This window comes from Elephas maximus, chromosome 4 (assembly GCF_024166365.1).
Source record: "Elephas maximus indicus isolate mEleMax1 chromosome 4, mEleMax1 primary haplotype, whole genome shotgun sequence".
In the NCBI taxonomy this organism is placed as follows: Eukaryota; Metazoa; Chordata; class Mammalia; order Proboscidea; family Elephantidae; genus Elephas; species Elephas maximus.
This window is the reverse complement of record NC_064822.1, coordinates 113,378,491-113,450,579: the sequence shown is the minus strand read 5'-3', so window position 1 is coordinate 113,450,579 and position 72,089 is coordinate 113,378,491. Positions and strand designations below refer to the sequence as shown.

The window sequence follows — 72,089 nt, the reverse complement described above, 5'->3', positions numbered from 1 at the left end:
ATAAATGGAGAGAGGTAGCATGTTGCTGAATGGGAAGATTTAACATTATAACAGTATCAATTCTTAACAAATTGATCTATAGATTCAATGAATTATACCAAATTCTTAGCATATTTTGAAAAAGACCCTGGGAAAATTATAAATTGTATATGGGAGATTGAGGGCCTAAGGATATTGATATTCTGAAAAGCAGAAGAAGGTGAAGTATTCGACCTGTCAGAATTCAAGAACTTATTATGAAGATATGGTATTAAGACAACATGGTATTGATGTAGATAGAAAAAAATGACCAAGGGAATAGAGTTGTCAAACAGACTCCAGAACATATGAAAATTTTATGTACAATGGATTTTGCATTGCACATGATTGGGGGAAATATTGGATTATTGCTAAGTTAAATGAGATAAAACTCAATCTAAAGATTTTGTATATTGGCAAATAGGCAATCATCTACTATTAAAATTTTACTTACAAGGATGGATTTATACAGCCAGTGAAAAGAATATCATATATATATATTTGGTCTCTCCAAGTGGTCTCAGCAGCATGCGGGGGTCCAGGATAGCTGGAATTTATATGTTGTCTCAGGTTTATGAAGGTGCTAGTCCCGAGAGAGAAGGCCAGGTGGAAAAAGCTGTACCATCCTTTATGACCCAGGCTGTTGTCAAGGGAACAAAGGCCTTGACTCTAGATGAAAGAGGATGAATGGTGCTGCATTAGTTAGGTTTCAATCAGGAGATGGAAACCACAGAGTAATTTGAGTAGGAAAGTTTAATATATAGAATTGTTAACAGGAGATTGAATTAACAGCAAATTGGCTAAGACAGTAAAAGGACACCGGAGGGCTGAAGGAGAGTACCCAAGGAAGGAAGAAACTTGGGGAAGGAGAATTCTCCCCAAGGCTGTGATTCACACCTAGCTGGAGAAGGTGTAGTTGAAGCCCACTTAATGGCAGAAAAGTTTGCTCAGCTGTCTTGTTCCAGAGCTTGTCCATAGCTGGCAAGCCAAGAATGATGGGCAGAGAACCATCTGCTGTTAAGTCGAGGAAATTCACTGGGAAGCTGCTCACAGGGGTTGTGTTAACTTACTGGAAAGTCAGCTGGGGGCACCTGCTGGACTTTCTCAAAAGCCAGCTGTTGTTGACTTACCATGAAGCCATCACCAGTAAATCACATGGAAGCAAACTGGGACACTTGAGAAACTGTCAGCTACCCTAGGGAGTGCCACTGAACTTGACACCTTAAAGCCATTCAAGGGAAGATGCTGCTTGCTGCTGGAACAACCCAGGGGAGAGGGATATATGCCAGAGGAAGCTGGGGAGGCTCCACATGCTGCTGGCCACCAGGGCCACATACTGAAGGAGAAAAATGAGATAAGCACAACAGAATCAAGAAGAAAAATACTTTCCTCCTCCAGTGTCTCTCCAGTTGTCTCCACTGACAAAGCTGAAAGTCATGCCTGCTGGAAAGGAGAAATGCTTACAATGTCTATCTCCATTTCACAGAGTGGGCAAAAACGGTGAATTTTGTGCTAAGAGCTAGTAAATTGATAACTGGCATTGTCAATCCCTTTGGCTAGTTATCTTTCATATGTACCCTTTCACACACATTTGAACATCTGTGCAACAATGGAACAACTGTATTTCCATTTACCAACATATAACTATTCCTCCTAGAAATGAAGTTCTCCTCATACCGTCTAAATGAGAAGACACACAGTCCCTAAAAGTCATTGTATCTATGGCTGTGGCTGTATTACTGGCTTCTCAAATAATTCTGTCATAGTCCCAATGAATATTCAGTTACCTAAAGATTCAATTGTAAAATTAACCTCCAACACATTGTATACAGATAAAAACTAGGAAGGAGAGAGAATAATAATTAAAAAAAAGGCTAAAGGATAGCATATACTAATAAACACATCATAAAGCTGCTACAGTCCTTGTTTCTGTAATTGTTCACAAGGCCATACTTGATATTTATGGCTTCCTTCTTTCATCACCTGTTTTGCATTTCCTTTGCCCTCATTCAGAACTTTATCTTGCTGAGGTTCTTTACTTTGCAGGTGGCCCAAACCTTCATTCCTTAAGAGTCTTAGTTTTCAATCATCTTACCTTTTTTTGATTGCTATAGCTTTTTGTTAACCTTTTCTATTCGGTATGGAAATACTAAGAGACACATCAGAGAATTCCCTGGGTTCCAGAAATAGTCTTACTTGTTCTCAACCCAATTCCCCTCAGCAAAGAGTTTCAATCACTCCAGCTAGAAGAGTAACCCTCTTTTCTGTCTTTTGCTTCAGGCGTATAAGGAGCCACAAATGGCCAAGTGGCAGTCTCATCTTCCAATTCAAAGAATCATTGCTGTGCCCCTTGATGGAAGCATTGTCCACTTGGGAACTAAGACATTCAAGCCAGCAGAGCTCAAAGTTACTGTGAAAGGAAGTAAAAATTTTGCTAGTGAGTTATTAGGTGTAATAATAAGAAGAGCCACACCTACTTCTATGTCTTGATTTCCAGACCCACTTATTCTGGCTATGGGGGAGACAGCAACAAATAATAGTCTCTGATTTAAAGCATGTACTGCATCCTGTAAGACAGATCCCCATCCTGACAGGTGCTGGCTCCCAATTGGAGCTGTGGTTATGCCTTCTGTAAGCCATTCTACCTTTTATTTAGGCCTGCTATTTCTGAGTGACAGGTTATGTGGTAAGACTACCTGGTTAATTCCATGGGCATGAGTTCCTTGCTATATTTTCTTTGCTGTGAAATGAGTACTTTGATCAGATTCAATGCAGTTTAAAATGCTATGCTGGTGAATAAGACATTCTGTGAGTTCATAAACATTGGTGCTGATAGAAGCATTACAGGCAGGGAAGACAAAGACAGAATTTGGATATCCTGGAATCTCTGACCCCTGTGGGAGAGTATATAATCTACTACATGGTTTAATTATTAAAACTCTCTATGTATTTTTTTTATGTATTAGGTATTTGAGAAATATGGGTATCTGAGAAATAATAGCCAAAAAACAATGGAATGGGATGGTGTGGCAGACTGTCTTAGTTATCTAGTGCTGCTATAACAGAAATACCACAAGTAGATGGCTTTAGCAAACAGAAGCTTATTCTCTTACAGTCTAGGAGGCTAGAAGCCTGAATTCAGGATGCCGGTTCCAGGGGAAGGCTTTCTCTGCTGTGCTGGCTCTGGGGGAAGGTCCTTGTTATCAGTTTTCTCCTGGTCTAGGAGCTTCTCAGTGCAGGGACATCAGGCCCAAAGGGCACACTCCACTCCTGGCACTTCTTTCTTGGTGGCATGAGATCCTCCTCCTCTCTGCTTGAGTCTCTCTTTTATATCTCCAATGAGATTGACCCAACATACAATCTAATCCTGTAGATCCAGTCCTGCCTCATTAACATAACTGCCTCTAATCCTGCCTTATTAACATCATAGAGGTTAGGATTTACAACACATAAGATAATCACATCAGATCACAAAATGGTGGACAACACACAATACTGGGAATCATAGCCTAGCCAAGTTGACACACATTTTTTGGGGACACAATTCAATCCATAACAGTGACTCACCAATAATTCCCACCTGCTGTTGTCCGTGCTTTTGTATAATTCCTTCCCCTTTGAGTGCAAATGGAACTTGTGACTTGCTTGCAACCAATATAATATGGCAAAGGCAATAAATGTCACTCCCATGGTTATGTTACTTATGTAAGACCCTACCTTAGAATAGTGGAGCAAAATACTCTGCTGACAGCCTTAAAGAATTAAACTGTTATAATGTGAATTGCTTATGGGGAGGGCCATATGGTAGGGAACTGCAGGCAGACTCTGGGAGCTGAGAGCCTCAGTTCTAGAGCTGAAAGGAACTGAATTCTGCAGGGAACCCTCTGCACTTAGAAGAAGACTAAGAGCTGTAGAAAAAAATGCAGCTGGCTGACGCTTTGATTACAGCCTTGTCAGACCCTGAGCAATGGACCCAGTTGTGTCCAGACCCCTGACCCATGGAAACTGAGCAATAATTAATATGTGTTGCTTTAAACCACTAAGTTTGTGGTAATTTATTATGCAGCAATAGAAAACTAATAGAGATGGCTATTTCTAAGTTATATTGACACTCTAGAAAAAGATAATAAAGATAAAGCTGAATGTGATTAACAAGCTACTGAAAAGGCAGAAGGCCTACTGAGTAGCTTACATAGAGGCTTTTATCTCCTGTAGTGATAAGAACAGGAAAGTCTCAAGACTTAATAGTTAGAGTGCTTAAGTTCCAGGGGAGATTAATATCCAACCAAGGAAAGTATGTTATGCCGAGATCAAGGCTCTGCTTGGGAAACAAATGGGACCTTGATGCTTGAGATGGGCACGTCTGCAAAGATGCTGCCAAAAATTTGAATCCCCAGGCTTTTCTGAACCTTCTCAGCCTGTAGAGGTGGCCTACCCGTCGCTATCAAGTGCTAGAATTCCACTCTTGCTTGAAGACAATGCAGAGGTCTCATCCTCAAAGGATAACATATACTTCATTCTTTTCCTCCTGGACACCAGGTCTACAACTAGAGTTAAGTCCCAGCATAACCCAGCTAGGGATATTCTCAGTCTGATAAGAGAGAAAAGGGACTATGCCCCAAAAGATCTGAAATGTCTACCCCATGAATACCAGCAGGAGCCAGGATCTAGATTCTGAGAGTAGCTGATCAAGGGGATCAGAACACAAGATTGGGTAGGGGAGAGTTTATTGATTTGGGATCACTCTCCTAAGATAAATAATTTACACACTGACAGGACCCCTAAAAGCATGGAAAAAGTGATGGCTTGCACCCAGTAGAGTTGAAATTTCAAAATTGTTGTAGTGTAAGGTGTAGGAAGCAATTTGAAGGCTCAGGGATGTGGGCATGTAGAAGTAGATATACTCCATAAAACCTACCTAATGTGGTGCAATTGTGTGAAGGGATCAATATCACTAACAGCTCAGTAATAACTCTTTGTTATAAGCCAGGACTGATAGTAGGAGAGGCTGATACAGAACTAGGTTTGTTGATAGAAATTCTGACTATAGGGCACCAAAACAATAAAGGCAAGATGACAGCCCTTAACTGCTAGATGCCAGGTGGATGTATGTATTGCAATGGGTTGGTGTAGAAGCTAGGAGGCCTAATATACAGAGAATTATGAGGATGGCGAACAGAACATGAACTCTCTAAGGACAAAACAGACAGGCAGCCAATAAGGACACAATGCATTGGAAGGAATCAAGGGTTGATGACCAGGAGGCTGAGTGCAGTTGCCCCAATAAATATCAAGACCCATTGCTTAGTTTCTGGACATGGACCAGTTTTTAGACCTGAAACCCACTGACTAAAGAAGACATTGAATCCCTAGGAGGAAGGATCTGAAACACCACAGCAAAAATTCTTGGTGATGATTCCACCAGTTCTTTCTTAAAGGGGTCTATGTCCATTTACTTGGGTAACTTCATCTTGGAGACAGAGGACTATCCAAACATTTTAAGGACTATTGAATATAGGGTCCAAGTTGATATCGATAACCAGAGACTTGAAGCATTGTCATGGCTCCCTGTTAGAATGGAGGTGTATGGGGCCAAGTAATAAAGGAAGTGCTGGTCAAGGTCCAGATTACAGGAGTCCACTGGGTCCATAGATCCACCTAATAGTCATTTCCTAGTCCTCAAATTATAATTTTGATTAATATACTTTGTAGTTGGTGCAAATTTTAATTTTTTTATCTGCTCTATAGTGCAAAGGCTGTCACACTGGAGAAGACAAGTGGAAACCTTTAACCTCCCCTTCCAAACATCCATCCAAGAGAGTAAATCTAAAACAATATCACATTTGGAGTGGGAGGCGTGTTGGAAATTAGTGCAATCCTTAAAGGTCTAAAAATTGCAGGGGTGGTAGTTCCTATCATAAAAAAAAAAAAAAGGACCCCTATTTAATTCACCAGTTCATTCCCTGCAGAAAACAGATGGATCTTGGAGAATGACAGTAGACCACTGCAAAGTCAACCAAGTTTTAGCCTCAACTGAAGCTTCCACGCTAGATATCTTGTCCTTGCTACAGCAGATTAACATGAACTCAAGTACATGATATACTGTAATTAATTTTGTGAATTCTTTTCTATTCCAATCAGAAAATAGGATCTGAAAAGGTTTGCAGCAATATATATTTACAAATTTGCTCTTTGTCATAGCTTAGCCCAAAGAAATTTATATCATCTGGACATCTTGCTGAACATCACACTTATTTATTACATTCATGATATTATACAAACAAGGCCAGGTACTCAATAAATGGATAGTATGCTGATGGCCTTGGTAGGACAAATGCACTTCAGAGATAAACCCCATGAAGATGCAGGGACCTGCCACTTCAGTAAAATTTTTACAAGTTCAGTGGTTGAGGGTGTTATGGGACATCCTCTCAAAAATAATAATAATAAAATTATTGCACCCTGTATCTCCCACTTGAAGTAGGAAGCAAAATGCCTGGCAGGTCTCTTCAGAATCTGGAGGCAGTATATTCCACATGTAGGAAATCCACTCTGGCCCATATACCACGTGACACTAAGGACTGACGTTTTGAGTTGGGCACAGAAGAGGAAAGAGTTCTGCAATAGTTCCAGGATGTTTTGTAGGCACCCCTACAGGTTGGGCCATACAATCATACAGACCCTATGGTAGTAGAAGCATCATTAGTGGGAAACATGCCATGTGAAACTTATGTCAAGCCCAAATGGGAGAATTACAGTGGAAGCCTGTGGGATTCAGGGAGGAAAGTCCATGCTATCTTCAGTAGAGAATTACACACTGGAAAACAACTGTTGTTTTACTGGGCCTTGGTAAATGCAAAGTGCCTGACCATTGGATGACAAGTGACCTTGCTTATGAAACTGTCCATCATGATCTGAGTTTTGGCAGACCAACCATAAGATTGGGAAGGCCCAACAGTAACTCATCATAGGATAAAAGTGGTATATCTGAGATTGATCAAGAACTACACAATGGGGGCAGAACTGTGTATGGCACTTAGATGATACACTTGGTTGTCATAAATCAGAAGGGGCCATCTAATCATATGACAGGAATATGGAAGGAATAGCGGGCAAATATTTTTTAATCTCTCCCTTTCCTTTTGCGTATTTCATTCCACATATGGCTTCATCATTTAAAGTATCTAATATAAGAAAGATGCTTATCTGTGTTTTATTGACTATGCTAAGGCATTTGACTATGTGGATAATAACAAATTATGGATAACATTTTGGAGAATGGGAATTCTGGAACACTTAATTGTGCTCATGAGGGATCTGTACATGGATCAAGAGGCAGCCATTCAAACAGAACATGGGTATACTGCATGGTTTAAAGTCAAGAAAGGTGTGTGTCAGGAGTGTATCCTTTCACCATACGTACTCAATCTGTATGCTGAGCAAATAATACAAGAAACTGGACTCTGTGAAGAAGAATGGGGCATCAGGGTTGCAGGAAGACTCATTAACGACCTTCTTTATGCAGATGATACAACCTTGCTTGCTGAAAGTGAAGAGAAAGCACTTACTGATGAAAATCAAAGGCCGCAGCCTTCAGTATGGATTACACCTCAACATAAAGAACACAAAAATCCTCACTACTGGACCAATAAGTAACATCATGATAAATGGAGAAAAGATTGAAGTTGTCAGGGATTTCATTTTACTTGGATCCACAATCAACAGCCATGGAAGCAGCAGTCAAGAAATCAAAAGACACATTGCGTTGGGCAAATTTGCTGTAAAAGACCTCTTTCAAGTGTTGAAACCAAAGACGTCACCTTGAGGACTAAGATGCGCCTGACCCAAGCCATGCTGTTTTCAATCACCTTATATGCATGTGAAACCTGGACAATGATTAAGGAAGATCAAAGAAGAATTGGTACTTCTGAATTGTGGTGTTGGTGAAGAATATTGAATATACCATGGGCTGCCAAAAGAACAAACAAATCCATCTTGGAAGAAGTACAACCAGAATGATCCTTAGAAGCAAGGATGACGAGACTGTGTCTTACATACTTTGGACATGTTGTCAGGCGGGATCAGTCCCTGGAGAAGGACATCATGCTTGGTAAAGCAGTGGGTGGGCAAAAAAGAGGAAGACCCTCAACAAGATGGATTGACATAGTAGCTGCAACAATGGGCTCAAGCATATCAATAATTGTGAGGATGGTGCAGGACTGGGCAGTGTTTCATTCTGTTGTGCATAGGGTTGCTATGAGTAAGAACTGACTTGTGGTACCTAACAACAACAATATGTACTATGAATTTTAAATACACACTTTCTAACTTTCGTAATAATCTTGAATTATGAATTATTTTCCTTATTTCACTGGTTTTATGTTTAAGATCCAGTCTGATAATGCCTAGTAGGAGAGAGCCATTAATGCTATAGAGTTCAGAAATGTTAGAAGACAAAAAGGAAAGCCATTGTCACTAAGGCTGGTGTGTCTGTGCAAGATGGAGGAGAGTTCTAGATAAGATGGGGAAAGATGAATCTTGTGTGGCAAGAAAACATTTGAGATAGTCATTTAAGGGCTGCCTAGCTTTAATTTCTCCAAGCCTGAATCTATTGAGAATAGTGTACCAAGATTATAGAGATTTGGTGAGTGCTGTTTACTTCTCCGGTAATTCCAATTCAGTGGAATTCACTACAGGGTGCTAGATCTAGGTCTAAGTTTCCCAGGTCACATCTTTCCCAAAAATTTTCATTTTAAGCATAGCATTGGAACAGGAGAGCTACTGGACATGTAAGGCCATGATGGTGTGGCCAAAGGGCATTTTCATGGGCTATGACTGAAGGAGCTTCTTCATGGTCTTGTTAAGACCATGGGAACTTTGTATTACCTGGGGAAGAGATAAGGTGATAATCACTGAAGCTATCTTCAGCCCGATGGTAGAGATGTATGGAGTAAAATTTAACTCTACTGGAAATATAATCTATAAGCAAAAGAAGACGTAGTCCTTGACTTTATCGAACTTAGTGAAGGAGAGAAAAATTAATGTGAAAATAATATGAACAAATGCATTATAGGGTCAAGAGATTTCTTATTTATTCTCAAAGACAGGGTAAAAAAATATAAAAATCATTATATCTGCAGCTGTACTTTTAATAGTGTCTACCCTCAGTAAACTGAATAAAATAATTGCTCCTTTACCTGCCTTGGCAACCTCTCTAATGAACCACACTTTGCTTAGTTTATAGTTCAGAATTCTCACAAATCTTTCTTTCCCATTTTATTTTTGAAGGAATATTCTGCATTCAGTGATTTCCACTGAAAAAACTGCAAATGGGTTGGGGCAATGAAGATCTATTTCCCCTGATGTGGTCTTCAATATAATAAAATACTCGTTCATCCTTTGCCTCTGGCACCAGGAAATCTGCGACTACAATCCTTTATGGCTCAATTTCTTGGTCTTGTAATTCAAATTGGGAAAGCTCCTTCTGTATTACTGGAATTCTTCCTCTATTTTCTAGTCTTAACTTACCCCTTGACCTTGCTCCCTGGTATCATCTCCCAAAATCCTGAAGTGACTAGAAAGTTAAAAGATTTGTCCGAGTTGATGGTAGTAAAAACTAGAGTGCAATGTGGGCTTGCTGACTCCTGGTTGAGCATGCGTTTTCTTGTAGAATGATATAACCAATAGAAAATTGTGAAAAAAAGGAAGAGGTAGTGGAGAAGAAAGGCTGAGTTGAGCAGGTAAAACTGAGTACTTAAAAATTTGGATTTTTTTTTCATTGATTAATAAATATTATATGCCTTGTGACTGATATTGGATTTTTTTTTGGCTAGCTAGAAAAATCATTTGGAAGATAAGCTGGATGACAGAACAAAATGCAAACATAAGCTGTCACTTATATTTTGTCTTTTCCATTAACTCCTTTAAGCTTGTTAAGCTGACATTCCAAATAGGAAAACACACACACACACACATAAACACACACAGGTATACACAGATACATATAGATTCTAGGAATATACAATTTTATTTAGTCAGAGTTTAGGTTTTTATAAAAAAGAAGTTGTACAATTTTCAAAGTAAATAGAATTAGAGGAAAATTTTAGGCTACATATATATCTCCCTGAAAAGTGGTAGAGTACAACAACGAGTTTTATCAAACAATGTGATAACATGGTCATTTATGCAGTCAAGGAGTCCTGTGTGTGTGTATTAGGTGCCACTGGATTGGTTCCAACACATAACAACCATATGTACAAGAGAACGAAACACTGCCTGGCCCTGTGCCGTCTTCACGATTGTTGTTATGCTTGAAACCATTGTTGCAGCCACTGTGTTAATCCATTCCATTGAGGGTCTTCCTCTTTTTTGCTGACCCTCTACTTTGCCAAGTATAATGCCCTTCTCCAGGGACTGGTCCATCTTGATAAAGCACCCAAAGTACGTGAGATGAATCTTACCATTCTTGCTTCTAACGAGTATACTGGCTGTACTTCTTCCAAGACAGATTTGTTCGTTCTTCTGGCAGTTCCTACTACAATATTTTTTGCCAACATCAATTCTTCTTTGGTCTTCCTTATTCATTGTCCAGCTTTCACGTGCATATGAGGCAATTGAAGACACCATGACTTGGGTCAGGCACACCTTAGTCCTTAAAATTGTATCTTTGCTTTTTAACACTTGAAAGAGGTCTTTTGCAGCAGATTTGCCCAAAGCAATGTGTCATTTGATTTCTTGACTACTGCTTTCATGAGCGTTGATTGTGGATTCAAGTAAAATGAAATTCTTTACAACTTCTATCTTTTCTCCATTTATCATGATGTTGATTGGTCCAGTTGTGAGAATTTTGTTTTTCTTTATGATGAGGTGTAAGCCACACTGAAGGCTGTGGTATTTGATCTTCATCAGTAAGTCCTTCAAGTCCTCTCCACTTTCAGCAAGCAAGGTTGTATCATTTGCATATTGTAAGTTGTTAATGAGTCTCCCTCCAATCCTAATACCACATTTTTCTTCATATAGTACAGTTTCAGGTTATTTGCTCAGCACACAGATTGGATAAGTATGGTGAAAGGATACAACCCTGACACACACCTTTCTTAATTTTAAACCGCTCAGTACCCACTTGTTCTTTTTGAACGACTACCTCTTGGTCTACTTACAGGTTCCTCATGAGCAAAATTAAGTACTCTGGAATTCCCATTCTTTGCGATATTATCCATAATTTGTCATGATCCACACAGTCACAGTCAGTAACACAGGTAAACATTTTTCTGGCATCGTAGGTGGTGTAAATTGTTAACAGGCTCAGCTGCTAACTGAAGGGTTGGAGGCTCGAGTCTAACCAGAAGCATCTTGGGAGAATGTCCTGGTGATCTACTTCTGAAAAATCAGCCACTGAAAACTCGTGGAGCATAACTCTACTCTGATACACATGGGGTTGCCATGAGTTGGAATTGACTTGACGGTAACTTTTTTTTTTTTTTCAGACATATATCATTATTACTAACATGGGAAATTTGGGACTTAGATTAGTTCATATAAATTCAGTAGGGGTAAATGAAATTTGAGATTTAGATTAGGTCATGCAAGTAAAAGAGGGGTAGAGGAGCACCAATATGATAATAAGTTGATACTGTCTGCATTTATTAGCTCTGTAAGTAATAACAAGTGTGTTATGAATGTTTACTGAAAAATTTATTCTTATGCAATTTTGGGAATATATCAAGCTAAAAATATTAATATTTATATCAGTAGTTGACTCTGGTCATGACAGAATAGGGTTGTGATATATAAAAATCATGGGTAATGTAGGATTTAAGGAGCCCTTGTGGTTAAGTGCTCCACTGCTAACCAAATAGCAGGTGGTAACTCACCAGCTGCTTTTTGGGAAAAAGGTGTGGAAGTCTGCTGCCATAAAGATTACAGCCTTATAAACCCTAAGGAGCAATTCTATTCTGTCCTATAGGGTTGTTATGAGTCAGAATTGACTGGATGGCAATGGGTTTGGGTAACGCAGACTTAGGGAAATGTGAAATGGAAATAGAGAATTCTTTCGTAATTTGTCAGTATGCATTCACCAGTCCTTTAGTTCTTTGAGATGGATGCAACCCTTTTGATCAGGTCTTTAGAAGCTTGAGCCACTTGCTTGTTTCTTAGAGTATAAATAAAGGGATTCATTACTGGGGCAACTGAGGTAGTAAGTACTGACACCACCTTATTAATAGCTACCCCTTCCTTTGCAGATGGCTTAACATAGATGAAGATGCAGCTTCCATAAGTGATAGAAACCACAATTATATGGGACGAGCAAGTAGAAAAAGCCTTTTTCTGTTGCTGGGCAGAAGGGAATCTGAGAATAGTCTTGATGATGTATGCGTAGGACATAATCACACACACCAAAGTGAAAAAGAGGATCAGCACAGCCAGAATTAAGACAAACCGCTCTATAAACTCTGTGTTGGAGCAGGTGATCTTCAGGATAGGAGCAGCATCACAGGCAAAGTGGTCTATGACATTGGAGTCACAAAACTCGAGCTCAAAGCCCATGCCAAATGGTGGGATGACAATGATTAGAGCAATTATATAACAGCCAATAAGGAACCTGATGCAGACTCTGTTGCTCATGATGGTTGTGTAATGCAGGGGCTTGCAGATGGCTACGTAATGGTCATAGGACATGGCAGTCAGGAGAAAAAACTCAGTCACGCCCAGGACAACAACAAAAAATAATTGAGTGGCACATGCATTGTAAGTAACAGTATTGTCCCCAGATGCCATTGTGTAGAGAAATCTGGGAATGCAGACAGTTGTAAATGAGATTTCTAAGATGGAAAAATTCCGGAGAAAAAAATACATGGGTGTTTTAAGGTGAGAATCCACCAAGGTGAGAGTGATGATGGTTAGATTCCCAACAACACTCAACAAATATGTTAGGAACAAAAAGATAAAAAGCAGAATCTGTAGATTTGTGTCATCTGTTAGTCCCACCAGGATGAATGTTGTTATCGCTGTATAATTTTTCATCACTGATTCCTGACTATGGCCTGGTCTGTGTATAAAAATAAGAGAGAAATTAGATATGAAGAAGGGATTACCAACATGAGTTACTGGTGGGGTGGGGTGAAAATGTTAACTAAGCCAAGATTTTTTTTTTTTTAATTTGTTATCTGTTAATTAAGGATGTTATTGGAGTGGCAAATAATTGATAGTCAATCAGTAATGCTATTGGACTACCACCCCCAAGCACTATACTGGAGAACAAACAGAAAGCTCTTAGTAATGGTTCTTATTATAATGCTGATGTAGTATTAATTTGATGGTAAAGAGATTCTTAGATTAACAATCCCATGGAAATGACATTATTTTGCACAGACAAGCATATCTTCTGTGACCAAAGACAGTTTTATTTCTTTCCTCCCAATCTGTTATCTTTTGTTTTCTCATCTAATTGTGTTAGTTTTAAATGAAGCTATTTTACATTAGCTGTGTTAATGGGTAGAAAAACACTATATAAAAATATGCATGGTTTGTAATTTCATGACCACATCTTGGTTCCCTGTGATGTAAACAGAGCTGACTGTAGTTAAGGTTGTGAAGTTAAAATTCTTCTGCCCTCAGCCTCTTACTTCCTCCTCCTCTGTTATAATCCTTATCCTCCTATAAAGTGCTTTATACTGTTCTGCTTTCTCTCTTTCTAAACCACACAAAATATTCTTGCAAGTCCGTTTTAAAGACAAAACCAGAGGGATCTTTTAAAACCATACATAAGATCCATCTCTCTGTTTAAAAACTCTCAATGGAGTTTCATTATCCTTGGAATAAAATTCAAATTCCTTATTCTGGCTTCTAAGGCCCTTTATGATCTCATTCCTGTGTAACCCTCCTAAGTAACCTTTTGCTTGTCCAGCTGTACTGACCTTCTTCAGTTCTCTAAAGATGCCAAACTCTTTTCCACCTCAGAACTTTTGCAGTTGTTTTCTCTCTACCTGAAATGCTCGGCTTACATTCTTGAATGTCTGGATCTTATTTCTCAGGTCCTAGCTTCCATATAACCCCCTCAAAGACATCTTTCTGGACAGTCTTAGCTAAACTATGTTCCTTTTATCCCTGATGTTATACATACTGCTCTGTGTTTTTCTTTTATAGTACTTTTATAATTTCCATTATAATTGCATAATATATTAATTTACTTTTTACCTCTATCCTCCACCGCATGGCAAATTCCATTAGAATGCAGATTATCCTTATTTTGTAAACCATTGATTGAAGGATGACTCTTTAACAACCTGCGATATGCAGATGACACAACCTTGCTTGCTGAAAGTGAAGAGGACTTGAAGCACTTACTAATGAAGATCAAAGACCACAGCCTTCAGTATGGATTACACTTCAACATAAAGAAAACCCAGATCCTCAGAACTGAACCCATAAGCCACGCCATGTTAAATGGAGAAAAAATTGAAGTTGTCAAGGATTTCATTTTACTTGGATCCACAATCAACACCAATGGAAAGAGCAGTCAAAAAAATGAAGACACATTGCATTGGGCAAATCTACCCCAAAAGACCTCTTTCAAGTGTTAAAAAAAAAAAAAAAGATGTCACCTTGAAGACTAAGGCACATCTGACCCAAGCCATGGTGTTTTAAATTGCTTCGTATACATTTGAAAGTTGGACAATGAATAAGGAATATGGAAGGAGAATTGACACCTTTGAATTATGGTTTTGGTGAAGAATACTGAATATACCATGGACTGCCAGAAGAATGAGAAATCTGTCTTGGAAGAAGTATAGCCAGATGCTCATTAGAAACAAGGATAGCGAGACTACATCTCACATACTTTGGCCATGTTATCAGGATGGACCAGTCCCTGGAGAAGGACATCATGCTCAGTAGAGAGTCATTGAGAAAGAGGAAGACCGTCAATGAGATGGACTGACACAGTGACTGCAACAATGGGTTTAAGCATAACAACTATTTTGAGGATGGCACAGGACCAGGCAGTGTTTCGTTCTGTTTTACATAGGGTTGCTATGAGCTGGAACTGACTTGATGGCACCTAACATCTCTGTGCCTGGCACATAGTAGGTACAAAAAATACATACTTTTTCATTTTTTTATTGTTGTAAAAATATATATTACACAACATTTGCCAATTCAACATTTTTCACACATAAAATTCAGTGACACGAATTTCATCAATCATGTTGTGCAACCATCACCAATACCTGTAGCCAAATTTTCCTAGCGGTCTTAACTTATCCCTAGATTTGCGACCCCCAGAGTATATTCTATATACATATTTTAAGATTCCTGCTACTTTCAAAATTAAATACAAAATTACAAGGTCCTCTTAAGTTCTAAAAAAGTAATATTTTGTTGATAGATTTGTTCATCATTGATATAATGATGACTTATTCTTTCTGAATGTGTTTTATGTTTGTAATCTACTTTTGCACTTTATGATGTGATTACCTGTCCAAATCTCTTAATTCAAACATTGTTCTTTGGGACATTCACTTCCCATCTCCACAGAAACCACAGCCTTCTTATTCTCTTCTGAGCTCATTTTGGGGCCCTCTTCTTTTCATCGTATTGTGTTACTTGGGAATACTTGTCTTCAACCCTCTCTTTCTTGCCCTGGGCTTTTTTCCCTGTTTTTTTTTTTTTTTGTCTTTGAACTATTATACAGGAACAAGAAAGAAAAGAAATCTTAGCTAGTTTTCTATGAATAAAATGATCAAGGATTTAAGAGAAATATGTATGTTGAGAGATGTGAAGGACCTTAAAGATTATTTTAGACAGTCCCCTAAATATGAAGTGAAAATCAGAGGGCCAGGAGTCACCAGGCTTGTTAGGAACAATGTCAAAGGAAGGATCCAAATTAAATCCTAATTCTATGTTCTTCCCACGATATCAAGGGAGGAAAAAGTTTCAGGAGTTTTTTCCTGGTTTTCCTGGTTTCTACTCAACCATTAGGAGATTTTCCACTTCTAATGTGTTTTTTTGCCTTCCAAGGATACACTTTCCAGCTCTTACCTCTGTCTTTACATGACTTCTGGGATGACTTACCATCAGTGCTGTAGGAGATCTGGAACATAAATTCATCTAATGTCTTAGAAACCTGTAATCACATTTATGCTACTCGCCCCAGATGAATTTATGTTTTTAATTAAAGAATACATTTCTAATGACAGAATTTCATGAGATAAGAATATGGGAGTTACCAAAGTCAAGAAGTCCCCTTTTCTATATTCAATTTAATTCACAAACCTCTCAAGAGATGATGTTTATAATGTGGTTACTAAATGTCAGGTACTATATTAAATACTTCACTTGGATTACCTCATTTAATTCTCAAAGAAACTCTGAGACTGGCTGTAATTTAGTTATCATTTAGAGATGAGGAAATTCAGGTCCAGAAATACTAAGAATTTTGCCCAAGGTCATACACCTAGGATGTGGTCAAGTAGGAATATAAACCCAAGCAGTCTGATGATAGAACCCTGACTCATAACCACTACAAAACACTGCCTTCTCAACGATGTATTGCGCTGGTTGATTTCTCCTCTTTATATTTTGAGAAAATGACCAACAGCCTCCTTGTAATGCTGCCTCTCAAGTAACTGGCAGGGAAGTAGACGAGTCTGTGCCCAGGGCTTCCGTATTTCTAAGTTAGGGACCGTTGTAGACAGACGGGTGCTCTTTAAGAGCAATAATTAATTACATTTTTAGTAACTGAAGTGTTCCCTGTTTACAGTCACTGTCTCTAGGGCTCCCAGTTTCTCTCATAATTGCGATGGAACAGAATCTTCCCAGGAGACTCCAATTAGTTTGGAACATTAATGGTTTTCTCTTGGTTGCTTCAACATGTTTGCCACAATAATATTGAGGTGTGTTTCCCCTGAGATTGGGGAAATGTGGTTTTTTCCTTCCTACTGAGTGTGCAGTGTCCGTTTTCAATATGGTCTCAGATCACACTTCAGAGCCTTCTGACTCTGGATTTACGGACAGGGGTCTGACATGGGTGTGTAACAAATGGCTGACCTTTTAGCTGCTTCCCGCCCAGGTACTGCAGAACCACTCAGAGAATGATCACATTAGACTAAATGTTGAAGGTAGGAGCATTCTGCCTTTCCTTGCTTTCTGATACGTAACCATGGAGCCCACCAAGCTCTCCTCAAACTGGTCTAAACTCTATGCATCAGTAATATTCTAATTTCTGCCTTTACAAAAATCAATTATCTGTTAGTGTCCTAGTCTCATCTGGAACATAATGGGTAATCTCAAGCAAATTAGCACATAAAAGTTCATTGGTTAATTGCTGTCTTAATAATAACAAAATATTTTATTCTTTCCAGAATGCTTTGTGGTACTGCTCATTAAACAGAGGCTTATCTCTAGTAATAAGTATTCAAGTTTATGGCAAAAAAATAAATATTAAGGAGACATTTTTGCTGGATGGAGGGAAGAAGTACATTTTTCCAGGGTCTCTTATATAGGAGACTATATTCTCTCTCTAAAAACTGTCCTGTCCTATCCTTAGAACTTCCTAAGGGCAGTTTTCTAAGGTCTTATTAAAATTCATGTGTCACATGTTAGAGAATAGAGTGACATTTAATACATAACCATTGAGTCTTATTGTGAAACATTGTTTATAATTATTTAGGACCTGGGTTTTGAAACATGTAAGTCAAAGCCTTCTTCCGTATTACTTTGAATTACTTGGGATCTGGATGGTGAATAACTGGCATAACTAAGCAAATCCTACTCACCTTTCTGATTGCTGCTCATGGCTTCTGAGGGCAATTTAACCACAAAGATCTTCAAAGCAACTCAGAGCTGAGCAGGAGTTTGCTAGTGGAGGTGTGTACAATGATGTTTTTCACGCACCCACACACATACTTGCACTCCCTGGAAAGTCTGTGAGTGGGCAGAGAGATCTCTTAGGTTCCCATCACCCGCGATTTCCCAGGTCTTGCCCAAGTCTCTTTTAACCTCAACAAATCTATAAGGATACCAAATAAAGGATCTTTTCTGACTTTAAATACTTTAATTCTAGGAAAAATGCTTAATTATTCTGTATAACTGCGGTGATAGTGAGGAACTGTCTTTGGTTTGGGCAAAGCCAACATCCTGACCTCTCTACATAGGAAGACAGGTTTCCCTGCAAATTCTATATTAACAAGAATGGTACAAATTATATCTGTTTGGTCTGCATCAGGTGTGCAGAGATCATCTGATTAAAAAAAAAAAAAAAAAGGACCTCTTGGAATCCCCGGTTTAAAAATCACTTTTTAATCTATAGTGTAATTAACTTTGTGAGAAAAAAATTAAACACCCGTCAATTGAGACTGTGTCCTTAGAGACAGACAGATGCAACAATAGGTCAGGTGCAAAACATTCTGTGTCAGGTGACAAATCACAAGTCTGGTTTCTCTTCATTTCTCATTGTTTGAGGAATTTTTCAGTTAATTCAGTGTAGAAGCTGCCCAGGATGCCCCAGGGGATGGTGGATTTAGGTGAAGCCATACCATCTCCAGGAGCCCTGGTAGAGTAGTGGCTAAGAGCTCAGCTGCTAACCAAAAAAGGTCAGCAGTTTGAATCTGCCAGTTGCTCCTTGGAAACCCTATGGGGCAGTGCTACTCCATCCTACAGGATCGTTGTGAGTTGGAATTGACTCTACAGCAATGAGTTTATATCATCTCATTTATACCATCAGGTTCCTGGGTGGTGCAAGACATTTGTGTTCCGTTACTAACTGAAAGGTTGACAGTTCGAGCCCATCCAGCTGAGCCATAGAAGAAAGGCCTGGAGATCTGCTTCCATAAAGGTTATGAAAACCCTACAGTGCTCAGTTCTACTCTGTAACACACGGGGTTGCCATGAGTTGAAATCGACTCGATGGCAATGAGTTTTGGGTGTATACTATTTCCTGTGACAGGAGTTATCAGGAGGGATAAGTTCCTAGAGAAGGACATCATGCTTGGTAAAGTAGAGGGTCAGCAAAAAGAGGAAGACCCTCAACTATATAGATAGACAGAGTGGCTGCAACAATGGGCTCAAGCACAACAATGATTGTGAGGATGTGGCAGGACCAGAAGTGTTTTGTTCTATTGTACCTGGGGTTGCTATGAGTCGGAACTGACTCCATGGCACCTAACAACAACAACATGACAAGAGTAACAGTTCTTCTCCTTAATTCTGGGTACTTCTTCACTTCATATGTTTTACTCATTCATGTGACTGATTTTAACTACTTAGGAGATTGTGCACATACTCTTCTACTGTTCAAAATAAACTTTACTGTCAGGTTGTTTTATTTCTCAACTTGTTTATAACCTGGGCAGGAAAGAGCAAAGCTAATTATTTTGGACCCATTTGGATGCTCCAGGATACACTTTCGTTCATAATTTGCTAAGAGTTATTATTAATGAACTTTGAATTTTGTAAAAATATGTTGTGTATGTTGTTATTGTTGTTAGGTGCTGTCGAGCTGGTTCCTATTCATAGCAACCCTATGTACAATAGAATGAAATACTGCCCGGTCCTGCACCATCCTCACAATTGTTGCTATGCTTGAGTCCATTGTTACAGCCACTCTGTGTATCTACTAAAATAAATAAATACACGATTTTTTTCCTTTTGTCTCTTAGTGTGATGAAATGACAGTAATAGATTTGCTGATATTAAACCTTATTTGCATCCCTGGCATAAACCCAAACTTTGTCACCATGTATGACCTTTTTCTTTGTATTTGTAGGAAAAAGGGTTCAATTTGGAAATACTTTATTCATGATTTTTGTATATAAATTCTTGAGTGAGATTGTACTTTAATTTTTGTTTCTTGCACTAATCTTATCCGGCATTAGGTTGGTAGTTATACTAGCTTAATAGGACAAATTGAGTAGTAGTCACTTTTGTTTATTCCTGTTGCTAAAGATGTTTTATTTCTTTGGAATTATCTGTTTTTTTGAAAATTTGGTAGAACTCATGTAGAAATTATGAAGGCCTGGTGTTCTCTTTGTTGGAAGATTTTAAATTACTGATTAATTTTTTTAAACTTTGTAATACCATTTAGCAGTACCATTTAGGCTTTTTGTTTTTATTTTTTTGAGGTCAGATTTTTATTTCTAAAATTTATTTTATTTTACTAAATTTTTACATTTATTGGTATAGCATTTTTACAGTATTTTTATCTTTCTTATCTAGGTTGTATCTGTCAAGTCTCTTCATTCTTAATATTACTTGTATCCTCTTTATTTTTTTAGTAAATATTATCAGATGAGAAATTTATTAGGTTTTTTTGGGGGGGGAGGTGGGTTATTAATTCTCTCATAATGTATTTTTTTTCTATTTCATCAATTCCTACTCTTATCATTATTTTACCTGTTTTTCCCCCCTAAAGTGGAAAGGTTAACTCATTAATTTCAGCCACCTTTTCAAATACATACATTGCAGATTAAAAATATGCCACAAATTACCACTTTTGCTGCATGACATACTTTAGGAGGTAGTATTTGGATTCATTTTTAAGATGGATATAGTGTATACATTCATATCATACTGTATTTTGTATGAATTAGGAATATGAATTAAACATGAATCGGAATTAATTATGAATATAAAATTTGAACATGCTTTTAAGAGCTTCCTTTTATCACTGATCTGGAGCAATTTGTTTATGATGAACCTTGGAGTTTTCTTCATGTTTCTTCTGCTGCACATCAATTGACTTTCTTGAATTTCTGGCTTTATAGTTTTCAAAAAATTTGGGAGATTTCCAGCCATTATTAGTTTAATATTTTCTCTGCCTTTTACCTCTGCCCCTATGGACTCCAATTATATGGGCATAGGCTGCTTAAAGTTGTTGCTCACATCTCACTAGTGCTGTTGTTGTTTTCTCTTTCCTCTCTTTGCCTCATTTTGAATAGGTTGTGCTGCTGTGTCTTTAAGGTTACTGATGTTTCCTTTTGAAATCTCTGATCTGTACTTCCTTCCACCCAGTGTAATTTTTTATGTCGTGCATTTTAGTTTTAGCCTCCAGAAGCTTGATCTGGGTCTTTTTTTTATATCATCCTTGTCTTTACTTAAATTTTAAAATACATTGAATACAATTGTAATTTTAATGTTCTTGTCTGCCAATTTTAACATTTATGTCAGTATGTTGGTTCTCGGTCACTTTCAACTGAGTAACTTATTTCCTAATTATGGTTATATATATGCAGAGAACATTATATAATCTGGTAATTTTTTTATTGGATTTCAGACAATGTGATTTTACCTTGTTGGATGATAGATATTTTTGTGTAAGTTACTTGGAAGCAGTTTGATTCTTTCAGGTCTTGTTTCTAAGATTTATTAGTACTGGAGTAGTACTGAGTTTAGGGATAATTATTCCCCCCCAAAAAAAAAAATTTTTTTTTTTTTTTTTTATTGAGGTAAGACCTGCTATGTACACTACGTAACACCCCACAAATCTTGAGGTTTTTCAGTCTGGCTGATGGCAGCAAGCATGATTCCCAGCCCAGGGCAAACACTGGCATTGTTCCTTTTAATCCTTTAGAGAGGTTCTTTGTCCACTGTATGTGTTTCCTAGGGCTGCTGTAACAAAATACCACAATTGGGTGGTTTATAAGAACAGAAATTTATCATCTCAAGATTCTGGAGGCTAGGAGTCTGAAATAAGGGTATCAGCCACCTTAATTCTGACTGATGGCTCTGAGGAAGAATCTCTTCTATGCCTCTTTCCTAACTTCTGGAGATGATTGATGGTCTTTGGCATTCCTTGGCTTATACATCAATCTCTGTCTACTTCTTCAACCAGATATCTTCCTTCTTTGTGTGTTTCTGTGTCTCCTTTATAAGGATACCACTAATATTGGATTAGGACTCACCTTACTCCATTATTGTCTTGTTATTTAGCTGATAACATCTTCAAAGGTCTTATTTCCAAACAAGGTCAGGGTCACAGGTACCAGAGGTTAGGACTTCAACATATTTTTTGGAGGAACACAATTCAATCCATAATCTCCACCCTCAGGTAACTTCATGCATGTACTTATCTGCACTCAGCTGAATATTCAAAGGAACCTTCTGCAGATCTCTGGGTTTCTCTCTCTGTATAGCTCTCTCCTCTTTGGTACATTGTACTAAGAACTCTAGCTGCCTTGGTCTCACTGGTACTAAGTCAGGGATTCTTCCTGTGCTATAGCCTACAAACTCTCAAGGCAGTAAACTGAGACAATTATAGGGTCATCTCATTTCTTTTAGGCATCACTGTCCTTCTTTGCCTGGTGTAGTGTCTGAAAACTGCTGTTTCATTTATTTTGTCCATTTTCTGTTTGTTTCAGGTAAGAAGGTAAATTCTAACCCTGTTGGTCTATCTTGGCCAGAAGCAGAAGTGTATATTTTAAAATGTTCTATAAAGAAGACATATTTATCATTAAATATTATATAAGGTGTTATTAGAATTAATATTTGTATAAATCATGTGAGATTATTCCATCTACTGTGTTTGCTAAAGAAGTTAGGTGAGAAAAACAGCCTTTTGGAGCTCTCATTTTCATTAAAAAAAAAAACAAAACAAAAAAACCAAACCTGCTGCCATCAAGTTGATTCTGACTCATGGTGATCCTATAAGACAGAGTAGAACTGCCCCATAGAGTTTTCAAGGAGTGTCTAGTGGATTCGAGCTGCCATCTTTTTGGTTTGCAGCCATAGCTCTTACCCACTATGCCACCAGGGTTTCCCATTTTCATATAATTCTGAAATATTAGTATTAATTGAATGCTCATACTTCTTTTTGTTGTTGGTTTCCTGTATTTGTCTGACAATATAATGAATAATTCTTGGCACTCATAGAGTCCTGAGAATAGTTTCTGTGTCTCATTGGCCTAATCGAAAGTCTAAAAATACATAGAACATTGGGTATAGTCTTCAGAAGGATACTTAAATTATTTTTAGACTAAAGCCTGTTCTACATCTTCCCTGACAAAGCTTAAAAACAAACTTCAGAGAAATCAAACTGATTCCGTTTAACTGTGGGCCACTATTTAAATTAATACAACAAAATCCTACTCCCACAAATTCAAAATAACCACAACGTAAGTCATTGAAAGTGAAGAAATATTTAAAATCAGTGATCTAAGCTCCCACTTTAAGAATTATAAAAGATAATTAAAACAGAAGTAAGCAGAAGGAGAGAAATAATAAGCCAAAAGAGAGAAATAATAAAGATTGGGCCAGGAACCAAGTAAAATAGATAACAGAAAAGTAAAAAGAGAAAAATAAATGAAACCAAAAGTTTTATTTTAGATATCTGTAAAGAACAATAAAGTTGACAAATCTTTAGTCAGACAGAGCTGGAAAAAAGAGGAGGGAATTAACAATAACTGTACTGAAAGAAGAAGCATCACTACAGAGTTGCTGATAATGTCAATAACTTAGATAAAATGGAAAATGCTTTGAAAGATACAATTTACTAAGCTTAGTCAAGATGACATAGATAAAGAAAAGCAAATATATTATAACTAAGTGGGTTGCATCCTAATCATGAAAGTCGATTGAACATATGAAAATTAGTCAACATATTTCACCATATTAATAGACTAAAAAAAATTAAATATATTGAAAGAACATTTGACAAAATCCAACACATACCTATGTTCAAAACTCTCAGCAAACTAGGAATAGATGGGAATATTTTCTTTAAATTTTATTTTTGGTGAAAATGTATACACAATAAAACATAAACCCTTTCAACCATTTCCATGCACACATTTCAGTATCATTTTTACATTCTTCAAGTTATGTCATCTTTTTTGCAGTCTCTAGCCAAACTATTTCACCCCCATTAACTTAGACTTATTGCTCCCTAAACGTCCCAGCATGCTTTAGAGTTACTGTTGTCAATGGACCTCATATAAATAATTCTTTAAAAGAGTACAATACTTCAGGTAAATATTTTTTATTAATTGAATTTAACTGTTGTTTTGGTTTAAAGATAACTTCAGGGGATAATTTCAGTCCAAAGTCTAAAAATTAACTCAGGGCAATAGATTCAGGAGTTCCTCCAATCTCAATGGGTCCAGGAAGTCTGTATTCCATAGGAATTTGAAATTCTGTGTCACAACTTTCCCACTTTTCATCAGGAGCCATCCACTGAGTCCTTAATCAAAACACGATGGGAACATTCTTAACCTGATAAAGACATTTATTAAAAAACCTACGCATAATATCACACTCAATAGTGAAAGACTGCTTTCTTCCTCATTATTAGTAATAAGACATGAATTTCTGTTCTTACCACTTCTGTTCAATATTATATTAATGAACCTAACCACTGCAGTAAAACAGAAAAATATATGAAAGTCATATCAGTTGGAAATGAAGCATTAAAGTAGTCTTTTTTTCAGGTTACATGATTATTGACCTAGAAAATTATTAGAAAAATACAAACTACATATTCAAACTAATAAGTGAGTTTAGCAAAGTGACCACAAGGAGGGTAGTTTGGAAAGTGGTGACAGCAAAAGCGTGATTAGAGTGAGTTTATGTGAGAATGGGAAGAGACGAATTGGAGACAGGTAATATAGTTAACTGTTTATGGAAATATTGCTGAGAAAGTCCACGAGAAATAGTGAAGTAGATGAAATGGTAGGGATAAGAGATGGAATTTTAGAATGGAATAAATTACATGCATGTTCATGAGGGCATGAGAGATGTAAAAGGCGACACAGGAGAAATGGAGGGTATTATGAGAACTTAGTCTTTGTGGGTGGTTGTGGGGCCATTGGACAGTGGAGGAAATCATCTTTGATAAGAACGTAGACAGTACATTCAGAGTATCAAAGAATAAGTTTGGCCTATTTAGTTATGTGCACAGAAATTTATTTGTATATATGGGAATAAAAGCAATAAAATAATTCAAAAAGTAAAAGAAAAAAAAAAAGACAAGGAAGAAATAACAAAAAACAAGCAAACAAACAAACAAACAAAAAAACACAAGTAAGTACAGAGACCATCAAGGAGGAATGAATTTTACTTCTTTCCCCCTGACTGTCTGGAAGCTACCAAAGAGGCCAGTCTGTGCAGTTAGCCCTAAAGCTGTTTGGCTTGTTTATTTCAAGACTTATGGGATAGACAGTATTTTTTTTTTTTTTTTATCTACATTTCAGGCCTCTGGAGTTCTTTGGAAAAGGGATAGCCCAATTTTAATGCAAGGTGGGAGCATTTTGAATTGCACAAAACTCACAAAGCCTGAGTGAGAGCCTCATTTTTGTGTAGATTGAGCAAATGACTCTAATGATGTGTGAATTTTCTAAACTTTTGACAAGTTTGCTTTTATTTCTGTGAGATAAGCCTACTTGCTATGTTTCCCAGTTACTATGTTGTCATTGCTGTTAGGTACCGTCAAGTCGGTTCCAACTCATAGCGACCCTATGCACACCAGAATGAAAGACTGCCCGGTCCTGCGCCATCCTTACTTACACTCGTTGTTATGCTTGAGCTCATTGTTGAAGCCACTGTGTCAATACACCTGGTTGAGGGTCTTCCTCTTTTCCCCTGACCCTGTACTCTGCCAAGCATGATGTCTCTCTCCAGGGACTGATCCCTCCTGACAACATGTCCAACGTATGTAAGATGCAGTCTCGCCATCCTTGCCTCTAAGGAGCATTCTGGCCACACTTCTTCCAAGACAGATTTGTTCATTCTTTTGGCAGTCCGTGGTATATTCAATATTCTTCGCCATCACCACAATTCAAAGGCGTCAACTCTTCTTTGGTCTTCTTTATTCATTGTCCAGCTTTTACATGCATATGATACAATTGAAAATACAATGGCTTGGGTCAGGTGCACCTTAGTCTTCAGGGTGACATCTTTGTTCTTCAACACTTTGAAAAGGTCCTTTGCAGCAGATTTGCCCAACGCAATGAGTCTCTTGATTTCTTGACTGCTGCTTCCATGGCTGTTGACTGTGGATCCAAGTAAAATGAAATCCTTGACAACTTCAATCTTTTCTCCATTTATCATGATGTTGCTCATTGGTCCAGTTGTGAGGATTTTTGTTTTCTTGATGTTGAGGTGCAATCCATACTGAAGGCTGTGGTCTTCGATCTTCATTAGTAAGTGCTTCAAGTCCTCTTCACTTTCAGCAAGCAAGGTTGTGTCATCTGCATAACGCAGGTTGTTAATGAGTCTTCCTCCAATCCTGATGCCCCATTCTTCTTCATATAGTCCAGCTTCTTGGATTAAACCAATCAGTATCCCCTTGTTCTGTCCAAACAACTGCCTCTTGATCTATGTAAAGGTTCCTCATGAGCACAATTAAGTGTTCTGGAATTCCCATTCTTCGCAGTGTTATCCATAGTTTGTTATGATCCTCACAGTTGAATGCCTTTGCATAGTCAATAAAACACAGGTAAACATCCTTCTGGTATTCTCTGCTTTCATCCAGGATCCATCTGACATCAGCAATGATATCCCTGGTTCCACGTCCTGTTCTGAAACTGGCTTGAATTTCCGCCAGTTCCCTGTCGATATACTGCTGCAGCCGTTTTTGAATGATCTTCAGCAGAATTTTGCTTGCGTGTGATATTAATGATATTGTTCTATAATTTCCACATTTGGTTGGATCGCCTTTCTTGGAAATAGGCATAAACATGGATCTCTTCCAGTCAGTTGGCCAGGAAGCTCTCTTCCATAATTTCTTGGCATAGACGAGTGAGCACCTCCAGTGCTGCACCTGTTTGTTGAAACATCTCAAATGATATTCCATCAATTTCTGGAGCCTTGTTTTTCACCAATGCCTTCAGAGCAGCTTGGACTTCTTCCTTCAGTACCATCGGTTCTTGATCATATGCCGCCTCTTAAAATGGTTGAATATTGACTAATTCTTTTTGGTATAATGACTCTGTGTATTCCTCCCATCTTCTTTCGATGCTTCCTGCATCGTTTGATATTTTCTCCATGGAATCCTTCACTATTGCAACTCAAGGCTTGAATTTTTCCTTCAGTTCTTTCAGCTTGAGAAACATTGAGCGTGTTCTTCCCTTTTGGTTTTCCATCTCCAGCTCTTTGCACATGTCATTATAATACTTTACTTTGTCTTCTCGAGAGGCCCTTTCAAATCTTCTGTTCAGTTCTTTTACTTCATGAATTCTTCCTTTTGCTTTAGCTGCTCTACGCTCAAGAGCAAGTTTGAGAGTCTCCTCTGACATCCATCTTGGTCTTTTCTTTCTTTTCTGTCTTTTCAGTGACGTCTTGCTTTCTCCATGGTTGATGTCCTTGATGTCCTTCCACAATTCGTCTGGTCTGCGGTCACTAGCGTTCAATGCGTCAAATGTATTCTTCAGATGGTCTCTAAATTCGGGTGGGATATACTCAAGGTCATATTTTGGCTCTCATGGACTTGTTCTGATTTTCTTCAGTTTCAGCATGAACTTGCATATGAGCAATTGATGGTCTGTTCCACAGTCGGCCCCTGGCCTTGTTCTGACTGATGATATTGAGCTTTTTCATTGTCTCTTTCCACAGATGTAGTCAATTTGATTTCTGTGTGTTCCATCTGGTGAGGTCCATGTGTATAGTTGCCGTTTATGTAGGTGAAAGAAGGTATTTGCAATGAAGAAGTCGTTGGTCTTGCAAAATTCTGTCATTCGATCTCAGGCATTATTTCTAACACCAAGGCCATATTTTCCAACTACTGATCCTTCTTCTTGGTTTCCAACTTTCGCATTCCAATCGCCAGTAATTATCAATGCATCTTGATTGCATGTTCGATCAATTTCAGACTGCAGCAGCTGATAAAAATCTTCTATTTCTTCATCTTTGGCCATAGTGGTTGGTGCATAAATTTGAATAATAGTCGTATTAACTGGTCTTCCCTGTAGGTGTATAGATATTACCCTATCACTGACAGCGTTATACTTCAGGATAGATCTTGAAACGTTCTTTTTGACGATGAATGCAATGCCAATCCTCTTCAAGTTGTCACTCCCAGCATAGTAGTCTATACGATTGTCCAATTCAAAATGGCCAATACCAGTCCATTTCAGCTCACTAATGCCTAGGATATTGATGTTTATGTGTTCCATTTCATTTTTGACGATTTCCAATTTTCCTAGATTCATACTTCGTACATTCCAGGTTCCGATTATTAATGGATGTTTGCAGCTGTTTCGTCTCATTTTGAGTCATGCCACATCAGCAAATGAAGATCCCAAAAGCTTTACTCCATCCACATCATCAAGGTTGACTGTAGTTTGAGGAGGCAGCTCTTTCTCCATCATCTTTTGAGTGCCTTCCAACCTAGGGGGCTCATCTTCCAGCACTATATCAGAAAATGTTCCGCTGCTATTCATAAGGTTTGCACTGGCTAATGCTTTTCAGAAGTAGCCTGCCAGGTCCTTCTTCCTAGTCTGTCTTTGTCTGGAAGCTCAGCTGAAACCTGTCCTCCATGGGTGACCCTGCTGGTAACTGAATACTGGTGGCATAGCTTCCAGCATCACAGCAACACACAAGCCCCCACAGTACAACAAACTGACAGACACGTGGAGGCAGTTACTATGTTCTTGTGAAATGTGCAAAGACCTGGAGATAGAAAATCAAAAGGGAAGAGCACACTCAACATTTCTGAAGCTGAAAGAACTGAAGAAAAAAATTCAAGACTTGAGTTGCAATATTGAAGTATTCTAAGGGGAAAATATTCAATGACTCAGGAAGCATCAAAAGACGATGGAAGGAATACACAGAGTCACTGTACCTAAAAGAGTTTGTTGACATTCAGCTATTTCAGGAGGTAGCATGTGATCAGGAAACTATGGTACTGAAGGAAGGGGTCCAAGCTGCACTGAAGGAATTGGCAAAAAACAAGGCTCCGGGAATTGACAGAATAACAATTGAGATGTTGCGACAAAAGGATGCAGTGCTGGAGGCACTCACTTATCTATGCCAAGAAATTTGGAAGACAGCTACCTGGTCAACTGACTGGGAAGATCTATGTTTGTGCAGCATTTCAAAGAAAGGTGATCCAACAGAATGCTAAAATTATTGAATAATATCATTAATATCACACATAAGTAAAATTTTGCTGAATATCATTCAAAAGTGATTGCAGCAGTACATTGACAGGGAACTGCCAGAAATTCAATCCAGATTCAGAAGAGGGTGTGGAACAAGGGATATCATTGCTGATGTCAGATAGATCCTGGCTGAAAGCAGAGAATACCAGAAAGATGTTTACCTGTGTTTTATTGACTATGCAGAGACATTCCACTCTATGGATCATAACAAATTTTGAATAACATTGCAAAGAATGGGAATTTCAGAACACTTAATTGTGGTCATGAGGAATCTGTGCTTAGACCAAGAAGCAGCCGTTTGAACAGAACAAGGGGATATTGTGTGGTTTAAAGTTAAGAAAGATGTGTATCAGGATTGTATCTTTTCATCCTACTTATTCAATCTGTGTGCCGAACAAATCATCCAAGAAGCTGGACTACATGAAGAAGAACGCGGCATCAGAATTGTAGGAAGACTCACTAACAAACTGTGATATGCAGATGACACAATCTTTCTTGCCGAAAGTGAACAGGACTTGAAGCTTTTACTGATGAAGGTCAAAGACCACAGCCTTCAGTATGGATTACACCTCAACATAAAGAAAACCAAAATTGTCACACCTGGACCAATAAGCAACATCATGATAAATGGAGAAAAGATTGAGCTTGTCAAGGATTTCATTTTACTTGAATCCAGAATCAAGCCCATGGAAGCAGCAGTCAAGAAATCCAAAGATGCATTACATGGGGCAAATCTGCTGTGAAAGACCTTTTGAAAGTGTTAAAAAGCAAAGACGTCACCTTAAGGACTAAAGTGTGCCTGACCCAAGCCATGGTGTTTTGAATTGCCTCATATTAGTGAGAAATCTTGACAATGAATAAGAAAGATGGAAGAAGAGTTGATTCCTTTGAATTATGGTGAAGAGTATTGAATATAGTGTGGACTGCCAGAAGAACAAACAAATCTGCCTTTGAAGAAGTATAGCCAGAATTCTCCTTAGAAGCAAGGATGGCAAGACTTGGTCTCATGTACTTTGGACATGCTATCAGGAGTCATCAGTTCCTGGAGGAGGCCATCATGCTTGGTCAATTAGAGGTCAGTGAAAAAGAGGAAGACCCTCAATGAGATGGATTGACACAGTGGCCACAACAATGGGCTCGAGTATAGCAAGAATTGTGTGGATTGCACAGGACTGGGCCAATGTCCATTCATTCTGTTGTACACAAGGCCACTGTGAGTTGGATCCGACTAGATGGCACACAACAACAACAAGAATGGGTTCTCTTGAGAAGGTACTTATCGTGAGAATAAGCTATTACCAATCTTCATTCAGTCATAGTGGCCATTTTCTCCTTAAGCCATTCATTGTTTCCAGGTATTACTGGCTCCCTTCTTTTCTAGCTTCTGAACAGTAAATAATGTCTTTCCAAGAAGGAATAAAGCATTGCAGTGGTACTTTTCAAGAGACTGGAACTTCTATAAGTTAGTCTTCCCCTGCATTCAATCTTAGGGCCCAATCATTTCTTCCATGCATAGCAGGCAGAATGCACTGCTGTGAGCAGTCTGCAGTAGTCCAGGTTAGCTGTTTCTGCTTCCACGCTGTTAGTACTGCTTTTGCTATAATGAAGAATACACAGTAGTGGCAATTTTTCTGAGATTCAAATCCCTTTAGTTTTATTTATTTTGCCTCTAAGAACCTCTTTTGCAGTAGTGGAGAATGCATTGTTGTGATAATTTTCCTGAGATAAAAAAAATCCCTTGGCTTTATTTATTTGGGTTGTGAGTACTGCTTTTACAGTAAGGAAAAATGTATTGTATCATGCTTTGAGATGTTTCATGAAAAAATAATAAAATGCTGGGAAGAAGGACACTAGAATAAAAAGTATGTACAGTCATTGCTAGGTGTCTTCATGTTTTTACCTCACGTTTGCAAATTTTCAAGAAAAAAAAAGATTTTTTATCATTGACGCATATCAGCAGGATTTATGTCATCTAGGGTCTGCTGGGAAACAGGATTACAGATAACAAAAATTCTGAACTGGTCCTTTAATCAGCAGGACTTCATTAGTGAAACCACATAATATCATCAAAAATACAAAGGAGAAAATAATTGAATCTTGAAAGGGTTATCAGAGAAAACAATTTCAGTTATTTTCTGATTCTCTGAAAATCTTAAAAATACATGACAGGCTATTTTTGTGTAGTGCCTGTCACTGTCATTTTGTTGGTGCTTTCTCCTTAGTTAGAACCAATTTATTTATCAGATTTCCTCAGTAGTAACAGGAGGGGAAGGACAGTACATGTGCACAGGTGCAAAGTAGGTGGGTAAATGTGATGGTGGACATTTGTGGAAGTTCTCTTTTAATTGTTTGCATTTTGAAAAATGAGTGGTACATTTCCCAGGTGTATAATATGAGAAAGGATTCTTCCAGGCCCAGCATATTACACTGCTAAGGCCTAGCATGTGATCTCTTGTGGTTGAAAACAAGGTACCGGGAAGTATTATAACAGGAGAAAAAACTAAACTAAACTAAACCCACTGCCCTTGAGGCGATTCCGACACATAGTGACCTCATAGGGTTTCTGAGGCTGTAAATCTCTATGGAAGCAGACTGCCATGTCATTCTCCCATACAGCCACTGGAGTTTTCGAATCACCGATCTTTCAGTTAGCAGTCAATGATTTTAACCACTGTGTGCCAGATTGCTAAAGTCTTTGAACGCTATGTTAAGGAACTTTAATCTGTCATCAACAAGCAGCCACTGAAGAACTTTTGAGGAATGATAAGAAAAGAGCTCAAATTCTTTTTTGGAAAATGATTATGAAAGGAATATGAATGGTGGATTTAAGAAATAAGAGCCTGGAAGGAGGCAAAAAAACCAATTTGGAGAAACAATCAAAAAGTATGACACTGATTCTCCACATTGAGTATTTGCATCAAGAGCAGTATATTTCTAGTCACTCATTTCTCAAAGTCTGCAAGTCACTTAGACTTCCCTTTTCTCTCATCTCACTTATTAATCAGTCAGTACTGGTGACGTAGTGGTTAAGTACTCTGGCTGCTAAACAAAGGATCGGCAGTTCAGATCTCCAGGCACTTCTTGGAAACTCTATGGGGCAGTTCTACTCTGTCCTATAGGGTTGCTATAAGTCGGCATTGACTCGACGGCACTGGGTTTGGGTTAAATGCCATTATTTCTAAATCTGCCTTAGATAAACAATTTGCCCAGGTAAAAATATTTATCCAAAGAGTTTTGAAGCAAAGCTTCATACATTTGTTTTATCCAGTCCTCTTGCAAGAAATGCTCTGTGTTTACTTTCTCACCTTTCTAAATCTCCTGAGTGAACAGAAGCTTTTGTCTTCTCACAGGACCTGCCAGAACAGAAAGGAGTATTGTGTTTTAGTTATGTGCATCTGGATTCAGATTATTTGGGTTCATATCTCAGTTTTTCCACCTAGTTGTGTGTCCTAGGCTCTGTGCCTTGGTTCTCTTATTTGTGATATGGTAATAATAACTGCATGTTACTATCAATTGATAATGGTGATAATAATAATAGTATACAATTAATAGGATTTTTAACTGATTCTTTTATTACCCTACACGTTACTTAGAATAGTGCCTGGCGCATAGTAAATAATATAAATGCTGTTACTATGTCACTTGACCACAGGGATCTCTTTTCTGTATTGAAAGCACTCATCTCATATGCTTTCAATCTGTGCCACTGTGTAGTACATCAATCTAGGTTGCTTTGTGAAATTTCTTCTATTGTTAACTTTTCATGGCTATATATCTTACATCTTAAATTAGTGCCCTTGGGTGGATGTACTTCTTTGCATTTTCTAAACTACCTATCAGAATACTGGACATAGATTTAATAAATATTTATAAAATTATGAACAAAATATGATTTGAGGCCAGACCATTTCTAGGGCTCTTTAAATCCAAGGAGAAATGATTACTTCAGCAACAGACACATTAGCTTTTAGCAAGTTTTTTAATAGCCAAAGTACAAAAATTTTGTCTCTCTTAAGGGCAGCCACTTTGGGATCAATTGTGCTGAGAAACAATATGATCCCTGGGGGTCCTGATTCTGAAGGGACTAAATGAAGGCTCTTTGTTGCCATCTTGAGGAACAAAAGTTAAATAGATGTTTGAGAGAAGTTGTCCAGAGAGACTGGTGAGGAAGTTACAATGGGGGCATCAAACAGAGGTCATTAGCAGGCTGAGGAGAAGAGCAAGAGAGGTGGAACAATGAGCTTGAATGGCATCATTGCTTTGAGTGAACTGCAAAAGAGACCTTCAAGTTTTATTTTCAATCCACTTTTAAAGTAGCCATAGATTTTTCTCAGCATGGAGGAAATTGTTGTCCTTGAACTTGATTATATTTATTTATTTTTTAGTAGATTGTATTTTCTTAGAACAGTTTTAGATTTACAGAAAAATTGAGAAGATAGTACAGAGTGTTCCTATATTCTCCACACTCAGTTTTTGACATCTTACATTTGTATGATGCATTTGTTACAATTAATGAACCAGTACGTATAAGTATACATTATTATTAAATAAAGTCCATAGCTTATTCAGATTTGCTTAGTGTCCTTTTTCTATTCCAAGGTCCCATCCGAGGATACCACATTACATTTAGTTGTTATGTTTCCTTAGACTCCTCTTGGCTGTGATGATTTCTCAGATTTTCCCTATTTTTGAAGACTTTGACAGTTTTGAGGAGTACTGGCTAGGTATTTTGTAAGATGTTCCACTAATGGAATTTGTCTGATGTTTTTCTCATGATAAGACTGTGGTAATGGAGGAAATACACAGAGGTAAAGTGACATTTTCATCACATTGTATCAAAGATACATAGCAGCAACATAATTTATGAGAATTTACATTGACCTTGATCACCTGGATGAGGTAGTGTTTGTCAGATTTCTCCACTGTAAAGTTACCATTCGCTCCTTTCCATATTGTACTCTTTGGAAGGAAGTCACTATGCACAGCCCACAGAGAAGAGTGCTTCATTATTCAGAACAGAAGTTAGATGATTATCTTTCAGGAACCTGGTACTGTCTAGCTGCACTTGGCCCTCGCATGGTAAATAGGGCTGGCTGGATTTTTTTCTTTCAATCTTCCCAATATACTTAACTTTTTTTTTTTTTTAGCATCATTCAAAGCAAGGAATAAGATTCACAGGCAAAGACTCTGCTTGCTAAGAGCTCACAACTGAGGTAAAGTGATGATCAACCCAACTACTAAGTAAAAACACAAAATAGATAGATGCATGCTTAGATGAACCATCAGAAGAGGAGGTGGAGAACATTTAGTGGAGTTTTGTTGGTGTTTTAGAGATTTTTAAGTGAGGAAACAAGAAAGGCCCACGAGAATAGAGCCCTCTTTGACTATTTTTTTTCTTTCTTTGACTGTTTTTGAAGCATAAAAGAAGCTCGTACTAATCCTATGGCCATGACCTTGTATGAATGATTGGGAATATTATCAAAATAGAAAGTATATTTGACCCACTTGATGATGTTTAATAAACATAATAATAATTATATATGTACTATGAAAGTATAAAACCATACTTTCAAACTTATACAACATGAAAATAATAAAAAGACTGCTTTACCATTTAATAGAAAGAATTGAAATTTCTAGGTCCAAGTTACTTGTATGATGGCTGCCTGTTTTGCATTCTTCTCCCTTTTCTCTAGGCCCATACATTTTTTCACACCATATCTGGCTTTTATCTTTAGTAGCCTATACTAACCAACCAAATGCCCTCAGAATGTCCTTACCAAATTATGAAATTTTTGATTGTTTTGATTAATCCTTCCAACCTCTAACATTCTTAACTCAAATAATAATGGAAATCTGGATAGTCAAAGAACTTAACCAACCAAAGTCTACTTATCCTTTGTCTAAATTCAGGGCGTTGTCTCTGTGAGCATAGGTTTAAATACTATCAATGTCAGTAGAAGACATTCGGCCTTTGTAAAACTTTTTCTTTATCTCTTCTAGTTATATCATATATCAGGATGAACTAGGTGCAAATAATTCTGTGAAAGCCAGTAAAAACATTGTTGTGAATAACTTTGGTTAAAAAAGGAATATAACTATCTTTACTGTCTTTGCAGTGTCTAGGTGGTGCAAATGGTTAACACATTTGGCTGCTAACCAAAAGATTAGGGGTTTAAGTCCATCCAGAGACACCTTAGAAGAAAAACCTGGTGCTCTACTTCTGCAAAAGCAGCCAGTGAAAACCCTAGGGAGCACAGTTCTACTCTGAGCACATGGGGTCGCCATGAGTCGGAATCAATCCAGTAGCAGCTGGTTTTTGTTTTATTCACTGTCTTTGTGATTTACCATTAACTACTTCTATTCAGTCCTGCAAAATGGACATTTTAAAATGAGAAGGAGACCTCTGGAGTGCACAATTTTGTTTTAGATCACTTTTTAAGCTTCAGTAAAGAATCTTTAATTACTCTTGAACAACTGGGGTGTAGATATTGACGTATTCCCAAGAGAGAAATAGTCTCTGGGCTTTTAGAATCCACATCATGAGTAGGTCATATAGCCAGAGATAAAACTTTTTATTTATTTACATTTCCTTTTTATGATACTGGGCATTTTGGGAATCTAGTCTCAGAAGCATGCATTAGTTAAAGAAACCATTCTGAATAAAATAAGTTTTAGAGAAGGAGAACTAAGTAGCTTGATTTTTGGCTTTATGATTATAAAAGGAAAATGTTCAGGAGAAAAGTTAGCTTGATGAATCTACAGAACAGATAGAAACCTTATGTTTGACAAATTCATGAAAGACACTCATGGGTCATTCAGATTTACTTAGCCTCAAAATAGTCTTTTACTTCTTTGTGAGAAATGTAATCCTTTTTATGATGTCTTTGAAAGCTTGTTTCACTTGTTTGTTTCTAAGTGTATAAATGAACGGGTTAAGCAAAGGAGCAACTGAAGTAGTGAGCACCGACACCACCTTATTAATGGCCACTCCTTCCTTTGCTGAAGGTTTGATATAGATGAACATGCAGCTGCCATAGGTGATGGAAACGACAATCATATGGGAAGAACAGATGGAAAAGGCCTTTTTCCTTAGTTGAGCAGAAGGGAATTTTAGGATGGTCTTAATGATGTACGTGTAGGAGAGGACTACACACACTAGGGTAATAATAAGCATCAGCACGGCAAAACTCAAAACAATTCTGTCCATAAATACTGTGTCTGAGCAGGTTATCTGGAGAATAGGAGATGTATCACAAGCAAAATGATCAATTACATTTGAGTCACAGAATTCCAGCTGGAGCCCTATGCCAAGTGGTGGGAGGATGATCAGTAGGCCAGCAACCCAACAGCTGAGAATGAGTGTAGTGCAGACTGTATTGTTCATGATGGTCGTGTATTGCAGGGGTTTGCAGGTGGCCACATAGCGATCATAGGACATGGCTGCCAGAAGAAGAAATTCTGTTACTCCAAAGAGGACAACAAAAAACAGTTGGGTGGCACAAGCATTATAGATAACAGTATTATCTCCAGTTGTCATAGCGTGCAGGAATCTGGGAATACAGACAGAGGTGAATGAGACTTCTAAGAAAGAGAAATTTCGCAGGAAAAAATACATAGCAGTTTTAAGATGGGAATCCAAAAGCGTGAGGGTGATGATTGTTAGGTTCCCTGTAACACTCAACATGTAGGTGAGGAACAAAAATATAAAAAGCAGAACTTGTAGCTTTGGGTCGTTTGTCAATCCCAGAAGCATGAATGTTGTTATTGGCGATGATTTCTCATCACTGACTTTTGCCAAGTCAAGGGCAATTGGACCTGAAAGGAGAAATGCTGTAAGAAGCTAGCATGGAATCTGAATGCAAGATACAAAAAAGCCAGCTCACATACATTTTCTTATTTCACTTGATAATTAATTTGTTAATGTAGCAGTTCCTTTGGTCTCTGACTATACTTAGTCTTCACTTATCAACAAGCCTTTACGTGAAAGTCAGTGGTATGCAAAAATGGTGGAGGACCACAAAATGGAGGGTGACCACATCATTACATAACTGCCCAATTACATAATTATGTAACTGCCCAGTAACACCATTATGTAACTGCCAAACCACTGAGAATCATGGCGCAGCCAAGTTGACACAAATTAACTATCACAGCCAGTGTTACTCTCTCCTCATACTTCTATTTTGGTTACTGCCAGATGTACATCATTCATGCACAAAATAGTCAGACAGTAGATTATTACTATTGTCATAAATGTGAAATGTCAGATAATGAGACAGTTGATAAGTGAGGAGTAGGTGTAAGAGGTTTCTATTGGAAATATTTAAATATGTATCTTACGCTTACACTTCTTTGATCAGAAACCATGTTTATAAGATGTCAAAAAAACAAAACAAAACATGATTGATATGTCTTGAATGCAGTTTTTCAACCGTGTTGCCTTGTTGGGCAGTTTTTATTTGTCCTTATCCTGAGAAAATAATCACAGTTTTGAAGCTTTTTTTTCCCTCCCATTCTCCGTTTTGCTTTTCTCCTCTATATGGCTCCATTTTCAAAACCAAGCAAGATCTGTTAAATAATATTTTATATTGTTCATTTAATCTTGTTATGATTAATTCCAATGGCAGTACATTCATTTAAAAGGGTTAGTTCAGCTCTTTGCATTTCAGATTATCTCTAAGTAAGGAGGGAAAAAGTTTAAAATACAAAGATGTACCTTTGTTTTGCCTTTCTTGTATTTAAACAAATGACAACATTTCTAAGCCAGTGATGGCATTTGCTTGGACCGATGGTTTCTTGAAGGTGTACCTGGAAAATTTTACTAGGACCTGAGAATAAACCCGATTAGTGCTGTCACGGCATTTTGGGCCACGGCCAGAGCCCAGAAGAACGGTCTGTGGTACTTGTCGTCTCTGCCAGCCTGACTGACTCGGGTGGTCTGTTCAGCAGCACTCAGCCTTCGGAATCTGTCTTGGGCACATCTTAGTGGCTTCCCTTTTCAACACTTGCTGCTGCTTCTCTTCTGAAATCACCTCTCCTCATTAGTTTACCAGTCAGCCTTTTAGCTCTGCTGTTCATGTTCTCTGAGTTCTTGATATACGTAACTTGCTCATGCAACATCCAGCAACACACTCTGTCTTATGAGCTGAGTTTTATAAACAAATTTTGAAAAATCCACTTTTTCCTTAGCATTTACCACTGTCACTGTTTCCTACCCGTTTCATGCCTCCCTGCATTCTACTTTTTACATTTTCTCAGGAATCCCATTAGGTGGGGGAGAGGAGGGCTTAGGAAGATATCCTCTCCTTGGTGGCAAAACTTGCCTTCAGTGAGATTCACGTTGTGAACAGCTGCTCCCAAGTAACTGTCCTGTAAAAGAAGATCTAGTAAATGCATTCTCGCTGGGGATGCCATTAGTTAAAAACAACTTAACATATTGGATTATAATGTCTCCTTGTGGTTTGTTAGTGGGAATTGATTGCCAAGTGAGCAATTTTAGGCATACCAGGTTTCTACCACGCAATTCTACCCAATGTGTGTGTTCCCTATTAAGAATAAAAAAGTGGATTAAGTTACCTTACTTCTATTGCTCGAGTGAATGATCAATATTCATTCATTCAGAGAAGTATCTAATGAGCACGTATGATTTGCAGAGCATAATATCAGAGGCTGGAGATCCAAGCATGAACAAGTTGTTTGCTTAAGGAGCTTTCTCAGGCTTCTAGCGAGAGACAATACTTCATTTTAGTGCATGCTCAGTGACATCGTAAGATGAGAAAACAGTGAAAATGCAACTTTGGATTAGGGCAATAAGTACTCCATGCTTTTTTCTTGACAATCACTTTTAGTTATACTGGTAACTATTCATATTTTACTATCTTCCCTCAGTTTCTCTAGGCTCTTTTTTGCCTAGTAAAGTTGGCAGTGTCAGCTGTTACCATAAACTGAGTTAGCAAGGTGGATTGCTCAGGGTTCATAGACATGGTTATAGACCTGGAAACCCACCTCAGCTCATGAAATGGTTCACTGGAGAGGTGGCATCTTAGGGAGTACTTGCCAGAGTAAGACTGTGATAGGCCAAACTGAGCGATCTGTCAGGCTTATTTCTGCACAGTAAATTCTGCCTGCCCGCCCGCCCGCCCGTCTGCCTGCCTCCTTTTAATTCTAGAGCACCTTCTGTCTTTGTAGTGGCCATTAGCATTCTCACTCCAGCCTTCCCTCTCCTAGGAAGTTCCTGGGCTTAAATATTATTATCTGCTTCCTCTAATCAAAACTCTTATTCTTTTATCATGATAGAAAACATCTGTGAACTCATTCACTTTAGTATTTGAATGGTTGCTAAATTAAAGTGTTAAATGCCTAAGAGTAACCTGGTAATCTTCATGGGATTTGTGTTTTAATCCCTGAAATTTATTAAATCAACACTACTGCTAATAATGTAGTTAAGTCTGTGATATCAGAACCTCTAGATATAAGACTGCTTCCTTCGGGCTTTTTTCTACCGGCAAGCTTTCTGCTCTCTCTTACATTGGAAAAGTTTTTCAGGGAGCCTGAGAATTATTTGTGTATTTATTTTTTAGTTTGAATCCATTTTAACAATTTTATGAAATAATTTTTACTACCTTTCTCCCATAAGTAGTGTTTTCAATTAACGTAAACGAGCAGTCCTTGATGACTTAACCTATGCAAGGCTACCAGCTGTCGCTGCCACTTTCGGGACTACCAGAATGATTGAGGTTCAGGTTTCCTTCTTCACAGACCTCTTATTTAGTAAATTCTTTTATGTATTTCAGGCGCTTTGACCTTGCTTATGTTTGAGCCAAATGTCATTCAGTCTGCATTTGGTATAGAGGATTCCCATGGACTGAGGTAGTTCAGGTTTCAGTAGTATCTGAATGTTCCCAACTCCTTTACCTACTAAAAAGTGGCAAAATGATTCAGATAACAGATAGATAATAAGGCCAGGTAACCTGTAGGATAACTTCTAATTCTGATGCTATATTTCTATGACACTAGAGGATATTAGGTGCCCCAGTGGTGCAGTGGTTAAGTGTTTGGCTGCTAACCAAAAAGTCAGCAGTTCGAATCCATCAGCCATTCTACTCTGTCCTACAGGGTCTCTATAAGTCAGAATAGACGTGATAGCAATGGGTTTGGTTTTGGTTTTTTAAAGGATATTATTTGGAAGATGAGTCTTTTCCACTGCCCTTCCTATTTTGTCCCTTAAGTAATATTAGTCTCCTCAGCTGATATTATGGTTGGTCCTTTCAAAGGACAAAATGATTATGACAGGAAAATTTGAATTTCAAGTTCATTCAGAATAACAGCTTATAAGAAATAACTGTTGACTCCCTTTCTGTGGTATTGGTTAGAATTAACTGAATTCCAAATTTTAAACTGATCTGTACTCAGCCTCTGCCTATGTTTAAAGAACATGAAAAAATGTGTCACGACAATTGCATACTTACTTTTCTGACTGTACTTCATCAGAGGTCCTTGATGAAACCACAACTTGAAGGGCAGCATGCTGGTGAGGAGGTTAGTATGTGCTCTTTCTCCATCTATCTCCACCCCCTGCTTCACCCTGTCCCCAAGCTGGTACACACACACACACACACACACACACACACAAGCCTTCTTACAAGCGAGTTTTACAACAGACAGTTTTCACCTAGATTTTCATTGCTCCTAACATATTGAGTCCAGTGTCAGCCTACTCTTCCCTCGCCAAGTCTAAAGTAGCATGTGATCCTAGATTTCCCAGGATTCTTTTAGGAAGAGAAGAAAAGAACAATACAGAGAAAAAGGAACTCCTCTCCCTGGCTTTGGCAGAGGGGTGCATCTGATCTTCTTGGCAGGGAGGCAGTATGACCTGCAAGTTCTATAAGAGCAGCATTTCTTTTTTATGTTTAGCTTGTGACCCTTGCACAGAGAACATCTGAATGAACAACAAAATAGTCCTCAGTGACCTAGTTTCGAAAGTTACTAATGAATTGGCAGTGGAATCGACAATGCAAACACAGGTAGCAGTGGGAACAGTGTCCTCAGAGATGTTGAGGGTTTGATGTCATGTGAATTCCATTTAGTCTTTTTTGTTGAATTATTGTATTTCTCCTAGGTTTGGATGTTTTGCTTGGCACTTAATATGTATTATCTACCTCTGATATAAATCTCATAGAAGTAAAAAAAAATTACCTTAATTTTACTGAAGAGGAAACTGAGGTGCAGAGAAGTGACCAGTCAGATGTCACATGGTGGTGTTCTAGGTTTTGAACAAAAGTTGATCTGAATACGAAGATCCTGCATCATCCTCCTCAGCACACGGGCTCCTTTTCCCAGTATTGAAGAGCACTACCGGTATTTACATTCAAGACTTGATGTTCATCTAGTGCAACCTGGCCCAAGTTTTCATCCTTTCCTCTCCCAGTTATCCCGTTTTCAAGCGGGCTGTGAAACTGCTTCTGGTATTTGAAGCAATAGAGAGTTTTGCATTCCAATTACTGGAAAAAATGTTGCCTGATCCCAGGACATGTTTCATGTTTTTGTAAGGGTTATTACTTCCCAGTAAGCTTAAATCAAATATTTTCTTTGACACTCTCTGCTGTCCTTTCTGTGAACACTCCCCCTCCTGCTACTCATGTTGATCCTGCTCTTAAATGATGATGCTGGATCCCACAGAGCTGTTCCTGCTGCCCTCACTGAACCAGGTGTCTTAACTTTCTTTTTCTTTAAAATGTATTTTATTTTTCACAGCAGTTTTAAGTTTTCAGAAAAATTGTGAAGAAAGCACAAAGAGTTCTATGTCCTTTCTACCCCCTACACACAGTTTCTTCTATTATTAACATCTCCTATTTGTTGGTACATTCCTTACAACTGATGAAACAATAACTGCCTAATCGGTTGCTGTTAAGTCATTTTGAAGTTATGGTGAACCCACATGTAAAGAGTAAAACTTTGCTTCATAGGGTTTTCATGGCTGTGACCATTTGGAAGCAAATCATCAGGCCTTTCTTCCAAGGAGCCTCTGGGCAGATTCGAACAGCCAACTTTTTAGCTAGTAGCCCTGTGTTTAACCATTTGCATCATCCAGCTACTCTGAAGAACGCTGTTGTTAGGTGCCGTCGAGTCGGTTCTGACTCATAGTGACCTTATGCACAACAGAACGAAACACTGCCTGGTCCTGCGCCATCCTCACAATCTTTGCTCTGCTTGAGCTTATTGTTGAAGCCACTGTGTCAATCCATATGGTTGAGGGTCTTCCTCTTTTCCGCTGACCCTGTACTCTACCAAGCATAATGTCCTTCTCCAGGGACTGATTCCTCCTGACAACATATCCAAAGTATGTAAGATGCAGTCTCGCCATCCTTGCCTCTAAGGAGCATTCTGGCCGCACTTCTTCCAAGACGGATTTGTTCGTTCTTTTGGCAGTCCATGGTATATTCAATATTCTTCGCCAACACCACAATTCAAAGGCGTCAACTCTTCTTTGGTCTTCTTTATTCATTGTCCAGCTTTCACATGCATAGGATACAACTGAAAATACCATGGCTTGGGTCAGGTGCACCTTAGTCTTCAGGGTGACATCTTTGCTCTTCAACACTTTGAAGAGGTCCTTTGTGGCAGATTTGCCCAATGCAATGCGTCTTTTGATTTCTTGACTGCTGCTTCCATGGCTGTTGATTGTCGATCCAAGTAAAATGAAATCCTTGACAATTTCAATCTTTTCTCCATTTATCATGATGCTGCTTATTGGTCCAGTTGTGAGGATTTTTGTTTTCTTTATGTTGAGGTTCAATCCATACTGAAGGCTGTGGTCTTCGATCTTCATTAGTAAGTGCTTCAAGTCCTCTTCACTTTCAGCAAGCAAGGTTGTGTCATCTGCATAACATAGATTGTTAATGAGTCTTCCTTCAATCCTGATGCCCCGCTCTTCTTCATATAGTCCAGCTTCTCGGATTGGTTGTTCAGCATACAGATTAAATAGGTATGGTAAAAGAATACAACCCTGATGCACACCTATCCTGACTTTAAACCAATCAGTATCCCCTTGTTCTGTCCGAACAACTGCCTCTTGATCTATGTAAAGGTTCCTCATGAGCACAATTAAGTGTTTTGGGATTCCCATTCTTTGCAGTGTTATCCACGGTTTGTTATGATTCACACAGTTGAATGCCTTTCCATAGTCAATAAAACAGAGGTAAACATCCTTCTGGTATTCTCTGCTTTCAGTCAGGATCGCTATTAATAGTTTATTATTAACTAAAATCCACAGCTTATGTTAAGGTTCACTCTTTGCATTGTACAGTCCTGTGGTTTTTCACAAATGTAGTATGTCATTTGTCCACCATTACAGTGTCAAAAAGAATTGTTTCATTGCCCTAAAAATCACCTGTGTTGTATCTGTTTGTCCCTCTTCCTGAATCCCTGACAATCACTGATCTTTTCACTATAGTTTTGGCTTTTCTAGAATGTCTGTAGTGTGATAGATTGCTTTTGTGTGGCCTTTCTCACCATGGTCTTGTAAATCCCACCCAAGTGATTGGATGGGACTGAGAGATAGGGTAATTGTACCTCACCAAAGGGATTGGTTAGTTTCACCATCCTTTTGAGATCAAAATGAATAATCCCAGAGGTGGATGATCCTACCACCAGCAAGGAAGAAGAGCCAGCTTATCCTTGGGATCCAGGATCCCTATTCTGAGAAGCTCCTGGAGGCAGGAGACCCAGAGAGACCAAGCTGTAACTCTGAAGATGGTGACAAAAGGTTGTAGGAGAGAATTGGCAGCAGGGCTTCCGGGCCCACAGAGAGAGAAAGCCGAATGCCTTTGAGCAGACGCTGAGCACCAGGGAAAGGAGTGCCTGCGAGCACAGCTGGGAAGAGGCTGTCCTGATTGAAGAATTGTATCCTGAGTATTTCTGAACCTGAATTGTAACCGGTTACTTCCCTAATAAACCCCATAATCGTGAATATTGTCTGTGAGTTCTGTGGCCATTGCAATGAATTACTGAACCCAGCAGAGAAGTAGAGTGTGCTGTGTGAGGGATGGTTGGTGTCAGAATTGGTAAAGATGATGAAGCGAGGAGGTGTGTCTGACCTCCACCTCATAGGCATGTACTGCTGAAGTTTTCAGCTTCATTTGTGTGTATCCAAATGTTTCCTTTACCTCTGAATCCTATTCTTTCCCAAGCAGTTCCCCTCCCATTGCATAAAAGACCTGTCTGGGTTTCACGTTTAAGTCATGCTGAAACTGCAATCCTTTAAAGGATTTCTTTACAGCTGCTGCAAATGATTACTGATATCCACCAAGGCTTTAAAATCCTTGCTTTCAGTTTACCCTTTTCTTTGAGCATACTCAAGGCCATTCATACAGCCATCTATCTCATAATTATTTTGATCACTATTATTGTTGTAGAGGCATACATTAACCTATAAATACTGCTTTAGCTGTACTCCACAAATTTTGATATTTATCTTCTGGTTTTTGGTGTTTTCCAGAAATCTTTATGTTACTGATTTCAAACTTAATTTCATTTGGTCCGATGACATACTTTGTGTAATTTGAATCCTTTTAAATTTATCGAGCCTCCTTTTATAGCCTTGAATATTATCTATCTTAGTAAATAGTCATTGAAAACTTTAGAAAAATTCTTTATATGTTGTTGAAATAAATGTCATTTTGATCATATATGTAGGTAGTGTTGTTCAAGTCTTTTGTATACTTAGTGAATTTCTGGGCACTGGTTTAATCAAAAAGAAGTCCTGGTGGTACAGTGGTTAAGTGCTCGGTTCTAATCAAAAGGCTGGCATTTGGAACCCACAAGCTACTTCACTGGAGAAAGATGTGACAGTCTGCTTCCATAAAGATTATAGCCTTGGAAACCCTATGGGGCAGTTCTACTATGCCCTATAGGGTCACTGTGAGTTGGAACTCACTCAACACCAATGGGTGTGTTTGTTTGTTTTTGATTCAATCAATTATTGAGACAGGATTGTTGAAATTTTCGCCTACAGTTTTGGATTTTTTCTCTTTGCAGCTTTATCAGTTTTTGCTTCACATATTTTGAAGCTCTGTTTTTATACACATAAGCATTTAGGTTATTTATGCCCTCTTGAAGAATCAACCTCTTTTTCAGTAAGAAATGACACTCTTTAAAAAAAAATTTTTTTTATTCTTGTTGCTGTTGAGAATATACACGTCAAATCGACAGTTTCTACATGTATGATTCAGTGACATCGATTACATTCTTCAAGTTGTACAACCATTCTCGCCCTTCTTTTCTGAGTTGTTTCTCCCCCATTAGCATTAACTCACGGTCCCCTAAATTCCCATCTCATTATTTGAGTTGGTGTTGTAAATCTTTATCCTGTTAATATTTATTGCTCTGAATCTGTTTTGTCTGAGGTTAATTTGGCCATTCAAATTTTAAAAAATAATTATAATTATATATTTTTCATTCTTTTACTTTTATCCTGTTTCTGTGTTTGTATTTAAAGTTGCTTTCTCATGGGTAGAAAAGACTTACCTGTTTTTTTTTTTTTCCTCAATCTAATAATCTTTACCGTTTATGTGAGGTGTGGAGATCACTTACATTAGAAGTGATTATTGATATGGTTGGGTTTGAATCTACTGTCTTACTATTAGTTTTCTGTTACTCCCATTTGTTCTTGGTTTCCTTTTTCTTCTTTCTTTTTGGTTAATTCCATTTATTCCCTTTGTTGGCTTATTAACTATAACCCAGTGTTATGTTATATTTGTGTTTCTTTGGATTTACAGTCTACATATTAAACTTATCACAGTCTACCTTCAGCTAATGATGGGCCACTTTATATATAGTCAGAAAACTTGCAAATTTGACTTCTCTCTCTTCTCTCCTGGCCTTTGTGCGATTATTTTCATACACTTAACTTCTGTATATGTTATAAAACTCACAACATTTTATGTATTTGTGTGTGTGTGTGCGTAGGATTTAAACTCTCAATTATCATTTTAGATAATTTAAATATTAAGAAAATAATTCTCTTATATTTATTCAAGTTGTTACCTTTTCTGATGTTCATTCCTGTGGTACGTGCATATGACTATCCGGTTGCAATTTATGTCTGAAGGACTTTCTTTAATTTAACATTTTTTGTAGAGTGTATTTACTGGTGATGAGTTATTTTAGCTTTTTCTATTTTTGCAAAGTCTTTATTTCACCTTGAATTTTGAAAACCTTTTTTGCTGGATATAGAATTCTAAGCTGCTGTTCCTCCCTCTACCCATACTTTAAAGATGGTGCTCTGTAGTCTTCTGACTTGCATTTTTCTGTCAGGAAGTATGCTGCTGTTCTTTTTATATAATAGGTTTTAAGTAACTTTATCATTCTATGCCTTTTTTGTGTGCTTAGGGTTTGTTGAGCTTTTCTGATCAGTAGATGTATTTTTCCACTGAATTTAAAATACTTTCACTCATTTCTTCAATTATTTTTTCTGTTCCTCCTGTCTTTCTTCTTTTAGGGGACCCCAATTATGCAATATATTGGGCTACTTGAATTTGTCTCACGGTTCCATAACATTCTGTTCATTATTTCTTTTTTCAATTTTTCTCGTGTGTTTCATTTTGGAGAGTTTCTATTGCTATTTCTCCCATTTCACTAATTTTTATTTCTGTAGCATCTTACTGATGTTAAACTCATCCAGTGTTTCTTTCTTTTATTTTTTTCCTCAGACAGTTTAGTTTTCATTTCTAGAAGGTTAGTTTGGATGTTTTTAACAGTTTCCATGTTTTTACTTAACTTGCTTAACAGTTCTTTTAGCTTCTTCAACATATGGACTACAGTTATAATTACTATTTTAATGTCCTTCCTTTTAATTATATCACCTGTCATTTTGGGGTCTGTTTGTATTGATTGATCGCCTCATTATAGGTTGTACTTTTCTACTTCCTTGCATATTTGATAATTTTTTTACTACATATTACACATTATGTATTTTACCTTTTCAAAGTCTGGGTGTATTCCTGTAAAGATTCTTTAGCTTTGTCATTTAAGTCACTTGGAATTTTTGGTCCTTTCAGGTTTTGTGTTCGTCTGTGTTGGACTGGACCAGAGCAGTGCTTTTTCTAATGTTATCTGCCCCCCACCCCAATATCAAGGTAAAACCCTTCTGAATATTCTATCCAATACCACATAAATTAGGAGGTTTTTCCATTATGTTTGAGTATGAACAGGGACTGTTTCCATTCCAGTGTGAGCTCAGAATGTTGTTCTTTGTAGTTCTTTTGGGTGGTTTTCTCTTCAACCAGATGTAATTTTCTTCCACACATAAGCTAATCAGAACTAATGAGGGTCACTCTAGATTACCAGATCTCTCTCTCTCTCTAATTCTCTGACTTCTCAGTACGCTTTTTTGTGACCTCCCGTCTCCTTTACCTTCCCTGGACTCCCACTTCCATCTCAACTCTAGTTGTTGAGAATGGTGAGGTCAACATGGGTTCCTGATCCCTGCAGAATTGTTCCTCAGGGATCACTGTCCTTCATTTCCTGATGCCTAATATCTGGAAAACTATGATTTCATATATTTGGTTTGGATTTTTAGTGGTTAAAGCTATAATGGCATGTACAGTCCTTGTTATCCCATCTCACTTTGTGCCATTCTCTTTTTATCCCATTTTTCCTGATATCAAAACATCTTCTAAAGCTCTTCACTTTTGAAAATCATTGCAATAACTTGCTGCTCTGCTTATTTTAAATATTTCTGTAACTATTTCATTTCTTTGGTTACTTATGATTTATCTTCAAATATTGTCTCCTTTTACAATTATTTTTGATATAGTTTAAAAAAATTCATGTCCATTTTAAAGGTATTATAAGAATTATGATGATTTTTACACCCAAATGATCTTTAGAGTTATCCAGGTAGGTATTTGGCAGCAGCAAAGGCTTGCTTCCCCACCTTTTGAGATAAGGAATAGTCTTTGCTACCTGGAAGTGATGTTTGGAATTGGGTGTTGGTTGCAAGAATATCAAGGAAGGCCTGCAGAAAGAAATGACATAAGATCCACAAGCTTGCAATCTAGCTTAGATATCCCTTAAGCACACATTAAATTTAAATCGTTAGAGATGGCCACAATACATTGCAGCTCCTCTCATAAAAGGTAGAGGGTGGAGTTGATTTTGATACATCTTGAATGTGTGCTGCTTTTAAGAATTGCTTTTACCAAGTAGCTGCTGACGTGAATTATTTTAGTGGAAATAAGGAATATGAGAACTGTGACATGGTTGTTTGTTTCTAAGTGAGCTGGAGAACTTGGAGAAGAAAAAATGATTGGCTCAGGATATTAAATTCTCAGCTCCAAGTAAGAGAAACGAATCAGAAAACCATGAGCTCCTTGAAAGAAACCCTTATCTCCTGTGGTTGCAGGTTTGAAACTGTTAGAAACCAACCTAGGTGTAATTTTGTGAATGAGTTAGTTTCAATACAAACTGAATTCACAACCTCCAGGGTGACTTATCTTAAAGTTATAACACTGATTGAGAATTAATGAGATCCAGAAATTGGGAGGGCACATACTGGTATATTCCTCTGAAGCTCCATATTCTGACCATCTCTCTTTGCCAGAAAAGCAGGCATTTATATCCTGCCTCAAGAGTTTATCTCCTTTTGCCTGAAAAAACTGCAATGACCTCTTTTGAGGTAGTTTTTTTTTTTTTTTGCAGGAGAATACTGGATTTGTGTAAGACTCATTCCCACTTTATCGTATTGCTTAGAGCCCCATAACCAGACTCATGTCCCAACATATTCCAGAGCACTGAGTACACAGGGCAACCTGGGAGGAGATACCATAATACTCCAACAGAATTTCCAAGATTTCAATAATTTATATCAACAGAAACTCGAGAAATATCTGTGTGAATGGATTATAAACTATTTGGATCAGGAAAGATGAAAATTAATAGTGGATTGGGCTGAATTTACTGATATGAATGCTATACTCAGGGAATCTGTATTTCAACGAGTTATCTCAAATGTGAGGGAGTGGCTCTACTTGGACCCAAATGTGCCCTACACTGAATGAAATTGAGATTCCAGAACTTCCTTGTTATGCTGTAGAGGAAAGCATCCATGGATTTAGGGCGATTGGGATATCTGAGTGGATTTATTATGTAAAACCTACTTACCTACTCTCTAACTATAGTCCCAGGAGAGTCCGGAGGACATTCCCTTCAACAGCCTTTGAAAAACAACTTGTTAAAGGAGGCCCTGGCCTTTTGAAGTGCTCTTTGGCTATTCTATGAAGTCCAGGATAAAAATGGGAAATGATGCTATTAAAAGGGCTACCTGATTTCAGTGGGATAAAAGGGTCATGTAGTACAGGGGCCATGTAATAGTTAAACCTGAGAGATAGGTAAATTTGGTTAATATAATGGGCAGTAAAGCCAAGGTGATAATCAGGAAGGTTTGACCCACTGAGATCTCTGATGTTGATCAAATAATCAGATATCCCTGGATTTAAATAGATGGACAGCCTACTAAAACGTTATCCTATTTGTGTAAGTTGAAAAGCTTTAGGTCTGATGGATTGAAGTCTGACTTGAATCATCCCAAACTGTCTTTAAACAATGCCTGAATTTTCTATTTATTAGTTAAATGGTCATAGGAATTAATCCATGATTCTAGAGGAATAGGTAGAAAGACAGAAGACAATATAGCAAGAGTAGGAGAAATGGGAATTTGAGCCACCTACTTGTTGTGCCTTAAAAACTATCTCAAAACAAGGCCAGAAAAGTCTGGCATGTAGGTATTGATCTATCAATTGCTTATTTTTTTTTTTATACCTGCTAGTAAAGGCCACCAGAAAAATTGTGCTTTTAGCTGGCATGATCAGAAACATATCTTCACTATCTTACTTTGTTTTTATTGCTAGTTGCAGTTGAGTTGATTCTGACTCATGGTGTAAAGTAAAACTGGTCCATAGAGTTGTCAAAGCTATGAGCTTTTAGAAGCAGATCACCAGGTCTTTCTTTTGGGGTGCCTCCAGTTGGGTCTGAACCACCAAACTTTTGTCTAGTAGTTGAGTGTTTAACCATTTGTGCCATCCAGGAACTCCTACATTAGGGGTATATTAAGTCTCCAGACTTGTAGCCTGCAGGGACCTTGTTTCTCTATCCTAAAGGACATCATTCTGTTCTAATACTTTGATGCTATAATGCTCTTTTGACCTGATAAGCAAGACATAGTGACTACCATAAAATTACAGGCATGTTAATGAGTTGAAAATAAAATCCTACCAAAATTTAAGGGCCTCCTCTCTCAATGAGATTTCTAGGGGTCCAGTGGTCTAGGATATGTCAAGATATTTCTTCCATGGTACCAGGCAAATTGGTGTAGTGTGGCCAATGGGTCTCTTTTGATTTTGGAGGCAACATATGCCTTGCCTGAGTGTGGCATTCTCACCCATTTCCTGAATAACCCAAAGAGATGTCAGTTTTGAGTGCTGCCCAGAGCAGCAGAAGGGCTTTGCACCAGCTCCAGGTTGCCCTGCTGCTCTACCAATTAGACAGTATGTCTCTGCAGATCTTGTGTTGTTTGAAGTATCTTGTGATGTAGAGATGCTGTATGGATGCTTTGGTGGGACCCTGTAGCTGAATCATAGTGTGAACCTTTAGGATTTTGGAACAAAGCTGTGCCATTATCTGCAGTTAATGATTCTTTTGAGAAACAGCTTCTTGTTTGCTACAGGGTCCTGACAGAAGCTAAATGGTTTACCATGAAACACCAAGTTACCATGCAACCTGACCTTATTAGTAATTACGTGTTTTTGACCCACTGAGCCATAAAGTTGGGTGTTCATACCGGTACACCATCATCAAGAAACAGTGGTATATATGGGATTGGCCTTGTTTTGAGATTGTTCTTAAGGCACAAATAAGTTGCACAAGTAAGTGGCTCAGATTTCCATTTCTCCCACTCCTGGTACATTGCCTTCTGTTTTTCAACCTCTACTCTTAGGATCATGGATTAATTCCTATGATAAGCTGACTAATTAATAGCAATTTCAGGCATTATTTAAAGATGGTTTTGGATGAAACACTGAAATTACCTGAATGTAAGCAGCTATAGTGTTGGCACGGAAGGGATGCGGTGAAAGGAAATCTTTGAGCCATGTACTCGGTTGGCCATTTTGCCTGGAAGGAGAGATGGTTGGATGTATGCATCTATACTAATTCTTGGTTGGTGGCTAATTCATTGATTGTATATTGAGAGTTTTGGAAGAAAAAGAATTGATAACCGAGGGGACTAAGGTGAAGAGGTACGTGGTTTGACCTCTCAAACTTGACATAGAGTTGTGAATATATCTGCATCCCATGAAAATGCTTGCCAGAGAGGAAGTTCAGGAGAAAAAGAAATTGATAATTGTCAAGGCCAAAAGATTGAATTGTGTCCCCTCAAAATATCTGTCAATTTAGCTGGGCCATGAGTCCCAGTATTATGTGATTGTCCAGCATTTTATGTGATTTCCCTGTGTGTTGTAAATCCTATCACTATGACGAAATGCGATGGATTAGTGGCAGTTATTGGCACTAGAAAAAAAAAAATACTGATGACATATGCAAGATAACATAGTGTCTTAAGCCAATCTCTTTGAGACATAAACGAGAAAAGTGAGCAGAGAGACAGGGGGACCTCATACCACCAAGAAAGCTGCACCGGGAATAGGACAAGTCCTTTGGACCTGAGGTTCCTGCACTGAGATGCTCCCAGACCAAGGGAAGACTGATGACAAAGACCTTCCTCCAGAGCCAACAGAGAGCTAAAGCCTTCCCCTGGAGCTGGCACCCTGAATTCGGACTTCCAGCCTACTGGACTCTGAGAGAATAAACTTCTTTCTCTTAAAGTCAAATACTTATGGTATTTCTGTTATAGCAGCGCTAGATGACTAAGACAATAATCAAGGGGACCAGATTACTCATTTTGTGGGTAATTAGTTAGACTATTTCTCTTGCTACTCCTGTCTTTGCCCAAAGGGATTATGAAAAAAATAGGCATAGTGGCAGGGATGGGGCCAGTGCTTGAAATGGGCTCGTTAGAATCTCTCTCTGATTCTCTTACTCTGTCCCTATCCAGACTTCCACTTCCGCAGATTCTCCCCCCTTTTTTAAGCTCTAATTCTTCAATAAGTATTTTCTAAATGAATTGATGAAAGCATGATTGAGTATAGTTGATATTAATGAGTTAGCCTCCATTTATCAGCAATAAACAAACTGAAAATGCATCTGTGGATTTTTTCCCCCATATGAAACTTTTTAATGATTTATTAAACTAGGTTTCCAAACCCAAAACTTCTTGTCCATCAGGAAATATGAGAGTTGTTAGAGGATTTATTTGAAATAATATTCTGGTATAACCCGAAAATTGCTAGTATTTTTTCTGTGTATTTCTAGAGCTTTGTCTATTGATCTTCAATTTAGAAAATGTCTATGGTGGTTTCTAGCACTCTTTAGTATGTTTCTTCTTCTTCTTTTTGCTGTGTTTGACTAAAAATTAATTTGAGCATGTTTAAAGGTCACTCCTCACCACCCATGGTCACAAATGCACACCCAAATTAGAGTAGAAAAGTGATTTCCGTTATTGCAGACACAATTTTAGAACATTGAGATTCTAAATGGGCTGGATAGTGTCTCTTTTTCTGCTTCTCTTACCCTGTCCCTATCAGATTTCCACTTCTGCAGATCTTTACACCTTTTTGTAAGCTCTCATTGTTCAATAAATATTTTAGTAGATAAATACTATAAATATTATCTACTCTATTACATTATGTTACTCTACTAAATTCTATTATTTACTCTAATAAATATCAGAGAACAAAGGTGATTTGAGTTGCTGCAGACAGCCAGTTTAGATCCCAAAGGGGAGTCTCAATGATCTAAATTGGCTGTCTGATGTAAAACAAATCACTTTTCTACTCTAATTTGGGTGTGCATTCATCAGGATGGTCAGGAATGAATTGTAAACATGCCCAAATTAAATCAAGTGCAGTAAAAAAAAAAAAAAAAAAAACAGTATTTTATAATGACAAAATCATTTCATATACTACATTCACTAGTATCTAGACCAGAGCGTTACAGGGCAGGCATTCCTTAGAAGTTTCTAACTAAGGGAGAGGAGTGGTGGCTGAATGTGTTTGGGAATGCTGAGGTAAAGTTGCTCTCTAGAACTCTGGATTTGGACATGGTAATGAAGAGGAGTTTTTTTTTTTTTTTTTTTTCAAATTGGGAATATATAATGGGTAAAAATTTGTACAGAGGATGCAAGTATGTAAAATGACTTTGGATTGGTGGTAGTTTTTGAGGGGCATCTCATTTCCCAGAATTTCAATGCAGGCTATAAAACTTGTGTATTTCTCCCCTAGATAATTAATACCTATTAGAAGGAGCTAAGCAGAGAAAGGAATTCTTGAGATGGTTTGTGGAATTATTAAAATAACAGATGAGGTTTAAGGAGACGAGCAAGGACATTTTATAAAGATACTAGTGTTGAGATGTCAGAATTTAGATGGGAGTGGTGATACAAGGGAAAGAAACAAGGAATAAATGCAGAGACAATTTTGATAGATTTAGAAGTCTGAGATAATTATATACAGGGCATTTATATGTCAGAAATTATTCAGAGAATCCCAAACTATTGCTCTTTTGGAGATAGAAGTAGAAGTGTTTTGTCAGTACATCCCCTTAGCTTAGTACGTGAAAGGTATAATTTTTTTTACAGCTGTTGGTAAAGTTAATGCTTATCAGTTAAAGATATTGTGAAAATTAGAACTAAAATGTGCACAACTCTCATCATCTTTGACGCCAAATAGATGTATATTGGGGTTCTATAGCTCTGTATTTTATCTCTTAGTAAGTTTTACTCCCCCTGAGTGATATGACACAGGGAAAGCAAAAAGAAATTCAAGTTACTGTAGAAAACTGTGTTGTCGATGTCCAGACTAGGTGGCTAACTTTCATGAAGCTTCTACATTTGTAAGTTTGCTCCAAGGCATTCCTAGATGCAGGCACCATCACCTAACATGGAGACAAGAACTGGTTATTCGAATACCTAAATATACCTGACATTACCTGTCATCATCTTAAAGTCTTGCTACTCAAATTGTGGCCATCAGACTGGTTGCAACAGCATCACGTGGGAGCTTAACAGAAATGAAAAGTCTCAAGTTCTACCTCAGGCAAACTGAATAAGAATCTGCATTTTAAGAAGGTTTTCAGGTGATTCTCAAATAAAATATTTGAAGCACTGACCTAAAGTTTTTGTGAAATGTCTGTGGCACTGGGCTGGGACTATGAGGTGCTGGGTGCAGCAAATATTGAAATTCACAGGAATGGACCTTTACTCCAGGGGTTCAAATTTGTGGTACACGGATATGGCATATTAGAATAGTATTTAAATTATACAGATGTATTAACATCTATCAGATTTGAGGAGAGAGATTGGGAAAGTTTGGAAGAAAAAGAATCTTTTTCCTTTGATTTATTCTGTTTCTTAAGGAAAAATATCCAGTCCTAGAACACTATCTTGGGAATGTGGGAGCTAACATTCTATTCCAATACTATGGCTTATTAACTTCAGTTTTGACTGTATGCATAATTAACACTAAAAAAAACTGTGTAGAGTTTGGCGAGCTCTTTCACCTTGTTCTCAACCTTAATGTCCTTCATTCATAATAGAGGAAATGCCCTCATTCACCGGGGCTGTTAGGAGATCTATTCTGTACCACAGTCTAGACCTTTGAGCCCAGAGTTTGATATGTTAGACCACAAATCCCAAGACTCTGGTGAGGATTTCAGAAATGATTATTCAAGCACTCAATGGATTATTTTTTCTTTTGGTGATGAAGACATTTCATTTGTCAAATGCACTGATATCTAGAAGATAGTCAAATAAGATCAACAACACTATTTGCTGTAAGTTACTGACTTAAAAAGGCCAAAAATATAAATTTAGGTCTTTATTGGCTTTTAGGCTTCTTCAATTATTCCTTTGCTTTCATTTTTCTGCTTTATGAATATTCTGAATTAAAAAGGAGATGTTTACGAAGGCCTTTCCTTGTTTTTTATCCTTTATAGAAAAGTTTTGATTTCCACTTTAGTAGAACAAAATAAGTGTGATGAAATATTTCCATCTTTATTCTTCTCTCTTGCTGACTATGGAGAAACCTAAAGCTTTGAGCTGTTTTACAGGGTCCCTGTAGCAGGATAGTTTGCATATAAAAAATAAGGAATAAATTAATTAACTCACCCATTTTTCTTTGGCAGTGCACTCTAGACCAGGAAAGAATCCTGAGATAAATTTTGTCCTGAAAAAGAAATGAATGGGCAGAAATAGAACTCAAATTTTTGGTGCTGTCTTTTTTGTGTTTCAGCTGTAATGATGACGAGACCTCGTGTGGACTTTGGAAATCTATTTTCCTGTCCGCTTATGACAATGAGTCATTATGAATGGTCTGTTTGAAATAAGACTGTAAAGCTTACGCCAGTCTGGGGTTCTATGAGCAATTAAAAAAAAACAAAAAACTTTAGTGGTTAGTGAAACTGTAGTTTAGATTTGAATTAGAACACACAGTGAAAGAAGAAACAATTATATGTAAATATTATTGAAAACTTAAAATCTCCTAATGCTCTGAAAGAAATGCAGTCTTTTTTAATGAGTCCTTGAAGGCTTGTTTGACTTGCTTGTTTCGTAGAGTGTAAATGAAAAGGTTCATCAAAGGGATAAATGAGGTGTTGAGCAGTGATACCACCTTATTAAGGGCCACTCCTTCCTTTGCTGGTTTGATATAGATGAAGATGCAACTTCCATAGCTGAGGGAAACTACAATCACATGGGAAGAACAAGTAGAGAAAGCCTTTTTTCTTTGCTGAGTAGAAGGCAGTCTTAAGATGGTCTTGATGATGTATGTATAGGACACAATTACACACACTAGTGTGAATATGAGGGTTAGCACAGCCATGGTTAAAACAATTTGTTCTACAAATTGTGTGTCTGAGCATACAATCTTCAGAAAAGGGGATGCATCACAGCCAAAATGGTCAATGAGATTGGAGTTACAGAAATCTAGCTGAACTCCCAGGCTAAGCGGTGGGAGTATGACAAGTAACCCAGTCAGCCAACAGCCAAGGACAAATATGGTGCACACCCTGTCATTCATGATGGTGGTGTAGTGCAGAGGCTTGCAGATGGCCACGTAGCGGTCATAGGACATGGTAGTTAGAAGAAAGAATTCTGCTGCCCCGACGAGGATGACAAAAAATAATTGGACTACACAAGCATTGTAGGTGACACTTTTGTCTCCAGTTGTCATGCTGTACAGGAATCTAGGAACACAGACAGTTGTAAATATTAGTTCTAAGATGGAGAAATTGTGAAGGAAAAAGTACATGGGTGTTTTGAGGTGAACGTCCACCAGTGTGAGGAGGATAATGATTAGATTTCCAGCAACGGTGAAAATGTAGGTAAGAAACAGAAATACTGTTAGAAAAACTTGTAGTTGTGGGTCATCTGTTAGTCCTAGCAGGATGAATTTTGTTATTGCAGAACGATTTCTCATCAGTTATTTTAGTTATGTAATGAGCTTGTGTCTTAAATCACAAGCTTTGAATCTGGGGAATAGACTATAAAAACACTTTTTCAATATGCTAGATGTAGAAAATTCAATCAAGACAGTAAAAACACGTTTTTTTTTCCTTTTACTTGATCATCAGCAATGTTGATGTAGAAGTGGCTGCACCCTGCTTCATTTCCCTGGACTCTGCTTTACCCAGGGCTTCAGAATGAGGTTCATGAAAAATATCCATCTGATTTCCAGTAGGATCTCACAGTCCACTGAGAGGAAGGCAGGCATCATGGTATCCCCAGTGGGGGCTGCATAAATATTGGCTAAATGGAAAAAAAAATGATCTGTGTAAAAATTTCATTTCCCCATTTGTCAGGGCAGTGCATCAAGTTGTTCCCATACACTATGGTAATGTGTTACCACCAGTGGCTTATCTGTACTATTTTTCATGCTTTGCAACCCTTGTTCTCTTCAAATAATGCCTGCTTAATCTTACTCACATCTTACTAGACTTCACCGTTTGTCTGAACTGTGGCAGTGTCCCAGGGTTGTCACGAAATCTCGAGTCACATACTCCTAAAGAATTTCTTCTTCATGCTTCCTTCATGATAGAATGCTGAAATATTCCACTCTGTTTCTCTCCTATGCCTCTGCTTTGCCTCCTTTTCTGAATTTGCATTGTGTATAGGCTTCCTGATAAGAGATTCGTTGGAACTTAAAGGATTTAAGCAGTAAGGTGATCTCCATGTGATGCCTAATATCCCACCCATCCCATACCATGCCTTCCCAACAAATAGGATGTTCTATGGTCTTTCCTAGAAAACACGGTCCTGTCTTAGACTTCCATAATCCTCACTGGGGACTTGCATTTTATGCATAGCTATTTATGTTCACAGTGCCTTCTGAGTCTGCCATCTACATCCAAGATGGAAAGAGGTGGTAGAATCCACTTGGGAAAAAAGCTGACCTCTTTGCCATGATTCCTTTCTTCAAAGGCTCACCTTGCCCTTGGGAATATTACTAATCATGGTTGCCCCTATTACATTGCACATTTCTGCCCATCAGCACTCTGGCCCAAGGATGGACTCTGACTCTGTGTTTAGTCCCCCAAAGAACAATTATCACCAGGCATTAATATTTAACAAGGATTATGTATGACATAAGGCTCCTGAGTGATGCATACGAAGCCAACTGAATGGAGCCATTCTACTCTGTAACACATGGGGTTGCCATTGACTTGACTTGATGGCTATGAACTTTTTCTTTCTTTTTTTGTGTATGATGTGGAGAATATAATTTTACAATTAGGTATGGATATTCTTAAACCCAACCAAACCACTTGCCCTGGAGTTGATTCTGACTTGTGGTGACCCCATGTGTGTTAGAATGACACTGTGCTTCACAGGGCTTTCAGTGGCTGGTTTTTTGAAAGTAGATAGCCAGGACTTTCTTTGAAGGTGCTTCTAGGTGGACTGAAACACAAGGTTTTCAATGAGCAGTTGAGTGCATTAGCCATTTGCCCCAGTCAGGGGCTCCATAGATATTCTTAAAAGCCAACATATCACCTTACGAGTTTTCCTAAAAGACTGCTTCCTTCTGAGGATTGTGAAAAAGAAGCCATCTTTTCTCTACCTCCCAGGAAGCTCTTGAGTAATTTTTCATTCCTTGTATTTACCTATTCACTCATCCATTCCAGTAATGGAGACAATATCACACCTCTAAGAAGTGTCAGGGCTGAGTTTTATCCCAGGTCAAACTAGATCCACAGCTATGGCATTTCCAGGAAAGCTCTAATTTTAGAATTTTAGCCAATTTCTCACTCTAAGCTATTTCTAACAATCGTTAATTAATTAAAATGTTGTCTTTTCAAATGTTTCCTATCCACTCAGAATATCACCAGGGTATCTGGGTTTCTTCAATAAATCCTCCCTTGAGACACTATTTTGTAATATGTATGGTTTTTATATGACATTTGAAGATATTACCACCCAAAATACCATAAGGGTTGTTTTTTCTGAGTTTAGGGAAGGCATAATTTTGTTTATTATTTCTATTGAGGGGAGCTGCCCCAGTGTGACAGAGTTAAAGACACCTTTGTAGAAAAAGGCTGGTGACCAAGACTAGTGGGATAAACAGTTTGCCTGAGTGTTGGCAACCTTTAAGTAATGCACGTTCACACAGAGATTGCTCTACTAAACTAGGAAGTGGTGCTTTCCCAGGAACCACACATTTTATCAGTTAGTGCCCCTGATGTTCTTCTCTTCCTCTTTCCTTGCCTGTATAATGCAGTGCCTTCATGATGGCCTCCAGTGACCTCCAAATAATCACTGGGTGGCATCTCTTTCTCTTAAATTATTCTGTCTCCCTTACACATCTTAAAAAAATAAAATCTTTGAGGTGGGGCCAAGATGGTGGAGTAGTCAGATGCTTCTGGTGATCCCTCTTACAAAAAAGACCCCCCAAGACAAGCGAAACATTTATATATATGACAAGCTAGGAGCCCTGGACATCAAAGTCAAAGTTAGGAAATCAGGCTGAGTGGCAGGGGGAGGGAAAGACGGTTCAGAAGCAGCGAGGAGTTGGGGGACCTGACTCAGCAGGAATCAGCACCCCTCAGGCACGATCCCATTGAGCGACCGCCCCGGGGCTGGATGTAGCATTGGGGATGCAGTTTCATCAGGGAGAGAGAGTGAGCCACACGGTCTGCTCACACCTCCAGAACCAGAGAAGAACAGTGCTCATGGCAAAAGCTAAGTACTTGTGTCTATTTTACTGCACCCCCCAGCACCCCAGCCAGCTTCAGTGGCTGTTGATTTCCCTGGGCCGGAGATAAGCCCTACTGCGTACCCTGAGCCATTCTCCTGGCCTTGGGGAAGGAATAAATTAACTATTGGGGAAAAAGATAATCTGCCACCTCCACTAAGCTGGGGGCTCAGGGCAGAAGTGGCTCCTGTCCAGCCACAAATGGTCTGCAGGCTTTGAATGCCTTTAACCCTGCATGGATCTGTGTGGGCCCATTTCAGGAGATTAGGCCCTTGTGACTGCAATGGTATATATGCTTGAGATGTGACTTCACCTGTCTCAGCTGTGTGGTGGTGAGGTGGGTTTTTGATGTTTGATACCACTTTGCCTATTAAACAGGGTCCTCAGCTTCCCACATCAGGGGGCTTAGGACTGGTCTCTCCACAGACATCACCTAGCCACCCGCAAGGGGGGTCCAAGGATAAGTGGTGCCTCCCAGTCTTTACAATCATAAGCACTGGGTGCCCATGGTTTGGCTGCAGAACCCACCCACCTGTGCACTCTGGGGAACAGGGACGCACTTTCCTCACAGACAATCAAGGGGACAGTTGTTAGCCCCTTGCCTTGTTCAGATTGTGACCCCCTGCTACAACTGGGTACCTGTGCCTACAGCAATCACCCTTGCCCCTCTAAGACTGTAGGACAGAGTCTCTACCACACACTTGATGAACTACCTGGATTCCTGAGCTGAATCCATACAAGAAAAAAGAATGGACTCCTAGGCTCATATATCTGGTAACAGCTCTAGCCATCTGGTGATAGGATGTTAGAACTTCAAAGGTCGAAATGATTAAACTAGCTTACTCAAGCAGCCTCTTTAGGCATATCAAAACAAAACAAAGCAAGAAGCTGGGATACAGTAAGCAAACATAAAATAAATTAATACAATAACTTATAGATGGCTTGGAGACAACAGTCAATATCAAATTCACATGAAGAAGCAGCACATGATCGCTTCAACAAGCTCTCAAAACAAAGAATCAAGGAATCTTCTGGATGAAGATATATTCCTGGAATTACAAGGTGTAGAACACAAAAGATTAATATACAGAACTATTCAAGAGATCAAGAAGGAGATCATGCAAAACACAGATCAAGCCAAGGAACACACAGATAACATGGTTGAAGAACTTCAAAAAGGTTATTCAAGAACATAATGAAAAATTTAATAGGCTACAAGAGTCCATAGAAAGATAGCAATCAGAAATTCAGAAGATTAACAATAAAATTTCAGAATTAGACAACTCATAGAAAGACAGGGGAGCAGGATTGAGGAAATGGAAGTGAGATTTAGTAAGACTGATGATAAAACACTTGTCTGCAATACATTCCAAGAAAAATCAGATAAAAGAATTGAAAAAATGAAGAAACCCTAAGAATCATGTGGGACCCTATCAAGAGAAATAACCTATGAGTGATTGGAGTGCCAGAACAGAGAGGGATAACACTAAAGACAGAGAGAATTGTTGAAGATTTGTTGGCAGAAAACTTCCCTGATATTGTGAAAGATAAGAAGATATCTATCCAAGAGGCTCATCGAATCCTGCAGATATATGCATACCCATGTTCATTGTAGGACTGTTTACAGTAGCAAAAAGATGGAAGCAACCAAGGTGCCCATAAATGGAGGAAGGGGTAAATAAATTAGGGTATATTCACACAATGGAATACCACACATTGATAAAGACAATGACAAATGTGTGAAACATTTCATAACATGGAGGAACCTGGAAGGCATTATGCTGAATGAAACCAGTCATTTGCAAAAGGACAAATATTGTATGAGACTACAATTATAAGAACTCAAGAAATACTTTACACACAAAAGAAAATGTTCTTTGATGGTTACAAGAGTGCGGAGGGAGGGAGGGAGAGAGGGGTATTCACTAATTAGATAGTGGACAAGAAGTATTTTAGGTGAAGGGAAAGACAATACAGAACTGGACTAAATCAAAAGCAAAGGAATTTCCTGAGTAAACTGAATGCTTCGAAGGCCAGAGTAGCAGGGGTGGAAGTCTGGGGACCATGGTTTCAGAGGACATCTAGGTCAACTGGCATAGTAAAATCCATTAAGTAGGCATTCTTCATCCAGCTTTGGTGACTGGTGTCTGAGGCATTATACACTAGCAAGTGGTCGTCCAAGATGCGTCAATTTGGCCTCAACTCATCTGGAGCAAAGGAGAGTGAAGAACACCAACGATACAAGGTAATTATGAGCCCAAGAGACAGAAAGGGCCACATAAATCAGAGACTCCATCAGCTGGAGATCAGAAGAACTAGATGGTGCTAAGCTACAACCAATCACTGCCCTGACAGAGAGCACAACAGAGAATCCCGGGTGGAGCAGGAGAGCAGTGGGATGTAGACCTCAAATTCTCATAAAAAGAGCAGACTTAATGGTCTGACTGAGACTAGAAGGACTCTGGAGTTCATGGTCCCCAGACCGTCTGTTATCCCAAGAATGGAACCTTTCCCAAAACCAACTCTTCAGACAGGGATTGGACTGGAATATAAGTTAGAAAATGTTACTGGTGGGGAGTGAGCTTCTTGGCTCAAGAAGACACATGAGACTATGTGGGCAGCTCCTGTCTGGAGGGAATATGAGGAGGCAGAGGGGACAGAAGCTGGCTGAATGGACATGGTTAATAGAGGGTGGAGAGGAGTGTACTGTCTCATTACGGGGCGAACAACTGGGGGTATATAGCAAAGTGTATATAAATTTTTGTATGAGAGACTGACTTGATTTGTAAACTTTCACTTAAAGCATGACTGAAAAAAAAAAAAAACCTCAAGTCCTCCATTTTGAGGAAACAGCTAGAATAAAATTTGTGAATTTCACAGGATTGTTTGAATCAGTGCTTTAAGAGGGAAACTATTAGTGCAAAGAAATTATATTTAAAACTGGAGTTTTAGAGTATGTGACATAAGTGTTTTACTTCCCGCTATCAACAACAGACAGTTTTAAATTATGGAAAGCTACTATTCATCATTTTTTTTGGTTCAAGGAGAAGAACATTACTTTCATCCTCCATAATAAAATTAGTACATATTCATTTACTACATATATTTAGAAACAACAGAAAAACATAGTAAAGGAAAATCTATAATCACATAACAAGGAGTCCACCACAACTTAAAAACACAATTTGACTTGCTCTTCATTTCTCTATCATATAAAGAAGAAAATTGTAAAACTTATAGTTCTAATATTGAACATTTAGGTTGCTTCCATTTGTTACATAATAATTTTGTCATAACGGCCCTAGTATATAAATCTTTTTCATCTGTCTGATTAATTCTGCATTTGAGACCTAGTCAAAATGGAAATATTGAGTTAAAGCACTTTTGATTCTTATTGTCAAACTAATCAGTTAGGAAATGTGTACCAGTGTATACTTCCAACATTAGTATCTGATAATCTTGTTTCCCTAAAGCCTTGGGGATTTCAGTATTATTCTTTCGGGAATTACTTTAAGTATTTTTTTACTAAAAGGTAGTCCTAACTAATATTGTTTCTGTTGGGGTTTTCTCTTAAGTGAGCTAAAATACTTTAACGCTTATTGGCTAGTTTTAAATAGTATATTTCACTAAAAAAAAAAAATCATCATCATCCTATTTCCCTGGCTATATAATGTTTTAAATTCATAGCAAGCATGTATTTATTGAACATGTGAGTTATTTGTCTGAATGCACTAGTAAAAAGACAATTCAGAAGCTCCAGGTCCTAGCATCTAACCTAATTAATATGTCTTTAATTATTATGGATTCCTTTAGGGCTGAGGAAGCCCAGGAATGGGCTGGAAAAGAACTGGAAAGTTTCAATATAAGTTAGATAACCATTCATCAGGGTGCTTAAAACTATCAAATACCACTTTAAGGTGATATCTAATTCTCATATTTTAGCATTTTATTGTGTACCTAGCTGGCCTTACCCTTAATCTTGATCCTTTCTAAGAACCCTAGTCAAGAGTCACGTTCAGATTCAAATACCGTGTTATAAAGAACAGAGTGAAACTTCAGGAATTACTTTTCAAATCTTCCCTGAGCATGAACGTACTTTTTGGGTTCAGATTTTTTAGCAGAAAGATCTAAGCTTGCTGCCTTTACCTAGGGACTATTTTACGTAACCTCTGCGATTCCAGCTTCCAAACCTTAGGTACAGATATGACAAGCATTTCATACTTACTTTCTGGTGGTTCCCCATCACTTTTTAGGCAATTTAACCCAAAGTTCCTCCTTGGGTCTGAGAAACACCAGGTACCAGTAGGTATCTTTGAGTAAACTTTGGCATACTTTTTAAGCCTCTCATGCTCTTTCTGGTAAAAGTGCCTGCAAATGAAAGATGATACGCAAGGTTTCCATGGGCCACAACGGCGCAGAGAACAGCACCACTCTGCTCTTATTCTCACAAAGTCTAAAAAAGAGCCTGATTCCTATCTCATCAAACTAAGAAATACTATTTCCCTATATTCTGTGGCTGAAAGAATGGACAAACAAGGCCAATGAGTGTTGGCAACTCTCCGTGGCTTCAGAAATGAAGATAGTCTGATATCTCTGAGCAAAAAAATGTATTGCCATAAATTTTAATTAGTAGAAATGGTGTCTGTTTTATTGGTTTAATCTGCTCAACTATACAGGGAACATCTGAATGAAAAACAAAGGTTTCCTTGGTGGCCCTATTCAAGCCATTAATAAACCTACAGGGAAATTAACTTTGTCAAAAAAAAAGAAGAAAATAAAAATGTAAGCAGCACCTGTGGGGGGTAGTGTCCACAGAGACAAGAAATGCAAAAATAATAGTCTCAGTGGCACCACAGAAAAAGGCAGAAAATAAAGTCACAATCTGGTCCTCATCGTGTTCTCTTTACATTGTCTATTGCCTTCTTCATTTGAATTCAGGAGAAAACTAGTTGAGGATATGCTGGGAATCATCTGATGATTTCTGTGTTACAGGACATACTCATATGTCCCAATCAAGGCAGCTCTTCTCAGATATCTGATTGTTAGTCTTAATTTAATTAGTCTAAATGTCTTATTTCAATGATTGGGAGAACTAATGTTCATCTCTTTTGTCCTACTGATCATATAGTTCATTCTACTCAGGTAGAAGAAATAAGTATTCATGTGTTAATTCATCACTGTTATTTCAAGCTCAAAACATACAGGGATTTTACTACACTGAAAGACGTGTTTCTGCCTACCAAGAATGCAGGATATGGGTGGATAAAACACGAGACTCAAGTATATTCTAGATATAACACATCGTCTTCAAATATAAACACGTAGATATTTTTAGAAGAGGAATAATAAAAAATAGAGAAATTACAGTTACAGTGGGAAATTTCATTCCCACTCTCAGGAAATGATATAACTTTAGACAGAAAATTAGAAAGGGCATAGAAGCCTGGAATAACATTATCATCCACTTGGTCCCAATTGACATTTATTGGTCACACCACCAAAAAACAGCAGGACACATATTCCTAGTAAATTTGCATGGGAAATTCACCAACATAGACCCTATTCTGGACCCTAACACTAACTCAACAAATTTGAAAAAATTGATATACATGAATGTTTATTGACCAAAAAAGAATTAAACTAGAAATACAAAGAACTAATTGATTATTTATTGGTTACTTTCATTTTGGTAATTTCATTATTATAATTTTGTTCAACAATAAATTGTCCATCAAGTCGAGATCACAACTTCAGTATCTACCGACATTACTGGTTCTTTCTTCCTATCAGCTGACATTTTGTGGCTAAGGGATATGCACTGGGGAAGAGGACGTATCTATCGATCTGTTATTTTTTTTTCATTCCTTGTCATTTCATCTCACTTCCTCTATACATGGTCATCTACTATTCCATCAAGCCTGTACCTGCTGGGATCCTTGCCCTGGTAAGTACCACATGGGGTAACTTTCAAGAGCTCTCTTACAGTAACCTGTCACATTTGGGGTGAATTTCCTCTTCTCAACATGTCTTCAGGTAAGTAGTAATATCTCAGCGTTTCCTTTTTGCAGTTAGCCTCATTTCTCTGAGTGGTTCATTGGAGTACCTACCATTTCTTGACATTTTACTTGAGGCAAATCCCATTATCTTCTTCCCAGGGAGGGAGGAAAATACTACTCTACTTCCAAGTAATCTGACAATTTCTACTCAGGAGAATTTCATCTTCAATAATCTTACCTATGTAATCTGAAAAGCATGGTGGGGGTGTTACCCAAAGCATGTCCTCCTCTGTGTGGCTTCTTGTCAATAAAGACATGCTGAGTTGAGGAGGGAGGAAGAGCCTTTATTACAAGCTCACATGGAAGGAACAAGGAGGTGTACACCTCATATAAAGGTCTCCGATCAAACGGAGGCAGAACCTTTTAGATGGTCTTGTACAGGGAAGCGCAAATATTACGGGGACTATGTAGGTTATCATGACATGCAGGCACAGTAAGACAAATTGTATTTTTTTTCCCTTTGGCATGTAGGCTACTAAACTGGGTTTGATTGGCTTGAGCCACACCCAGTGCTTTGAGGACAATCACAGGAGGGGGCAGGTTCCCCTTGGTCTAGGGGCTCCCTATTGAGCCACACCCCTTGCCATCACCTAAGGTTTTGTTTGCTAATGGACAGGAAGGGCAGGTAAGCAGCTCCTCCCTGCTTGGCTATCAGGCGTAAGGGCTGAAGGACCCATTTTCCCACAACATGGCAAGTCCTGGGAAGGTGTCTCTAAGAATTCCTTAGGTAGTCTTTTCATTTTTTGTTGTTTTTGGAAGAGAGCCTAAAATCTGAGGTGGTTGGTGTGTGTAGATAGAGCAAATTGAAAGCAGAACCTTAACTCCACCTTAAGTCTTTCCATGAGTCTGGAATCCATCTTGAATCTTAAAGTTGCCCTTTTCTAACAGCAGTTTTTCTGTCCTGTGTTTAACCTTTGGTCATTCTTAAAAATACACCCTAAAGAATGTATTTCCTCTGTGGTCAAGCAATGCAGGATATCCCAGCCTGTTCCAGAAGGGCCTTAACACACAGTATTATCAAAAAATCTCCTTTACAATAGACTCCCAGGAAAAGACATGCTTGAGAAAGCAGTTTAGTAGCATGTGCCCAGAAAAGCTTGTCCCACAATTGTCTTGTGACTCCTTATATACCCTGCTGCCTGCACAGACCTCTGCAATGGAAGTCACGAATCACTGGGGTCCACCTATATTTTACTCCTCTCTAACTCCCCTGATTGCCTGAAAAACAATCAGAATATTACAGTCCCTGCCCTCCCATCCTCATTCTTTGTTTAGACCCTATAAAAATGTTTGTGTGATTATCATTGTTGCCCGATTAAGGCCCATGGCCTGGAGCAGTCGAGCCAATGAAACATACTCCAAGTCAGAAAGACAGAGAAAGTTTATTTAGGAAGTGGCGCCAAAGAAAAGTCGAATAGCAACACAGCCTGTCTCTATGGATTCCCGAAAGCCAGTTTCACATTAGAGCTTTTATGTGACTGTTAGAAGAGTTGAAAGTGTCTTTTGCCATGTAGCCCACAGATGACCAAATGAGTTACACATTGCAAGATACCTACTAAAGACTCCTTATCAGGCTAAAGAGGTACATGCTGAAAACCTCCTTATCAGGCTAAAGATTTACAGGCCAGACATCTGGGCTCTAATGTTTGCGTGGGGGCTCATAAGTCACAGACAGTGGAACAGATAAAAACAAAGTCATTAAGGAAGGTATGCAGAATCATGAACAAAAGTATGCAGAAAGGAGAAGGCAAGAAGAGGAAACAAAGACTTAAAGGTTCATCATGGCGTTAGTTATGTCAAGCTCTTAATCGCCGTCCTGAATAGGAGAAAACATGTTGCGGAGTACTGGGGTCACACTGTGCCTTGAACTCCGCAGTTTCGTAGTCATGGGCCAAGTAATTCCTGGCTCAAGCTTATCTTGAACTCTTAATAAACCTCTCTGTTTAACTCAGAAACAGCCTTGGAGTTTTCTCTACTATGTATTTTGTTGTCCTGGAGTTGGCTTCAGCTCATGGTGACCTTATATATAACAGAACAAAACACTGTCCTCTAGTAGGCCATCTCCATGATCTTTGCTCATGAAACTATTGTGTCAATTCATCTCATTGAGGGTTTCCTTCATTTTTGCTGACCCTCTAGTAAACATGGTGTCCTTTTCTAGTGATTGGTCTTTCCTGATGGTGTGTCAAAAGTAAGCAAGATGAAGTCTGGCCCTCCTTTCTTCTAAGGAACATTCAGGTTATATTTCTTGTAAGACTGATTTGTTCACTCTTCTGGCAGTCCACATTATATTCAATATTCTTTGCAAGCGCCACTTTTCTTAATCGGTTGACTGTTAACGGGAAGGTTGGCAGTTTGAATCCACCAGTTCCTCTGTGGGAGAAAGATGTAGCAGTCTACTTTGGTAAAGATTAAAAACCAAACTAAACCTGTTGGTTTAGGTCAATTCTGACTCCTAGCAATCCTATGGTAAAGATTATAGCCTAGGAAACCCTATGGGGCAGTTCCTCTCTGTCCTATAGAGTCCTTATTAGTAGGAATGACTCTGTGGCAATGGGTTAACACCACCATTCAAATGCATCAACTGTACTCCTGTCTTCCTTTTCAGTGGTCCATCTTTCATATGCATATGAGGTGATTGAAAAGACCATGGCTTGAGTCAGGCACACCTTAGTCATCCAAGTGATACACTTTAAAGAGGTTTTCTGCAGCAGAGGAGCCCTGACCCTGCAGTAGTTAGGCATTCAACTTCTAATCAAAAGGCTGGAGCAGTTCAAATCCAGCAGCCACTCCTTGGGAACCTTAGGGGCAATTCTAAGCTGTCCTATAGGGTCTCTCACCAAATTGATTTGCATGGAGCATATGATGATAAAATGACTTCATTTTGAGTAACCTGAAGGTTTTGTTTAATGAAAAAAAATTTTATAATAAATTTTTTTGTGTGCTTTAAGTGAAAGTTTACAAATCAAGTCAGTCTCCCACATAAAAATTTATATACACCTTGCTACATACTCTCCCCCTAATGAGACAACCTGCTCCCTCCCTCCCTCCACTCTCTCTTTTCGTGTCCATTTTGCCAGCTTCTAACCCCCTCTACCTTCTAATCCCCCCTCCAGGCAGGAGATGCCAACATAGTCTCAAGTGTCCACCTGATCCAAGAAGCTCACTCTTCACCAGCATCCCTCCCCAACCCATTGTCCAGTCCATCCATGTCTGAAAGTTGTCTTCTGGAATGGTTCCTGTCCTGGGCCAACAGAAAATCTGGGGGCCATGACCACCGGGGTCCTTCTAGTCTCAGTCAAACCATTAAGTCTGGCCTTTTTATGAGAATTTGGGGTCTGCATCCTACTGTTCTCCTGCTCCCTCAGGGGTTCTCTGTTGTGTTCCCTGTCAGGGCAGTCATTGATTGTGGCCTGAAAAATTTCTTTAAGTGTGGTAAATCTAATGTCATTTTATACCAGTAAATAAAAATATTGCTGTTAATTTTTTAATAGCAAAATGAATGTAATGGTAGCCCACAATTTGTTCTTGTTTGCTCTTTTACAGTTTTGTTTTTTTTAAGTTTTAGGTTTCTTGACCCTTCAACTTTCATTAAACTATGTCATAGAAGTTGGTTTCACTGAACATAATTAGTTTCTCTGGATCATTAATCTCAGGGAAAATTTTTCTTTTGGGTTGCTTTGTTTTTTTTTTTTTCCTGAGTCAATGGAACCCCTTGAGTATGTATTTAATAAAATGATAACAATCTTTTTCATCTTAAAAGTGTAAAATTAGCAATGCCATATCTCTTAGCTTGGAGGGTACATATACATCTTCATATAAGATATTCCTGAAATATTTCTATTCCAATTCTCAGTTATGAAGAGTGTAAGCAAGTATTTCATTGGTGTTAATAATTGATATGATACCAACTGGGCATAAAGGGAGAAAATACTAGGGAATTTACCTTATCTAGGATATAAACCAAATATATTGCAGCTTATGTTACCCTTGTCCTGAGCATTAGTGTGAGTTCATATTTGTATGTGGGGGAAGAAAAAATGTTGGAGAATTTATAGAACAGAGTACCTATTCTACCTTTTTTACATTGAGTCAGAAATAAGTGTGGTGTGTGTTAAAATTGCAGATTGAAGCAATTATTGTGGACATCAAAGGCAAATATTTATCAGTGGCTTGTTTTGGTTAATTTTGATTAATAATTCTTTGTAATTTTATAGTTTAAAAATGTAAATGATAAGGGCACAGAATTCATCAAATGCACCTGAAATCCTTGCCTTAATCCCTCCTCCCCTGCATTATTTATATAAACTCTGTGGCAACTGATAAGGTGTAAAGAACAAATAATAAGGAGCTGGCTTCTCAAAGGAGAACATTTCACTCCAAGGCTATCATTTAGCCGCATTATGTCTGGATGATTTTTGTCTGATTACAGCTTTCTATGGGGATGTTTTTCCATTTTCTAATGAAGAAAGCTGTGGTAAAGTCTTAAAATTGAAGAACTTTTGATTTAATCTGTCCTCAATATGGAGCCATTGAAGACATCTAGAAAAAAACCCTCATATTCAGTTTTGGGTGATTATATAAGGAATATGACTGGTGGATTTAAGAAATAAGAGTCTACAGGGAGGCAGACAGACCAATTTGGAGAAAGGTTGAAAAACTACAATATTAATTCTCCATCTGAAGAGATGTTTTTTCCTATAACCCAGCCAACCTGCAACAGGCAAACAGCCAAGACTTATCTTTTGGATCCGTTCTAGGCAATCAACTTTCTCAGAGAAATGATACGATTGCCTATTTCTGTCAAGAGTGGTATATGGCCAGTCATTCACACTCAAACTCCTTGAGTCCCTTATTTTCTGCTTTCGCTTATCTCTCTTACAAATCAGTTATTAAGTGTTATTGGTGATGTATAGAGCCCTGGTGACTCTGTGATTCAGAGTTAGGCTGTTAACCAAAAGTTGAGCAGTTTGAATCCACCAGCCATTCCTTTGAAACCCTATGGGGCAGTTCTACTCTGTCCTATGGGGTTGCTATGAGTCAGAACAGGTTCAAAGGCAACAGATTTGGTCATTTATAGCTTTTGTACCTTTTTCAGATGAACATTTTGCTTTGAGGTAAGGATCCTTGTGTTTGATTGACCCACTGCTTTCTCACAAATGCTCTGTGTTTGCTTTTACACCTTTATAAATCTCTTCCAGGTATAACTGAAATTCTGTCTCCACACAGGAACTGCCAGGTTACAAGCAATGTGGAATTCTAGTTACATGCATGAGTTCTGGATCCGGATTACCTGGGTTCAAGTCTTAGTCTTCCAAAGTATTAGGTGTGTGACTTTGATTCTGTGACTCAGTTACCTTATTTGAATATGGGAATAATCATCATAGCATATTATAATCATTAATAATAGTATATTGATGTTGATAGTAATAATAGCAATATACAATTCATACGATTTTTAATTCATTTTATTATTGTCCTACATGTTACTTGGAACAGTGTCTGGCACATAGTAAATAATATAAATCATTATTTTCCTTGGTCACAGGGCATTTTCTTCTGTATTGTAAGCGTTCATGATCTGTGCCACATATGTGGCACTTCAATCTATGTTGCCTTGTGAAATTCCATGTATTATTACCATTTCAAGGTGTATGCTTTCCATATTGAATTGTTGTCCCGAGGAAGATTTGCTTCCTTGTATTTTCTATACTGCCTAGCAAAATACTGGACATAACATTCAATAGAAATGTATAAAATTATAAACAAAACAGAATCTGAATTCCAGAGAATTTCTGAAGCTCTTGTAGTTTCAGGAAAATAATGCTGATTACTCACAAGAGGCATGTTACCTTTTCTGCAGGGATTTAAATATCCAAAGCCCATTGCCTTCTAGTCCATAAATATCCAAAGTAACAGAGATTAGGTTTGTCTTCAGAGCAACCACATAGGGATTAATTGTGCTGACAAACAATGTGTTCCCTGGTGTCCTGAATCTCAAGGGATTAATGTTGCCTTTGCTGTCATCCTTAGGAACAAAAGTTAAAAAGATGTTTGAGAAAAGCAGTCCCTGAGAAACTGGGTGAGGAAGTTGCAAGGGGAACTTCAAACAAAGGTCATCAGCATGCTAAGGAGATAAGGAAAAATAGGGTTGAATTGCATGTTTTTAACTGAGTAGACTGTAAAAGTGAACTCTAAGCTTTCTCCCAAATCCTCATTAAAGTAACCTTGGATTTATAGTAGCATGATGAAATAGTCGTCGTTTAATTTGAAGATTGTATTTAATTTCCTAAGAAATGCCATAATCAAAGAAGGGCTATAAAGCCCAAGGGAAGGGGTGAACTTGAGAGGTCCTGCTTGCGTTCTCAGCATCCTCTTTTTCTCTTTTGAGAATAAAACAAAAGCTCCATGACACCAGGAATCTTGCCCTATCCGTTCAATGCTGTATTCCAGTGAATTTTGCCCTAGCTGTTCAGTGCTGTATTCTGGCACAAAGTAATCACTTAGCAAAGAATTTTTGAGTGGATAAATGAAAGAAAGATGACAGATCTTGGATGGAAATGAGAGAAATATTT

General features: G+C 38.2%; 3 protein-coding genes across 3 annotated transcripts; all 3 read right to left on the bottom strand.

Annotated features, from left to right (window-relative positions):
• Positions 1-12,102: 12,102 nt before the first annotated feature.
• LOC126075586 (olfactory receptor 6C2-like) lies at positions 12,103-13,041 on the bottom strand. The gene has a single exon (XM_049883423.1). It carries the CDS (start codon positions 13,039-13,041, stop codon positions 12,103-12,105), a length of 939 nt encoding a protein of 312 aa, XP_049739380.1.
• Positions 13,042-35,949: 22,908 nt separating this feature from the next.
• LOC126076397 (olfactory receptor 6C2-like) lies at positions 35,950-38,501 on the bottom strand. The gene is made up of 2 exons (XM_049884929.1): positions 38,429-38,501; positions 35,950-36,920 (listed from the first exon to the last, which is right to left on the bottom strand). The coding sequence occupies exons 1-2, from the start codon at positions 38,499-38,501 to the stop codon at positions 35,950-35,952; spliced, it is 1,044 nt and encodes a 347-aa protein (XP_049740886.1).
• Positions 38,502-55,753: 17,252 nt separating this feature from the next.
• On the bottom strand, positions 55,754-56,689 carry LOC126076396 (olfactory receptor 6C2-like). The gene has a single exon (XM_049884928.1). It carries the CDS (start codon positions 56,687-56,689, stop codon positions 55,754-55,756), a length of 936 nt encoding a protein of 311 aa, XP_049740885.1.
• Positions 56,690-72,089: the final 15,400 nt, after the last annotated feature.

Bases quoted from the DNA above. Each gene is read 5' to 3' on its own strand.
- LOC126075586 (XM_049883423.1), bottom strand. From the start codon at position 13,041: ATGAAAAATTATACAGCGATAACAACATTCATCCTGGTGGGACTAACA.
- LOC126076396 (XM_049884928.1), bottom strand. From the start codon at position 56,689: ATGAGAAATCGTTCTGCAATAACAAAATTCATCCTGCTAGGACTAACA.
- LOC126076397 (XM_049884929.1), bottom strand. From the start codon at position 38,501: ATGCATTTACTAGATCTTCTTTTACAGGACAGTTACTTGGGAGCAGCT. The intron at 36,921-38,428 runs GCAAGTTTTGCC...TTCTCCTTTCAG, and splicing joins CAACGTGAATCTCACTGAAG to GTCCAATTGCCCTTGACTTG.